General features: G+C 42.7%; 1 long non-coding RNA gene across 2 annotated transcripts; it reads left to right on the top strand.

Annotated features, from left to right (window-relative positions):
- Positions 1-354: 354 nt before the first annotated feature.
- On the top strand, positions 355-50281 carry LOC122212709. Of its 2 annotated transcripts, none has more exons than XR_006199263.1 (3): positions 355-560; positions 17765-17803; positions 50150-50281. It is a non-coding gene; the product is annotated as an uncharacterized LOC122212709 (long non-coding RNA). The 2 variants fall into 2 exon arrangements; XR_006199262.1 differs by lacking the exon at positions 50150-50281 and adding an exon at positions 21452-21582.
- Positions 50282-52796: the final 2515 nt, after the last annotated feature.

Below are 52796 nucleotides of genomic sequence, written 5' to 3'. Positions count from 1 at the left end.
GGTATGGTCCAGAACCGGTCAGCGTCCTGGAAGCCTTGAAGGCCAGTCGGAAAGTGTCAGAGTTTTCCCACGTGAATCAGAGGCCTCGGGCTTTTGTTAAAATGCGGACTCGAGCTGCAACCCCACGGCTGTGGGAACTTTGCGCCTTGGTTCCTAACAGTAGCAGCACTAGCGAGAGCTCGCGGCACGCGCCAGGCCTGTGTGTCCCGGCTGATCTTCCGTTGGGGCAGCCGCGGGTGGCAGGAGCTGTTGCTGTGGCCTCTTGGCGTATGGGGAGCAGGGCTTGGCTTGGGGCTGACCCCCCAGGCGAGCCCACGGCTGTGCTCTGAAAGGTCTGACTTTGTAGAAGGCACTTGTTACCTACCATCCTGACCGCTGTGTCTTGTGTTTCCAGCCCTGCCAAAAAAGAACATACTAAGCTGAGCGTTAGAAAGCTGATCAACAGACATAACATTTTGTTTGGTGACTACATGTGGACCGAGTTTGATGATCCTTTTCTGAGCAGAAACGTGCAGTGTGTGTCTATTGTTGCCACAGAGTTGAAGGTTCAAGACCCACAGGTGACTAATTCATATTGCCAAGAAATCGCTAATTCATAGCCGAATACAAAGTCAGTGTCATGGGGGCACCAGGCTGGCTCATCTAGCAGATCATGCGATCTTGATTTTGGGTTCCTGGGTTCAAGCCCCACATCGGGTGTTGACTTTACTTTAAAAAAATTTTAACAATATTTATTCTTCCAATCCATTAGCACGGATTGTTTTTCCTTTTCTTTATATCTTCTTCAATTTCCTTCATAAGCTTTCTATACTTTTCAGCATACAGATCTTTTACATCTTTGGTTAGGTTTATTCCTAGGTATTTTATGCTTCTAGGTGCAATTGTGAATGGGATCAGTTTCTCCATTTGTCTTTCTGTTGCCTCATTATTAGTGTATAAGAATGCAATTGATTTTTATACATTGGTTTTGTATCCTGCGACTTTGCTGAATTCATGTATCAGTTCTAGCAGACTTTTGGTGGAGTCTGTTGGGTTTTCCACGTATAATATCATGTCATCTGCAGAAAGGGAAAGCTTGACTTCATCCTTGCCAATTTTGATGCCTTTGATTTCCTTTTGGTGTCTGACTGCTGATGCTAGTGTTATGCCCAGAATTCGTGATCCCCAAATACCGCCAGGGAGCCGAGTCCGATGTAAAAGCAAAAGAGCCTTTATTCGAGCTAGCTCGAGCTCAATCCCCTACCTGCACTGACGCAGCGGTGAGATACCGGGGAGAGAGAGAGCGAGTTTCCAAAGCCCAAAGGTTTTATTGGGGCCTAGGGGCAGTTGGTGAGGTAATAGCTATGGCCTCAGCCGATTGGCGGGGGAAGGGTCCGAGTTCTGTTGGGCAGGTGGGGGAGGGGGTTGCTCAAGGGGAGCACCAACTCCCCTAAGGGCAGTTGGTGAGGTCCAAGTTCTGTTAGGCAGGTGGGGGAGGGGTGGCTCAAGGGGAGGAGGTGTGCCTTAAGGGCAGTTGGTGAGGTCCGAGTTCTGTTAGGCAGGTGGGGGAGGGGGTGGCTCAAGGGGAGGAGGTGTGGTCAAGGTGAAGGACACAGAACAAGATGGAGTCGGCTCGCGTAGGCCCGCCCTTTCATTCCCCCCTTGTCATGTAGCTTACGGACCCAATCATGGGACTGGCTGCATTTATGGTGACAAGGGGAACAGAGTTGGAGGTTTACGCAAAGTTCTGGGAAGCAAGTGTCCCTGGGGTGGCTCTGGGAGGTCTGATTAAGTATTGTCCCCAAGCTGGTGTCTATGATCTGCCAGGTGATGTTTGGGGGGGCGTGGGGACTCCCGGCAGCGTGAGCAATGACAAGCAGAGTTAACAGAGTTATCAATATTAGGTGGGTTGAATGCGCTGTACCTTGAGCTTGAGCGGGTTGTGTTGGTCCCGACTGATGGCCCATCACGTGACGAAGTCCTTCCGGATCGAGGAGGGGTCTGCTGGCCGAACGTGGGTGTGATGGACCCAGGTCGCAATGCCGTCTACTTTGAGAGCGGTGGGGGTTAACACCACGATGTAGGGTCCCTTCCAGCGCGGCTCGAGGGTCTCTCGGTGGTGCCTCTTGACGTAGACCCAGTCTCCCGGCCTGTACTGATGAGGTGTTGGGGTCGGGCCAGCCTCGTAGATTGGATGGAGGCGCGGCCAAATGTCCTTGTGCGCCTTCTGGAGCCCTCTCAAGGAAAGAAAAAGTTCTTGATCTTTAAACTCAGCAATAAGTTCAGCTCGAAGGCTGGGAATAACAGGGGGTGGCCTGCCAAACATGATCTCGTAGGGAGTAAAACCCAGAGTGTAAGGAGTGTTTCTAACCCGGTAAAGGGCGTACGGTAGGAGAGTCACCCAGTCCCCGCCAGTCTCCATGGTTAATTTGGTAAGGGTCTCTTTTAGGGTTCTATTCATTCTTTCTACCTGTCCTGAGCTCTGGGGCCTGTAAGCACAATGTAACTTCCAGTTTGCCCCCACCGCCTTGGCTACTGCCTGTGTTATCTGTGAGATAAAAGCTGGTCCATTGTCTGATCCTACCATGGCAGGAAAACCATACCTGGGTAAAATGTCTTCTAGTAGCTTCTTAGCCACTGTCTGAGCCGTTTCATGCTTGGTTGGGTATGCCTCCACCCAGCCAGAGAAGGTGTCTGAAAATACTAAAAGATATTTATAACCACACTTTCCTGGTTTGACTTCAGTGAAGTCGACTTCCCATTGGGCTCCCGGTCTGGTGCCTCTGAGCCTGGTTCCTTTTTTATTCGATGTGGCTCTCGCGTTGGTGAGTTGGCAGGTCTTGCAGGCAGATACAACTTGCTGTATTTTGGTGTCCTGTTGGTGAATCTTGATTCCGGCATGTCGGATTAAGTCTTTTAATTTTCGGGCCCCCATGTGAGTAGACCGATGCATGTGCTCTAATATTGAGACTCCGAGCCGGTCTGGCAGCACGAGCTCCTTGTTAGGTGTATACCACCATCCCTTTATCTCCTGGACCATGGGGAGTTTCTTGATCCGCTGTAACTCCTCCTGGGAGTATTTGGGCTGGTCTGGTAAAACTGGGTCTCCCGGGTCCGGTAGTTGTATGGTCATGGTGGGGACTGAAGTAAGGGCGACTGCCTTGGCTGCCTGGTCAGCCTTTCGATTACCTGTAGCTACTGGGTTATCAGCTTTTTGGTGCCCTTGGCAGTGGATAATTGCTAGCTTGGCAGGAAGCCATAAGGCCGTAAGCAGGTTAAGTATCTCCTGCTTATTTTTTATAGTCCGTCCTTCTGCTGTCAGTAACCCCCTCTCCTGATAAATTGCCCCATGAATATGAGCTGTGGCAAACGCATAACAGCTGTCTGTGTAGATGTTAAGCCGTTTTCCAGCTCCCAGCATCAGCGCCTTGGGGAGAGCTATGAGCTCTGCTCGCTGGGCTGACGTTCCGGAGGGTAGAGCCTCCGCCCATACGGTGTCCGTTTCGGTGACCACCGCTGCACCCGCATACCTGTGTCCGTCTCGCACACAGCTGCTGCCATCAGTGAACCAAGTAGTCTCAGCATCGGGGAGGGGCCGGTCGGTCAGGTCCGTCTGGAATCCATGTACTTGTTCCAGAATTCCCACACAGTCATGTAATGGAGTACCTAGGTCAGGGTCGGGCAGCAGGGTTGCAGGATTGAGGGATGGACTGGGGTGGAACTGCACTCGTGGAGGGTTGAGTAGGAGGCTCTGGTAATGAGTCATATGTGTATTGCTCATCCATCTATCCGGAGGCTGTTTCAGGACCCCTTCAATGGTGTGTGGGGTCGTGATCCAGATCTCCTGTCCTAGGGTCAGCTTGTCTGCATCCTTTACTAGGAGTGCTGTCGCCGCAATAATTCTTAGGCATGGCGGCCAGCCGGCAGCCACTGGATCTAGTTTCTTAGACAGGTAAGCCACTGGGCGGTTCCAGGGGCCTAAGGCTTGAGTTAGAACCCCTTTTGCTATTCCCTTATGTTCGTCTACAAAGAGGTGGAAGGGTTTCGTAATGTCTGGTAAGCCCAGGGCTGGGGCACTTAGGGGGCCTTTTTTAACTGATTAAAGGCAATTTTTTCTTTTTCAGTCCATTTAAATGTTTTCCCCTGTTTGGTAGCTTCATATAGGGGCCTGGCAATCTCAGCAAAACCTGGAACCCAGAGGCGGCAGTAGCTGGCTGATCCTAGGAATTCCCTCACTTCTCTTCGGGAGGTAGGAGTAGGGATCTTTAGGACAGTTTCTTTTCTGGCATCTGATAACCGCCGCTGTCCGCCCTCCAGGATATATCCCAGGTAACTTACCCTCTCCCTGCATATCTGAGCCTTCTTCGTGGATGCCCGGTACCCTAAGGCCCCCAGAGTAGCCAGCAGGTCCTGGGTCCCTCGCTCGCAGTCTTTGGCCGTGTCGGCAGCAATCAGGATGTCATCTACGTACTGTAGAAGGGTGAGGCCAGGGTGCTCCCTTCTGTACTCACCCAGGCCCTCGTGTAGTGCCTCGTCGAAGATGGTGGGTGAATTTTTGAATCCCTGAGGTAGCCGTGTCCAGGTGAGCTGCCCACTGTAGCCCTCCTCCGGATCATGCCACTCGAAGGCGAACAAGGGTTGGCTCTGGGGTGCCAGCGGCAGACTGAAGAAGGCATCCTTTAAATCTAGTACAGTATACCAGACCCTGGAGGGCGCCAAGGAGCTCAAGAGAGTATATGGGTTGGGAACAGTTGGGTGTATGTCCGCGACCCTCTTATTTACTTCCCAGAGGTCTTGTACCGGTCGGTAGTCATTTGTGTGAGGCTTTTTGACCGGCAGTAGGGGTGTGTTCCAGGCAGACTGGCAAGGAACTAGTACCCCTAGGCTTCGTAGTCTCCGGATGTGTGTCTGGATCCCCTTCTGGGCCTCCTGAGACATGGGGTATTATTTGATCCTTACCGGACTCTGTCCTGGCTTGACTTCTACCAGGACTGGGGTCCTGTGAGCGGCTAGTCCCATCCCCCCCGTCTCTGCCCAAACCGAGGGGAATTCTTGTAGCCATCTGTCTATATTATCCTCTCTCGGGAGCGCCTCCTGGTGGAGGAGGTATTCATCCTCCAGTTTCATGGTCAGGACCTGGATGGGGTGGCCCTTGCCATCGGTGACCTGAGGCCCCCCTTGTCTGAAAGTTATCTGAGCTCCAATCTTGGTCAGTAAGTCCTGTCCTAACAGCGGGTAGGGGCATTCTGGTATTACCATAAAGGAGTGGGATACCCGGCCCGTTCCCAAATCTACTGTTCTTCGGGTAGTCCATGAATACTGGCTGATACCAGTTGCCCCTTGTACCCAGGACTTCTTGCTAGCTAGTTTTCCTTGTGGGGTGCGGAGGACCGAATGTTGTGCTCCGGTGTCGACAAGGAAGTCAACAGGGGTCCCCTCCACTTTAAGAGTTACCCTGGGTTCGGGGAGAGGGTCCGAACCCCGACTCCCCTAATCACTTAGTTCATCTAGCTCTAGGACTTTTACTGGATCAGTCTTGCTTCCCTTCCCGCCAGCACTTTTTGGACAATCTCGGGCCGAATGCCCTATCTGCTTGCAGTATGCGCACTGATCCTTCTGCAGCCTCTGCTTCCCCACCTTGGTGGTTCCTTTACCTTTTCTTGCATTGTCTGCCAGCTGCCGGAGACGGCGGTCTCGTTCCTCGGGGGAGTCAGCAGTGGTAGCTAGTAGTATTCTGGCCAGGTCTCGAGTCTGCTTACTGCTGGCAGCCGCCATGGCGCGAGCCTGCTTGTCCTCAGGAGGCTCCCGGTTATTATATACCTTTTTGGCTACCACCGGTAAGTCCTGCAGACTTTTTTCTCCTAGTCTACCTATTTTCTGTAATTTTCTGCTAATGTCTATGGCCGATTGGTTTACAAAGGCCATGATAACAGCTGCCTTGCTTTCTGGAGCCTCTGGATCCCTGGGGGTATAGGTACGGAATGCCTCCATGATCCGTTCTAAAAAGGCAGCCGGAGATTCATCTTTTCCCTGTTGTACATTTCCTACTTTGGCCAAATTGGTTGGCTTTCTAGCAGCCATTCGGAGACCCCCCCCCATTAGAGTCTGGAGGTAGACCCGGAGCCTCTCCTTACCTTCTGCCGTGTTGAAATCCCACTGGGGCCGAGTTAAGGGGAAGGAGGCATCTATCTGAGCCTGGTTGGTGGTGGGATTCCCGTCTGCGCCCGGAACTAGTTTTCGGGCCCCACTGAGGATTCTTTCTCTTTCTTCAGTCGTGAACAGGACCTGCAAAAGCTTCTGGCAATCGTCCCACGTGGGCTGATGGGTAAAAAGAACAGAGTCTAATAAATCAATAAGCCCTGCCGGTTTCTCGGAAAACTTAGGATTCTGAGCTTTCCAATTGTAGAGGTCACTAGTGGCGAAAGGCCAATAGTGATGGGGCTGATTCCCCTCTGCGTCTGGGGGTCCGGTGGCTCACAGGGGCAGAACAGTGGAGTCGGCGGCGGCGGAGGCAGATTGCTCCCTCTGAGCCCTTTGTCTGGTAAAGGGCGGGCTTCCCACTGTAGCGTTTCTGCCTCCCGCTCTCGGAACAGGGTCTGCCTCCCCCGGAGGGGGAGGATGGTGTTCTTCCGGCATCCTAGAAGGGTTATACGGGGAAGGAAAAATTAATTCTTCTTCAGTAACCCCCTGTAAGACAGGGTAGAGGGGTGCTGAAGGCTGGGTAAGACTTTTCTTCTTCTTTGTCCCCTGCAAAGCAAGAATGGGTTTTGGCTCTGGAGGGAGTGGGGCTAGGAAGGGCTTAAGCCAAGAGGCTGGGTCTTCTACAAGGTCCTACCAAGTGATAATGTAAGGGAGCTGATCAAGATGGCCCGTCTTAGGCTGAGAGATGATACTCCTGACTCGGTGGATGGTAGGGAGGTCGAAGGTCCCCTCTGGTGGCTGTCCGACATTGAAAGTTGGCCACACGCTAGAACAAAAAAACTGCCACCGACCCTCTCGGACTTCCACACTGAGGTTGTTAGCTCTTCCCCTCACATCCTTAAAGTGATCAATCATAATACTTAGAGGAGTAGTCTGAGTCCCATTACGTCCGTCCAGTAAGTCCACAGAGCAAAACAGAGAAACACAAAAACAGACAAACAGAGGGCCCCTAGAAAGTCTTCCAACTCCATGGAAGCAAAACTGAAAGCTAGCTTAGACCTTTGAGGGGATTCCACGTCCCTCCAAAACCGATGAGGGGATTCCATGTCCCTCCAAAACCGATGAGGGGATTCCAGGTCCCTCCAAAACAGATGAGGCGATTCCACGTCCCTCCAAAACCAATGAGGGGATTCCACGTCCCTCCAAAACCGATGAGGGGAAATCATGTCCCTCCAAAACAGATGAGGGGATTCCACGTCCCTCCAAAACCAATGAGGGGATTCCACGTCCCTCCAAAGACGACGGCCTCACGCCGACCAGCGGGAGCGACCCGCCTCGTCTCAGACCTTTGAGGGGATTCCACGTCCCTCCAAAACCGATGAGGGGATTCCACGTCCCTCCAAAACCGATGAGGGGATTCCACGTCCCTCCAGAAGGGAGAATCGGAACGTCTTCCAAAACTCCCAGCCCGTGGTCCTCCAGTGCGTCCACTTAGACCGCGTCGGGCACTACCAGAATTAAATGAGCTCACACAGAAAAGACAGAACAGACAGACACTAACCGTGGCCAGTCAGGCTCTCCGGGTCGGGGGTCCCTCGGGGGTCTTGGGGATCCCAGACGAGCCCCCAAATGTTATGCCCAGAATTCGTGATCCCCAAATACCGCCAGGGAGCCGAGTCCGATGTAAAAGCAAAAGAGCCTTTATTTGAGCTAGCTCAAGCTCAATCCCCTACCTGCACCGACGCAGCGGTGAGATACCGGGGAGAGAGAGAGCGAGTTTCCAAAGCCCAAAGGTTTTATTGGGGCCTAGGGGCAGTTGGTGAGGTAATAGCTATGGCCTCAGCCGATTGGCTGGGGAAGGGTCCGAGTTCTGTTGGGCAGGTGGGGAAGGGGGTTGCTCAAGGGGAGCACCAACTCCCCTAAGGGCAGTTGGTGAGGTCCGAGTTCTGTTAGGCAGGTGGGGGAGGGGGTGGCTCAAGGGGAGGTGGTGTGGTCAAGGTGAAGGACACAGAACAAGATGGAGTCGGCTGGTGTAGGCCCGCCCTTTCACTAGAACTTCCAACACTGTGTTAAACAACAGCAGTCAGAGTGGACATCCCTGTCATGTTCCTAATCTCAGGGGGAAAGCTCTCAGTTTTTCCCCACTGAGGATGATATTAGCTGTGGGCTTTTCATAAATGGCTTTTAGGATGTTTAACTATGTTCCTTCTATCCCAACTGTCTTGAGGGTTTTTATTATGAAAGCATGCTGAATTTTGTCATACGCTTTTTCTGCATGGATTGACAGGATCATATGGTTCTTATCTTTTCTTTTATTAAGGTGATGTATCACATTGATTGATTTGCGAATGTTGAACGAGCCCTGTAGCCCAGGAATGAATCCCACTTGATCATGGGGAAAATTCACTTTATATGCTGTTGAATTCGATTTGCTAGTATCTTATTGAGAAGTTTTGCATCCATATTCATCAGGGATATTGGCCTGTAGTTGTCTGTTTTTGCTGGGAGTCTGTCTGGTTTAGGAATCAAAGAAATGCTGGCTTCATAGAATGAGTCTGGAAGTTTTCCTTCCCTTTCTATTTTTTGGAACAGCTTGAGAAGGATAGGTATTATCTCTGCTTTAAATGTCTGGTAGAATTCCCCAGGGAAGCCATCTGGTCCTGGACTCTTAGTTGTTGGGAGATGTTTGATAACTGATTCAATTTCTTCGCTGGTTATGGGTCTGTTCAAGTTTTCCTTTTCTTTCTGTTTGAGTTTTGGATGTGTGTGGGTGCTGAGAAATTTGTCCATTTCTTCCAGGTTGTCCAGTTTGTTGGCATATAGTTTTTCATAGCATTCCCTGCTAATTGTTTGTACTTCTGAGGGATTGGTTGTAATCATTCCATTTTCATTCATGATTTTATCTATTTGGGTCATCTCCCTTTTCTTTTTGAGAAGCCTGGCTAGAGGTTTATCAATCTTGTTTGTTTTTTTCAAAAAACCAACTCTTGGTTTCATTGATCTGCTCTACAGGATTTTTTTGGTTCTATGTTGTTTATTTCTGCTCTGATCTTTATTATTTCTCTTCTTCTGCTGGGTTCCGGGTGTCTTTGCTGTTCTGCTTCTATTTCCTTTAGGTGTGCTGTTAGATTTTGTATTTGGGATTTTTCTTGTTTCTTGAGATAGGCCTGGATTGACATGTATTTTCCTCTCAGGACTGTCTTCGCTGCATCCCAAAGCGTTTGATTGCTGTATTTTCGTTTTCATTTATTTCCATGTATTTTTTAATTTCTTCTCTAATTGCCTGGTTGATCCATTCATTCTTTAGTAGGGTGTTCTTTAACCTCCGTGCCTTTGGAGGTTTTCCAGACTTTTTCCTGTGGTTGATTTCACGTTTCATAGCATTGTGGTCTAAAAGTGTGCATGGTATGATCTCAATTCTTGTATACTTATTAAGGTCTGTTTGGTGACCCAGTATGTGATCTATCTTGGAGAATGTTCCATGTACACTTGAGAAGAAAGTATATTCTGTTGCTTTGGGATGCAGAGTTCTAAATATATCTGTCAAGTCCATCTGATCCAATGTATCATTCAGGGCCCTTGTTTCTTTATTGATCCTGTGTCTAGGTGACCTATCCATTGTTGTAAGTGGGGTATTAAAGTCCCCTGCAATTACTGCATTCTTATCAATAAGGTTGCATATGTTTGTGATTAATTGTTTTATATATTTGGGGGCTCCCAAATTTGGCGCATAGACACTTAACAATTGTTAGCTCTTCCTGATGGATAGACTCTGTAATTATTATATAATGCCCTTCTTCATCTCTTGTTACCCCCTTTAATTTAAAGTGTAGTTTGTCTGATAAATGTATGGCTACTCCAGCTTTCTTTTGACTTCCAGTAGCATGATAGATAGTTCTCCATCCCTTCACTTTCAATCTGAAGGTGTCCTCAGGTCTAAAATGAGTCTCTTGTAGACAGCAAACAGATGGGTCTTGTGTTTTTTCTTTTTTTAATCCATTCTGATACCCTATGTCTGTTGGTTGGAGCATTTAGTCCATTTATATTCGGTGTTGTTATTGAAAGATATGGGTTTAGATTCATTGTGATGTCTGTAGTTTTCATGCTTGTAATGATGTCTCTGGTACTTTGTGGTCCTTGCAACATTTTACTCACTGAATCCCCTTAGGATCTCTTGTAGGGCTGGTTTAGTGGTGATGAATTCCTTCAGTTTTTGTTTGGGAAGACCTTTATCTGTCCTTCTATTCTGAGTGAGAGACTTGCTGGAGAAAGGATTCTTGGCTGCATATTTTTTCTGTTCATTATTACATTGAAGTATTCCTGCCATTCCTTTCTGGCCTGCCAGGTTTCAGTAGATAGATCTGTCATCAGTCTTATCGGTCTCCCTTTATATGTTGGAGCATGTTTATCCCTAGCTGCTTTCAGAATTTTCTCCCTATCCTTGTACTTGCCAGTTTCACTATGATATGTAGTGCAGAAGATCAATTGAAGTTACATCTGAATTGAGTCTCTGTGCCTCTTGGATTTCAATGCCTTTTTCCTTCCCCACATCAGGAAAGTTCTCAGCTATGATTTGTTCAAGTACACTTTCAGCCCCTTTCTCTCTCTCTTCCTCTTCTGAAATTCCTGTTATGCGGATATTGTTCTGTTTGATTGCCTCACTTAGTTCTCTAATTCTCCCCTCATACTCCTGGATTTTTCTCTCTCTCTTTTTCTCAGCTTCCTCTTTTTCAATAATTTTATCTTCTAATTCACCTATTCTCTCCTCTGCCTCTTCAATCCGTGCTATTGCCACCTCCATTTTATTTTACACCTTATTTATAGCATTTTTTAGCTCCTCATGACTATTTCTTAGTCCCTTGATCTCTGTAGTAATAGATTCTTTGCTGTCCTCTATGCTTTTTTCAAGCCCAGGGATTAATTTTATGACTATTATTCTAAATCCTTGTTCTGTTTTATTGCTTAAATCATGTTTGATCAATTCGTTAGCTGTCGCTACCTCCTGGGATTTCTTTTGAGGAGAATTCTTCCGTTTCATCATTTTGGATAGTCCCTGGGGTGGCGCCCAACTGCAGGGCACTTCCCCTGTGTTGTCTGGAGTAACTTGTGTTGGTGGGCAGGGCCGCAGTCAGACCCAATGTCTGTCCCCAGTCCACCGCTTGGGCCAGAGTCAGACTGGTGTGCACCTTACGTTCCCCTCTCCCAGGGGCAGGACTCATTGTGAACTGGTGTGGGCCCTCTCTGGGCTACTTGCACACTGCCAGGTTTGTGCTGCTTTGATGGGATCTGGCGTATTAGGCAGGGTGGATCTGCAACGTGCACAGGGGTGGGCGGGGCAGGCTTAGCTTCTTTGCTGTAAGTGGTCCCCTGCGGGAGGGGCCCTGTAGCACCTGGAGGGAGGTAGCAGACCCGTCGGAGGGATGGATCCACAGAAGCACAGCGTTGGGTGTTTGCATGGTGCAAGCAAGTTCGGTGAGGGGAACTGTTTCCCTTTGGGATTTCGGCCGGGGGATGGGAGAGGGAGATGGCGCTGGCCAGCACCTTTGTTCCCCGCCGAGCTAAGCTCCGTCTTCAGGGCTCATCAACTCTCCCGGGGTCCTCTCGCCCTCCCAGATCTCCGAGGGTAGAATTGTTGACTTTTAACATTCCAGATATTAAGTCCTGCTGGCTGTTAGAACTCACGCAGTCTGTCCCCTCCACTTTTGCAAGCCAGACGCAGGGGCTATGCCTTACTGGGCGGGCTGCCCCTCCACCACACCAGCCCCATCCCACCAGTCCGTGTAGCTCACACCGCCTCTCCGCCCTTCCTACCCTCTTCCGTGGGCCTCTTGTCTATGCTTGGCTCCGGAGAGTCCGTTCTGCTCGTCTTCTGGTGGTTTTGTGGCTTGTTTAGGCAGGTGTGGGTGGAATCCAAGCGATCAGCAGGACAAGGTGAGCCCAGCATCCTCCTACGCTGCCATCTTCTCCTCCCTTTCACTTCTGTATGTTTTAAAAGAAATTCCATTAAATAGTGTGAGCCTCTGAATTGTATTTAATAATGAAAGACAAAACAAAGTATCTCCCTTCAGGTTTTTTATTTCATAACTCCTTTCCTTGTCTAGCAGTAGGGAAGTTTTATTCTGGTTAAAGACTCAACTTTTATGAAAATAATGATTATGAATGAAAATGTTTAAATATGATCTGGAAGATAAAGTTGGGTATTTAAAATATGTGAAAATGCCAGTGGTGTTTGTTACATATTTTTAAAACCTGAATCATATCTTACTGGTTTGAAACACTTCATGGGATTTGGCAGAAGTTGTTTTTAATGTTTATTTCGAGAGAGAGCGCGAGCGAGGGAGGGACAAAGAGAGAGGGAGACCCAGAATCTAAAGCTGACTTCAGGCTCTGAGCTGTCAGCACAGAGCTCGATGCAAGGCTTGAACTCATGAACCATGAGATCATGACCTAAGCCAAAGTCCAACACTTAATTGACTAAGCCACCGAGGTGCCTCTGGCAGAAACGTTTAACATGTGTGTTCTGGAATTTTTAGTTATTTTATGGAAATGATAAAAGTTATTTTGAAATAGAACATAAGAATTACATGTGTTAACTTGGAAAGCAAGGAAACCTACATCTATATGCATTAAGTCAAGAAGACAGAAACTACTGCAGGTTTTTCAGTTATTTTATTTTATAGTTAGGTGTTCTGAGAAAACTTGCTTAGTGCTTGCTTGTTTGTTTTAATGGCTAAAAGAAATGTTTAGAATAGTTGGTTTCATTTTTTTCCAGTATATTACCCTAGGTATGCAGTGACAAAGTCACTGATATTCCCTGGTCTGAAGTAGACCAGGACCTTTTTTAAAGTTTGTACTGAGTTCTCTCTCTCTCTCTCTCTCTCTCTCTCTCTCTCTCTCTCTCTGTATGTGTGTGTGTGTGTGTGTGTGTATACACACATATACATACAGAAAAGTGCACATATTGTAGGAGTGAACCTCAATGATTTTTACCAAGTGAATATCCCTGTCCCTTGCATCCAGATAAAGAAACAGATCACCTGGCACCCCATTAGGCTGTCTCCTGCTTCCCCAAAAGGTAGTACATTGTCTTAACTTCTTACAGCATATGCTAGTCTTGTCTGCTGTATGTAATTTCATATAAAAGGGATAATACAGTATGTGTACTTTCATGACTGACTACTTTAACTTAACATTGTTTGTATAATTCATCCATATCGTTGCATGTAGTTGTAGACAGCCATCATCGTTGCTCTAAGTATCCCTATTATGTGAATATACCCCAATGTATCCTTCTGTTGTTACTGAAGATTTGAGTAATATCCAGGTTTCAGCGACCACAAGTAGTATGTTGTGAACATGTTATTCTGTGTCTTTTGGTAAACATTTGTACACATTTATGATGAGCATATGCCTAGAGAAATGGAGCTCTGGGACCATAGAGGTGGCCTAAGTTCACTTTCAGTAGAAACAGCCAGCTAGGCTCCTAAAGAGTTTGTGCCAAGTTTACAGCTCCAGAAGCTGTGTCTGAGAATTCTGGTTGTTGTCCATCCTCATCAACACTTGGTATTTTCTCTTTCCTTTCTGTATTTTCTGTTTTTATTACTTTCTAAAATTTTATTGTATCTTTTCACTAATCTCTGCACCCAATGTGGGGCTCAGACTCAGAACCCTAAGATGAAGAGTCTCACGCTTTATCAACTGAGTCCGTCAGGAGCCCCTATTTCTGTACTTTCTAAATGGCTTAGGTGATTATTGAAAGGTATCTCATTATGGTTTTAATTTGTATTTCCTTGATGGATTTTCGTCGGTTTAACGGCCCTTTGTGTCCCCTCAAAGAGAGGTTTTTTAAGGCAGAGGAATGTTTTCAAAAGTGATAGATGGGCAGGGAAAGGGATGAGTAGATATGACATGGAATCAGGGAGCTGCCCCTGCCTCTGTCCTAGAGAGCACTCCCAGTTAAGCTGAGGCACTGCTTCTGAAACGGAGCTTCCTCACCTGCTGCTGTGAGTACCTGCATATGCTGGAGTCTACACCCTCTTGGTAGTTGACTTTCTGCTACTTTGAGAGTTGAAAACAGAAGGATTTTTTCCTCACTTTTGCCTTTTAAATTCCTACCAGTGCCTCCCGTTTGAGGGACCTATCAGGAAACCAGGCCAGAGAATCTGCAAGTGTCCTTTTCAGCACACCACCTTTCCCTCAGAGCAAAGAAAAAAGCTTGGGCAGTCAGAAAGTAAACTGCATCCTGACTATGTCGATCCCAGTGCTCTTTACCTTAGCCCTCTAAATATTAAGGAGCAAGGGGAGGTTTGTAAGGATGGTAGCCATAGCAATCTGCATATCAATGTGCACCAACATTTTCAGGCAAATATTTAACCAATAGATTTCATGTGTGTAAGCCTTTTATAAAGTGCTCTGGAGAAATAAAAAGTAAAGTACTTGCCCTCATACCTTTATAACTTCTTAGGGAATAAAGAAAAATACACATGGAACATCGGCGAATAATAAAGAAAATTGGGAGGGTAAATTGTGATAGTAGACAATGAGTCCTGAATGATTTGTCTGAGAGCAGGAGGGAAGAAATGGCAGCTAAAGTAGTTGAGCATGCCATGGGGTTGACTTGATCTCAAAAGGTAAACGCTGTTTGTAGAGGTGAAGGAAAGAAAGAACAGCATTCTGGGCCACAGGAACAATATGAATGGAATAGAGAGCACAGGATTAGGCCGTGGCATCTTTCCAAAACATTAAGATCCTGTCTTATTTTGACCTCAAGTATGCTTTAGAAGAATAACACAGAGTTAACAACCTAAATTTTTATAGCAAGTTTGCTGTGAACTTAGAAACCTGGAAACCACACTGCAGTAGGAATAAGGGAACTAAGATGTTCACTTGAGAGGGTAGAAACCTAAAAGGAATGCCTATGAAGTGTTAGGTAGAAGAGAGTGTAAACTTTTTTAGTCATTTGAAGAGGAAGAGCTTGAATCAATGCACTGCAGTTAGAGGTGCTCAGTTATAAATTCAATGAAAAGGAATTTTTAAAGTTTATTTTGAGATAGGATACACAAGTGGAGGAGGGGCAGAAAGAAAGGGAGAGAGAATTTCAAGCAGGCGCCACGCTGTCCATGAGGAGCCTGATGTGGGGTTCAAACTCAGGAACCACAAGACCATGAGCTGAGCTGAAGTCAGAAGCTTAACCAACTGAGCCACACAGGTGCCCCAGTGAAAAAGAATTTTTTGAACAATTGCTATCCAAAAATGAAACCCACTGCTCGTGTAGATGTAATATCTTGAGCCCTGAATTATTCTCACAGAAATTAAGTGACCAAGTATATCAGGGAATTCCTGTAATCAGAACGAAGAGGATGATCACCAAGTCCCTTTTCAAAAAATAGGGGCAGTTGGGGTGGCATTTATCAAGAAACCTGAAAGCCGGTTAGTTTACACTTTAAAAACTGATACAATTAGTTTTTCCTACCTGTCTACTTTGTGCCAGGTGCAGTCAAGAGTATGGTGAATAAAATAATTCTGTGTTCTCTAAAACAAATGTGAAGAAACTTTAGTCTTAGAAGGTGCTCCATGAAAAAAAAAAATGAGTCTGAAGGAAAACAATTTTGAGAAATTCTGTACCCACTTACCTTTTTAATAGTAATTCACAGAATATAAAAGTTTCATGGCTCTGTGATGTCCTTTAATAAATGACTTTGCTTAATCTCTGAATCATGCAGCGTTCTCCAAATTTATCTCAAAAAATAATCTGTTTAAAGTGCATCAACATTCTGGATCTGGTGTTTCTACAGAACTAATTTTGGGGGTACAATTTAATTATAACCACAACTGCTGCCTATGGGTGCCTATGGTTCTAGCAAAGGAAATAGGTAAAACACAATCTGTTTCAACATTGGAGAGGGGCAGAAACTCATTTCTGGAAAAGGTAGTACATACCTAGAACCTATAGGATAGGTTATATTACTGGGAAAGAGGATGGGAAAAGAGTGTTTGAGACCTAGGAAACTCCAAATGTGAGGGGCTACTTGTGATTATGATACACTCTTGAACAGCATGGCACATTTTTAAGAAATGCTTAATATGGAATATATATTTAATGTATATTTAACACAGATTTGTTTTGTGTCTCACATTTTTTTGTAAGCCCACTACAAAGGTTATTGACACACAGAAATAATGGCCCAAATGTGGGAAAGAAATGTGGGGGCGCTCTGGTCAGAAACCTTTGCTAGAATGGTCTAACATGAACCTCTTCTCTGTTTAAATGTTTTTAGTCACTGAAAACACTCTTATCTCATGATGTATTTTTTCCTCCTTATAGTAAGATGAAATCCACCTTTCTGGAAATTTCACCTGCCCCAGGTCTGCATTCTTGAGTTGCAGAGAAAGAACTCTGGGCTTTATTACTGTGGGAGTACCAGAGTCATTGTCTATTGGTGATGGAATTTAAAATAAGGATCTATTTAATGGAGTTTTCAGTTGCTCTGCACATTAATTTTAATACCAGACACTTCACCGCTTTTAATATGTGAAATATATCTGTATGTCTTAAAGTTTTCTTAAGACTACAATATAAATACTGAGTTTTATAGAACCTGTATTTATCAAGGGAGGATTTTGGGGATTTGGTTTCAGCATCGTTTTGTAAAAATGTTAGATCTTAGGAATATTTTCATAATTCAGCAGGGTGTGCCATGTTAATGGACATGAGCAGCAGGATCCTTGGACCACATACTAGAATTACTCCTCAGAGTGCTTGTAATTTCAATTCCAGAGCCTAATGATAGCTGTAATCCATTTGTTTGTCCTCTCTTTTTGAAAGTGATTCACAGCAGCCCAGTGATTTTGGAAATCTATTTCTTTTGCTCAATTCGAAGTTGGTAGTCAAAATTTAAATTAAAGTGGTATTGGAAAAAGACATGGTAGGGATTGCAAAAAAAAGGAATGGATAGAAAAATATTTTCTATGAGCAAAAGATGCTTTTAAAAACCACTTAAATCACTCAGGGACAAATTAGAATTTTCTTTCTTCTTTTTCGTCTCAGGCTTCAGTGTTTAGAATTCTAAAGTTGAAGGAAAATATATTCTTCTCTTGGTTGAAATTAAATGGTTTTAAATTACTCAATAACTTCTAATTCTAGTTTAAACATGAGATATATGCAATATATCTTCACACGTTGTATGTATGTGGTATAATTGGTATTTCAAAATTAATATGTATAAAACTTTTCTTTAAATGAGTTAAAATTACTTTGGCTCAACTTTTAACAGAATTCAAATTTTAGATATGCTCTAATTCCATTGGAACAAATTCCATGATTTTATAAAATGAGGAAACTGAGTCGAGTAAAGGTTAAATAATTAATATTAGAATTAGACGTGGAAAGGTCTTGAGTATTTTCACTCTATATGGTTGGTGTGCTTTTTTTTTTTTTACTTACTAAGAGACAAATAGTGTTACAACAAATGTAAAATTGTTTTGATTATTCAAATAGTGATGGGAGTCTTACTTTAATAAATATGGTTCAGTTCAAGAAAAAAGAGAAATCAGAATATGAAAATAAAACTTGAATAAACCTAAATCACATATGGTGTGATACTCATATTTCTAATCTTCATTTTTTTTTTTTTTTTGTCATCAGGGAAATCATCTTTTGGGATCTTATGAAGAACTTCTTATGGTAAGAACATATAATCAACCAAATTTTTATAAAAATGATCATAACATGTTTATTGCATGACATTCTCTGTGTTTTCAGATACAATGTCCAATAAACAAAGGGCTGAGAAAAAGTAGATTGCTCGTCTTTACATTCTTTTTTCCCATTAACCTGATTTATTCATTTATTGACTTATTGATTTGAAACATAACCTGGTTTGTTTTATTATAGTACCTATCACCACCAGATTGTTAATTTGTTTATACCTTTGTTGACTGTCTTTATCACTAGAAGGTACTTCCAGGGGTGCTAAAATGCTTACTTACTGACAAACATCTGACCTATACTAGAATTTTGTTGAATGGATGGCTTATACCAATATAATGATCACCTATTATGTACCAGTCACTGAGCTAGATTGCTTCAAAGAAACATTTCCATTTATCCTGATAGTAAACCTAAGAGGTAGGTATTAGCTCCATTTTATAGTCAAGGAAGTCTGAGAGCAAGAAAATTATTTGCTCTAGGTTGTTATTATTAAGAAGGTGCTGGAACTTGAAGTTTCATTTAGCAATGTCAGATATCAAACTCTTATGGAGTAGATAGCCTGAAACTCAAAATTTGAAAATTATGTAAAGGAGAAAATGAACAGGAAACTTACACAAAGTCCAGAAACAATGTTTAAACACAAATTCCATTTCAGAAAACCTCACGGATCACTGATCCTGGGATATCTGCATGTGATCCTGGATAACTGATTCCCTAGTTCCAACTTATTCATGCATATTTGACACATGTCTAGCAAAATGAATAAAATTTTTGAAATGGAATATAAGCTAGTTTTAATTATTTAGGTGCTTATTAACCACTTGATTCCATATTTGTCTTGTAAATAATAGAAACATTGGTAGACCGAGAGGGTATTATACCAAGTAAAATAAGTCAGAGAAAGACAAATACTATATAATTTCACTAATATGGGTAATCTAAAAAACAAAACAAATGAATAACAAACTGAAAAAATGGATAAATGGACAAAACATCAACTAACAAAGATTCTTAAATAAATAGAACAAAGTGATGGTTGCCAGAGGGGAGGTCGATGGCAGTAAAACTGATGTTGAAAGAGAGTGATATCCCTGAGTAGAGTGAAACCAAGAATTAGCTAAATCAAGGCAAGACGGAGATATAGAGTAAGTTAAAAGTAAATTAAATAGTTGCTTTTTATTGATGTGTGTAAGCATCCTTACTCTTGTTGTTGTTGTTGTTGTTGTTGTTATGGTTAATGCTGATATATCTCTGAAATTAGTAATCTTGCTTAGTGTATCTAAGAAACATATGGTTTCCCCATCATGTTCTCTTCCTTTTGAAATTTTTGTGGATTGAAATAAACCTTTGGTTTATTTACTACCTGTATGTATTGAAATGAGTGCCAGGTTTACATTCATAGATCAACTTGTAAAGGATTGGAAGCATAGTGTTTTCCTTAAGGACTAAGGACACCCGTCTAATTTGCTGGGCTATGGCACACCAAAGTGCCAGGGTATGTTTTATAGCATTTGTTACTAATCTAATAATCTGCATTCCTCTGATGAGGTGTACATGCTGGCCTGGTACCTTACCTCCACTCATCTAACCTTAAACCCTGAGGAAAAACCCCAATATTTTGCAAGATAACCATGTGGGAAGGAGATTGTTCTGAGTAACCCAAAAGTATCGTCAAATGTGTATTTATGTACAGAGATTGTGTGTGTATATGTATTTATATGTGCATGTATGTATATGACTACAAATAGTAAACTACTGCTGTATCATACAAAACTTGTAGAGTTGAAGGTCAAGACGGAGAGACTAAAAAAAGACTACATTTGCTGAGTTTTAAGGAATTATTAAGGAATCCTTTAAGATTCACATTCAAAAATTTGAAAAGAAACCAGTCTTCTCTCTTCTTTGTTCCATTCTCTCTTCTCCCCTCCTCTCCCTTCCACTCCCTCTCTCTCCCTAATATGTATGTACATGACCAGAAAGTAAATGTTTGAACTTGTGAATATGGAAATTTTATTGTCATTTACATGAAATTAGAATGTTGGAAGAATCACCTCCTATAAATTGGTATCTCTAAGATTTGTAAGATCTTTGAGAGAGTGATTGAAGTAGAAACTAAAATCTTCAAGAAATGAAGAGGAATAACACGAGGGATAGGAGCTAACTCTCAAGAGTGGTATGCGGTAATATCTGATGACATGATTCAAAGCTAGAGTAATTCAGAGAGAAGGAAGAGGGAATAATCTAGAACTGGAGATGAGCTGTAAAGAGAACGAACACTTGTCCCAGTACAGTCTCAAGCGTGTGAGGAAGGACGGGGTAAAACAAAATGATCCATTGGGAAAACACTTTTCTCAGAGAAGATCCAGGGCTCCTTTGAGCAAGATGAGGAAGGGAACATTCAGAGTCAAGTGTCAAGATCCTGGGGACTTTGAAGATGATGCATTGTGAATTGCACAGAACACAGTGGGCAAGTTTTAGGAACTGTGGAAAGCTGAGAGAGGGGGAATAAACAGGAGCTGTGCAGAGTCTAAAGGGGTGAAAGTGTGGGAATTGAGAACAATGCCAGGAGGTTTTGATGATGATCTGAAAGAAGCCAGAACAGAGGGTGTGGGGGTAGTGGTCTTATAGAAGGGAGAAGTGGTGAGAACCTTTTTGTGTCTGGGGTACCCTGTGTACTACTTGTGAAGGCAGTGGGAAGCAGGAAAAGTCCAGTACTGTACCCATGCACCTCTCTTTTGACCATAGTTGTGGAAGCTTTTGACATCTGCTGAAGGGTTGGTTCTCTCTTAATCTGGGAGCGAAATGTTAGAATTTTGCAGTAAATTTCTAGTTCATATAATACTTATTTTTGAAGTGAGTAATAAAAAAAATTACTTATATTCTGACCAGGCCAATTGTAATTTCTTGAGATTACGTGGGAAGAGATGGTGGGCATTATCTCAGGGTTTCCCACAAAATTTTACATTGAATAGGAATCTTGTTTAGATCAATCTCAAATTATTTTTCCTTATTTTCCCAAATTATTTTGCATTAAGCAATAGGTGGTTATGTTTAAAAGCTATCCCTTTTGTATTTAATTTCTCCCTTGACTTGATTAAGCTCAACAATTTTTCACTGCAAGATTTCTCTCACCAGGAGGTCTTTCACAGCTCTCCTTGTTATCCTTCCTCTTCTTTTGGTTGTCTGGTAATGAAATCATCATCCTATCTTTTACAGCATCACAGGCTGATAACAGCATGAACACAGTCAGGGGATTCTTGCTCTCATTAAGCTTTTAATTTCTTTATTGACTTTAAATTTGAGAGGCTTTTTTTAATAACGAGAAAGAAACATGTTTGTATGTTGGGTTAATAGCATTGTATTAAGTAGACTGTAGATGATATTTTGGGGGGGGGGGGAGGATAAGCTTTTCTCTTATCCTAATCAGAAATGAGATGTTTTCCATTTCTGAACTCCTTGTTTTTAAAGGAGACCTTCCACCATATGAATTACACTATAAACATTGCACTACTTTCTAGAAGATTTTAATACTTCCTAGAAAGATTTTAAGAAGCCAGTGACTCTTAGGTGAAGCTCTCTAAACACCATTTTAGCTGATTTGTCTATGTTTTTAAAATGCAGTGAACAAGTATTTATTGAACACCTCCATTGTGCTATGCACTCTTCTAAGCAATGAGCATCATTGGTGCTTCACGGAAAAAAAAATGTGGTTGCTCTCAAAGAACCTATATTATAGTAGCAGAGATACACAATGAACAGGTAAACTGATTTAAATAATGTTCTTAAATTGTCAATAGTTATATGAAACATGAAAAAAATTAAGCAGGATTACATGATGGAGTGTCTGGTGGGATGGAGGGTGGGAACGCCCAAGAAGGTGGTTAGAGAAGGTTTCTCTGCACAGCTGATAATTCAGCCAAAAGAATTATTTATTACATTTAATCTTTTTCTCACTAGGTTTGGAAAACTGATTACATCTGCATATTGAATTAGGGTAGCATATCAGTATTTGGCATTGAAACTAATGGGAAGAAATAAAGATTTATTTTAAATAGTAAATAACTTACATAAAAGGATACAATCAAATATATTTACTTTTATTTGAGGTTCTTGAAATAATTAGAGCCTTGCCATAAAGGGGAAAAATGAAACAGGTAAACGTGCACAAAACCTGGATGTAACTCCACTGTGGGTAATATTCTATAGCTCTCCAACTAGTTGACACTAGTCACATGTGACTACTGAACATTTGAAGCAAGGCTTGTATCTCACACTGAGATGTGCGGTAACATAATCTATTTCAAAGACCTAGTACAGCAAAATATGTATATATGTGTGTATATACATTATAGGTTGAAATATAATATTTGGACATATTAGGTTTAATTACATATATAATTAAAAATTATATATAATTGTACATATTTAATATATAAATATATAAATAAGTATATACACATATAGAATTAATTGATTTTACTGGCTTCTTTTTACTTTTTAAAATGTGGCTACTAGCAAATTTAAAATTCTTTTTTGTGGTCACATTTTATTTCTATTGGTCAACACTGTTCCATAGAATTGCTAGTACCTCAAGCATATTGCAGAGAATTTACAGCCTAGTCATTTAGGTGAATTAAATGTTCATGAAAGATGGCATATTTTCCAATTTACATGACAAAATCCAAGTAGAATTTATTTAAGACAAAATAATACTGAGGTTATATTATAACCAATGTCTATTAATGTTTGGAAATAATGTGCTAAAACAGAGTAATCTTTGAAATCTAGTGATTTTTATATGCTTTTAGGAAAAAGAGCATTCTAATTTGTTGGGAGACATAGATTGTCGTCTAGAATACCTAGCTACATTGTCTAAGTTAAATGGATAATTTTTCAGTCTTCATGACCATGTACAGTCTGCACTAAAAGTTAGCTGTATTTTTTAGGGACCACCTTTGGGTATAAATAAGTGTTAGCTTTCATAAATGAAGCGATTCTAACTGGAAATTGCATTGATAGTTTTCATCTCATCCAAATATCTTTGCACACAGACTTGGCCTAAGTAATTCAAGCAGTCATACCATCAGAAAAACATGTTCTCTAGATTGAAATAGTTCTGATGAGAAAGAGGTTATCTTCTCTTGTCACTTGTTTGCTTGCTTGCTTGCTTGCTTGCTTGTTTTACACAGTCATTCCCCATGCTTGTAAGGCCTATTTTAAAGGCAAAAATACTCAGAATAAAATATTATACCTGTTCACAATGACCAGTTTAAGGTAAATAGAAAAGACAGACCCAGTTTTAAAGCCTTTAAGCACATAAAGTTTCTATAGAGTTCTTGACTTGACAGAGCACGATACTACCCAGTATGGTAAATATTTTTTTAGAATTTCCAAATGCTAGGGTTCTTCCAGGCCAAGTGGAATCCTCTTTAATAGTGACTAACTGCTTATTTGAGAATAAGCTCTTGTGATGGAGATTTTTCCTGAAGGATTACCTGTTTTTTATTCCATACATAGGGGAATCTCTTGTTGGTGTTGCTGAAATTTCTAGTCTTTGCATAGTGATCACTGTAATTGCCTAACAGTTACTCTAATACTTAGCGACCTAAAGCAACAGTTTTGTGAGCCTCACTGATTCTATGAGCTAAAATTTTAAGGCAGTCTGGAGCACCTGGATGGCTCAGTTGGTTAAGCGTCTGACTTCAGCTCAAGTCATGATACCGTGGTTCATGGGTTTGAGCCCCACCTCGGGCTGTGTGCTGACAGCTCCAAGCCTGGATCCTGCTTCAGATTCTGTGTCTCACTCTTGCTTTGCCCTTGTCCTGCTTATGCTCTGTCTTTCTCAAAAACAAATAAACATCAAAAAACAATGGAAAAAATTTTAGGGAGGCCATAGCAGACATAGATTTTCACTGTTTAGTGATGACGGGGTCCTGAGCTGGAGAGACTTCACACTTGCAGGTGAATGTACAGTTTCACCTGGAGTTGTCTTAATTCACAAATATGGCAGTTCATTTCCAATATTAGCTTGGACCTTAACCTGGATTCTCAAATGGTGCATCTACCTGTGGTGCTTTCATGGGTCTTAGGCTTCCTCATAGCATAGCTTCTTCAGATTGGTTAGATCCTTACATGTCATTTCAGAGTTGTGCAAATGAGTGTTAGGGTGAACAAGACAGAAACTGCACTGGTTTCTGTGACTTAGCTACAGAAATCTTACAGTGTCTCTGCTGCCCCTTGTATTTGTTGCAAGCAAATTACAAACCCACCCAGACTCAAGGGAAGGTGGGAGCATAGACTTTATCTCCTGATGGAAGACGTATCAGAGAACTTGCACGCATGTTTTGAAACCTTCAAATACTGGGGGACCAGTCTGTCTTCAGAATGAGTAATAGGCGCCTAGGTGGCTCTGTCGGTTTAGCGCCCAACTTCATCCCAGATCAGGCTCTCATGGTTAGTGGGTTTGAGCCCCACATCGGGCTCTGTGCTGACAGCTCAGAGCCTGGAGCCTGCTTTATATACTGTGTCTCCATCTCTCTCTGCCCCTCCCTCCCCCACCCCCCCCCCCCTCAAAAATGAATGAAAAAAAGGTTAAATAAATGAGTCTTGAAAGATAATTACAGAATTGCAAGGCAGGTTCTAACGAAACAGCTGTTTTTCTGGTAGTCTAATACAGATAATTAGATGATTTTTATTAATGGGTATTGGGGGTGGTAGGAGAAAAGTTCTTTGATCCATTAAGAAATTAACAGGTAACTAATTTTTTGGAAACTTGAAAAGATTTGGAATTTAAACTTTCAGCAACCAATCTTTTTTTGATTTATCTATAATAACTTTCATTTTCCTCAAACTTTATCTTTTTTAATTCTGAAAATAAATGCATTAGTCTCATTTTTTGAATAAATATTATATGCGTATACATAATAGAAAATTAACCCCTCCTGAATGAGACTGTGATCTTTGGATAATCATTACTTCTTTCATTCCTTAAGCTTTTGAAACTGATTTAGGATTATATGCTTTCTTATTTTTAAAATAATCACTCTCTGAAATGATCTTTGAAATACTGTGTGCTCATCTGTTGCTTTCATGCACATATAAGATGCATCTCTAATTACTCCCGCAGAATATTCCAGTGGGTACAAATACATGGACCCTACTTTTATGGAATTTACATTTTTAGTGGAAAGATACATAGAATAAATAAATATGTAAGTGACAAAAAACATCAGGAAGTCATAAGTTTTATGGGGAAAGAAAAATAGGGTAAAAACAAAAGAGAGAGCAAGTATAACAAGATAATGTGACAGGACTGGAGAGAAGGTGCAATTTTGACTTATTAGAGCATCAGGGAAGATCTCAATGGAATTACAATATCTGAACTGGAACTTAAGTGATGGGATAGTTGCAGATTTGTGAAAAGTCTGGGAGCTAGTGGCGACGGTATTGGTTGATTTTATGTGTTAACTGAGCTATAGAATGCAAACAGCTGGGAAAACGTTATATCTGGGTGGTCAGTGAGGGTATTTGTGGAAGAGATTAGCATTTCATTCAGGAGACTGAATAAAGACGTGTGCCCTCACCAATGTGAGTAGACCTCATCCAATCTGTTGAGGGCCTGAATAGAACCAAAAGACAAAGGAAGGGAAAATTCACTCTTTCTCTTGAGCTTGGATATTCATCTTTTCCTGTGTTCAAATATCAGAGCCCCTGGTACAAGGGCCTTTGGACATGGATTGAATTATACCAATTTGTGGAGGGAAGATTATGGGACTTTTAGATCTCTGCAACTGCATGAGTCAATTCCTATAGTAAATCTCCCTCCCTTCCTTATCTTTCTAATCTGTGTGTCTACATCCTATTAGTTCTCTTTTTCTAGAGAACCCTGGCTAATACAGGGATGATTTCAAGTAGAACAGCCTTACCAATCATTTACTACCTCCGTCTGTGTGTGTGTGTGTGTGTGTGTGTGTGTGTGTGTGTGTCTAAATTCCAATCTCAGAGAAAGCTTGATGCTACTCAAACATGAATAGGGTTCATACCTTAACACTTATTCCCCTTTGCCTTCCTCTACTTCTTTTCAGAAAAAAAAGGACAAAAATCAATAACAACAAAAGGAAAACAACTTCTCTTTTAAGATCCAAGTTAGTTAACTACTTGCCTTTTTCTCACCTTACAAAAAGTCACTTTCCCTTCTGTCTTTTCAGAATGTTTTACCACATCATATCGTGTTGTTGGTATTTGTGTGTTCTTTTGTTGTTGTTGTTTAATTTTATCACTAAATGGTAATACATTTGTTTTTCTGTTTTTTAGTTTTGTGGGTTTTTGTTTTGTTTTGAGGGGGGGTGCTTGTGCCCACCTCAAGTTTTTGGCACATAATAAACTAAAAACAAACTAACAAAAGTGTTTCTTTAATGTAGTTTTGAATCCAAAACCCATTTTCTTTTAACGTTACGAGATTGCTGTTTGACAGTAAACATTTGACCATATGTTGTTTTTGGGTCTTTATCAGCCCACCAGAGTGACATGATGGGGAAAAAAACCCTGATAATTCACCTGGGACAATTTTAGAACTTGAAAGAAAGTTTAATGGATTGACTATATTTTTTAGTCAGTGATGAAAAACAACCCCCGAATGAGAGGATTGATATTTGTTGTAGGAGATTTGCAGCTTTTCTTTTTTTTCAACGTTTTTTTTTGTTTTTTTTTTTTTTTTTTAATTTATTTTTGGGACAGAGAGAGACAGAGCATGAACGGGGGAGGGGCAGAGAGAGAGGGAGACACAGAATCGGAAACAGGCTCCAGGCTCCGAGCCATCAGCCCAGAGCCTGACGCGGGGCTCGAACTCGCGGACCACGAGATCGTGACCTGGCTGAAGTCGGACGCTCGACCGACTGCGCCACCCAGGCGCCCCGATTTGCAGCTTTTCTAACACATTCTACCAACTAATCCCCTCCTGTTAAGTGGAAATGTGTTTTCAGTGTCCTGTTATCTGAAGAACTACTCCTAGTGATTCTTTGGTAATTATAGGTTAGCTTGTCTATTAAGAACTGTGAACTAAAAATAACAAGTTGTGATAAAGCCTTAAGTGTGCATTCTCATACAAGAAAAAAAAACAGGGGAGGAAACATACTTTCTTCCCTTTGTTTTCATAAAACTCTTGCATCCTAGTTTTTCTCCTGTCTCTCTTCATCTGATTTTTAATTTTTAAAATGTATTTTGTTTAACTGCTTTGGGTTCTCTTCTTATTTAACTATGCTTCTCACCTCAAGTTCAAAGTTTATTTGATTATTTTCTCTCTAAATTATTGCTACTGAATACTGTATTGTTATTTTCGTTTACAAATCAGAGGAGTGATGACAGGAACAACTGAGTTGTTTCTAAAGAAACAGCTCAGAGTTTCTAAAGAAATCCCCATAATTGTCAATTGATAATACTTGTATTTTTGTGAATCTACTGTCTGCACAATAATGTTTTGAAAATATCTGTCTGGATTTTAATTTTTTTTAATGTTTATTTTTTTGAGAGGGAGAGGGACAGAGTGTGAGTGGGGGAGGGGCAGTGAAAGAGGGAGACACAGAATCCAAAGCAGGCTCCAGGCTCTGATCTGTCAGTACAAAGCCTGATGTGGGGTTGAACCCAGGAACCGCGAGATTATGACCTGAGCTGAAGTCAGACACTTAACGGACTGAGCCGCCCAGACATCCCTGGATTTTAATGTTTTATGTCATCCACCTCATTGACAAACTAAGGTTAGTTTCCTGACTGCTCTGTAATGATGTAGTGCTGATACTTCATCCTTGTGATCACTTTTTATTTCCTTTAATTTCACCCTTTTATAAAAGTGCTGTTTATCAATCCTAAAATTTCGAATTCTACTTTTTGAAACATTTTCTCAGCCTTCATCAGTATCTACATTCTTCCCATTGTACCATTAGGGGAGTTGACCACATACAGTTATTATCATATCTCATTGTATGTTGTTAGAGATTTTAAAATATTTGTAAATAATAATGGACATTTCTCAAAAGAAGTAACCATTCTAACTTGAAATTCTTATTACCTAATGCATTGTATATAACAGGTTATACAATAAAGCTTTGTGGCAAATTGATTTTCAGGAGAAAATAATTTCATGAAATAATGTGGTAGACCAAAATACAAATGGAGAAGATGACTTTTCACATGTTCTGATAAAATATAAATGTTCTCATATTAAACTCCTTTAGTCTTACACTTTGGCATTATAGAGTCCCTGAGTTCCAATAGTCCCACTAAAGGCTGCTTGAAGTAGATAGGTTGTACACAAAGGTAAAGTTTAAATGAATTAATCTTGGATTAAGAATTGTATTCAAAACATGAATTCAGTGCAAACCCCGAAGACTGAAGAGCTACTCTTTGAGAGGTTGTTAATACACAATGAAGATGGTAGCATCATTCTTGTTGAGTTGATGACCTTCTTAATTACGTGTTGACACATGTATTCAACTGAAGTTAATAATTTATTGAATTACTGATCAGCCTAGAAATTCTTATTTCAGCTAACAGACTTATGTCGAATGCCACAATTGAAAAGACTGAGAAGCAAAAATGTATGGTGTCCATTACCTCTGTCAGTCAATGGGTTTTCTTATGACTCAACATAATCATTGAGTGTATCTTAACTGCAAGGCTCTGGTGAACACGTATCATATGGTATTTAAATAACAACAAAATACTTGTGACTTTGAGGTGGAGGAAATGCTTAATGTAGTTCATAGAAAGTAACTCAATATCGAGGGTTTTTGACTCTTAGTTGGATCTGCATTTTCTGGTGAAAAGGTTCTTTCAGTTAAGAGGTGTGACTTAGATAATGTCATAAAACTGAAGCAACTGAAGCAAGAGTTAGAGAACGTGTTGCCATGTAATCAGAGAACTGAGAAGATGGGGGCTTGAAGTGGAGAGATAGTACCTTAGCACATTCACAGCAATCTAATTAAGAAGAAAAACGTCCTAGGTGATGATAACTGAGACAGAAATGTGTTTGAAAGCATTAGAAAAATGTAAAAACCAATACTACTCTCCCTAAAAGTCAATTTTTGACAAATACATGCAAACAGGCATTTATGCAATTAATAATTAGGACCAAATACATAAAAGTGACATCTCAACACACACTGGCCTGAATTATGATTGTAATACCCAGAGCAGTATACCATATAGCATAAAGTAGGTGATATAGAGAGAAAATTTGGCCTGATAGCCTGAAAATAATCGTTAGAAAGACCAGTTTGAAGATTTCCAATGCTTAAGGTACTGAGAAATCATATCAGAAACCCACTTTGGGGCTCCTGGGTGGCTCAGGTGACTGATCGTCACACTCTTGATCTGGCTCAGTTTATGATCCCAGGTTGGTGGGACTGAGCCCCGCATCAGGCTCCATGATGAATGTGGAGGCTGCCTGAGATTCTTTCTCTCTCCAACTGCCCATCTCCCCAACTTGTGTTCTGTCTCTCTCAAAGAAAAAAGAAAAAAAAACAGAAATCTTTTTATCATGACAATAAATATAATTATGCTTTAATTAAATAACCCCATAAATGAAATAAAATATTATGGAGTTCTGTTATTGCTAAACGATGAGCAATTATCTAATCAATTAGCAGTTCTGATAAAATTCATTCATAAAAAATCCATCTAATAATTGAATAAGAAAGATATTTGTACAGTGTGAACCATCCTTGTCTCTGTTAGTATTAAAGTTAAATTGAGAAGGTCAGGTTGGAATCATCCCTAATGGTATACGAGGGTGGCTCAGTCATTTAAGCATCTAACTCTTGATTTTGGCTCAGGTCATGATCTCACAGTTCGAAGGATCCAGCCCCAAGTCAGACTCCATGCTGCTCTCAGCATGTGCTGCTATCAGCACAGAGCCTGCTTGGGTCTCTCTATTCCCTCCCTCTCTGCCCCTCCCCCACTCAAGCTCTTTGTCTCTCTCTTTCTCTCAATAAATAAATAAACTTAAAAGAAAAGGAAGTATCCCTAACAGTTTTGCTTCAGCAAGGTTTGTTTCTGTCCCTGCTCATTATATTTAAACTTAAACCTATGGAGAATATATGCTGGTGTGAAAATATTTAAAGGAGGAGGCCACTAGACAGGGGTGGCTGTAACGCCTCATTAACCAAACCAAACACTAAGCCAGAGTCAGTGCATTTGAATCCAAGAAAATGAACCCTGAGGACAGCCAGTCACAAACAGCCACCTAGGCTTTCCCAAATCAGACAACTGCTTAAGCTATAACCAGTCAAATAATTGCTTTGCTTCTTTTTCTCCTCTATAACAACTTTGCCCCTAGCTCTGTGGGTGGAATGCTTCCAGCTAGCTCCAGGGTCATTTCCTCCAGGAAACCTTCCATGATGTCCACCAAAGGCATCCCTCTTTGATGCTTCAATATTTTTCTGAGCATGATTGTAACACTGCTTTTACTACATTGCTTGGAAATTATAAATTGTATTTGTGTGTGTTCATTTTTTCTTCCCAACGTGTTTGTAAACATTAAAAGCATGAGAGTTTTGATATGAAATTACTTAAGACCACATAGCACCATTTCAGCCTTCCTTAGTGCTGCTGCCATCTGACTGTGTGACTTAAACTCTCTGAATCTCAATTTCATCTTCTGTACAGGATGATGATGTTAATAGTAATGTTACAATGTTACTTTGAGATGTAAATGAGTTAGCCCATGTGAGAAATGTGATTATACCTTGAATATCTCTCTTTCCATACTGTATCTAAGTCAGTGACAGGCACGTGGAAGGCATCATTTTAATAAATGTTTACAGAGGTAGTGGGTGAATCTTATAGGGAATATTTTGTGAGAAGGAAGGCACCCTGGCTCTATGGTGGGTGGGAAGTGGCTATCTGTGGAGATAAGAAACCTCAGGAAATCCCTGGGGAAGGCAGACCTCCTGGGTACACTCTGAATGATAGCATGGGAAAACCGACTCCCAGGAGACCATGAGGGCGACATTTCTATCCCAGTCCTCATGCTGTGCTAGTCATATCAGAAGGAATTCTCTGAGGACTCCAGCAGGTATGAAGTCTATCCTCCTTCCTTCCCAGCTTCCTGAGGAGGAGCTGACATAAAGAACTGAACCTGGACTTTGTTGCTTTTAAGTTTGTTTATTTATTTATTTTGAGAGAGAAAGAGAGAGGATCCCAAGCAGGCTCCATGCTGTCAGCTCAGAGCCCAACCTGGTGCTTGATTTCTTGAACCGTGAGATCATGCATGACCTGAGCTGAAATCAAGAGTCAGACGCTTCACTGACTGAACCATCCAGGTATCCTGAAGCTGGCCTTTTTAAGTCCTGAATGTTTCTAGGCATTTTATTTCTTCTGCCCAGTTGTAATTTGTCTTTCAATGCTGTGGGAAAAAACTTTCTGAGTGTTCTCTATATATGCTTTCCAATATAGGATAGCTATTGAGCAGTTAAAATGTGGCTAGTCTGACTAAATAACTGATATTTAAATTCACTTAAGATTTAAATTGTACAGGGCAAGTGTATATAGCAAATAAAAGGTTCTCATCACATGGTAATTTGAAATGTCAACAAACACATTTGTATAGAATTGCACTGTTCAATTTTTTTTTTTTTTTTTCTGTCTCAAATCTACTCTCTACACAGCGACCAGAGGAGCTGACCAGGTCCCTGACCTGCTTAAAAATTCCTCAATGGGTTTCTATCATTTTCAGGATCAAGTCCCCTGCTATTTGAGTTCTCCAGAATCTGTACTTACCTATTGATGCAGCCACTCCTGTCCTTGCTGTCCACCCCAGACACACTATCCTTTGCTTTGTCCATGCTGTTCCCATTGCCCCAACCACCTTTTCCCCTTGTCCCACTGTTTTCTTTGCCAAGCTTATTCCTACCTGCCCTTGAAGAGTTAGATCAAACACTCTCCTCCAGGAAGTTTCCCCTAAATATCCCTTAGCCTATCCTCTCTACCCCAGGCTGGGTTGTACACCTCCCTCTGGGCTCCCACAGCCTCCCATGGTTGCTCTAATCAGAACATCAATCATGCTAGGTTATAATTATGGATTAATTCTCCTTCCTTTTTTGGATTGCGAGCTTCTAGAAACCACGGACAGTGGTATATTCATTTTTTTCTTTATCTTCGGTGTGAAAAGTAATAAAAGGAAACCTCATTTAGAAAGGAGTCAGGAGGTGGGCAGAGGGCAGAGGGAGCTGTCAAGTTGAGTACTCCTTGTTTCCTGCAGACCTACTGGAAGTGAGGAAAAATGAGAAACAGTCACAACACACTCAATGAAAACCTGTCACAACATACTCAATGAAAATCTGGTATACTTTAAACTCCTAGTTTCGTCCAATGGACTTTATAACAGCATTTCCAACTTTCCCCCTTTTCTCTATGAGAGAGCATATCTCTCCTTTCCAGGAGGCCTTGTCTGTGGTTTTGCCACAGTTTGCTTGTCTCAGGTTGCAAATCTCTATTCCCAGAGAAACCTGTTTTTATTGGTAAAACAGCTGGAAGTTTTATCTGTTTTTTCAGAAAAATGTTTAATGTTTATTTGTGAGTGTGTGTGTGTGAGAGGGAGAGAGAGAAAGAGAGAGAATGAACGGGGGGGGGGGGGCAGAGAGAGGGAGACGCAGAATCTGAAGCAGGATCCAGACTCTGAGCTGTCAGCACAGAGCTCTAAGGGAAGCAGAGCTCCAGATCATGACCTGAGCTGAAGTCAGAGGCTTAACCCACTGAGCCCCTCAGCACCCCTGTCATTTTTATTTTTTAAGTTTAACACTAGCATCTGCACAGAGCCTACTCAGCAATGGAATCAAGGTATGTTTATGTTAATTGTTCAAAAACATGCCAGGTTCTTTATTTACCATAATTATAGTTATAAAATGCATTTTAACCTGTCTCATTTGTGACTTACTGCACTCTTTGTGGTAGGCAGCACTGTTGTTTGGGTTTCTTGGAAAAGGAATCTGAGGCTCAATGTCTCTTTAAGTGATTTGCCCAAGAGTTTGAGTAGAACCTTGGTTCTCAAAGGCCTTTTTTTCCATTTTGTTATACTTCATGAAGCTCCTTTGTCCTCTTCAGCCTTCAGTGACCCCTCCCACACTGAAATTCCTATAGCCCCCACAGCCTTTACCAATCATTAGGATTGATGTGTAAAAGCTTGTGTATATTCATCTTGATAGTTGTAGTGACAAGGCTTGTGAATTTTTAAACTACTCAGCTATGGAGGGCTATTTCTGATGAGTATTTTCATGTAACTTTTTGTAGAGGTTCTTCTGGTGCCCAAACTGTTACGCCCAGAATTCGTGATCCCCAAAGACCACCAGGGAGCCGAGTCCGATGTAAAAGCAAAAGAGCCTTTATTCTAGCTAGCTCGAGCTCAATCCCCTACCTGCACCTACGCAGCGGTGAGATACCGGGGAGAGAGAGCGAGTTTCAAAAGCACAAAGGTTTTATTGGGGCCTAGGGGCAGTTGGTGAGGTAATGGCTGTGGCCTCATCCGATTGGCTGGGGAAGGGTCGGAGTCCTGTTAGGCAGGTGAGCGGGAGGTTACTCAAGGGGAGGAGGCGTGGTCAAGGTGAAGGACACAGAACAAGATGGAGTTGGCTGGCATAGGCCCGCCCTTTCATTCCCCCCTTGTCATGTAGCTTACGGACCCAATCATGGGACCGGCTGCATTTATGGTGACAAGGGGAACAGAGTTTGCAGGTTTACTCAAAGTTCTGGGAACCAAGTGTCCCTGGGTTGGCTCTGGGAGGACTGATTAAGTATTGTCCCTGAGCTGGTGTCTATGATCTGCCAGGTGATGTTTTGAGGGGCATGGGGACTCCCAGCAGCATGAGCAATGACAAGCAGAGTTAACAGAGTTACCAATATTATGTGGGTTGAATGCACTGTAGCTTGAGCTTGAGCGGGTTGTGTTGGTCCCAACTGATGGCCCATCACATGACGAAGTCCTTCCGGATGGAGGAGGGGTCCGCTGACCAAACGTGGGTGTGATGGACCCAGGTTGCAATGCCTTCTACTTTGAGAGCAGTGGGTGTTGTCAGCACCACGATGTAGGGTCCCTTCCAGTGCGGCTCGAGGGTCTCTTGGTGGTGCCTCTTAACATAGACCCAGTCTCCCGGCCTGTACTGGTGAGGTGTCAGGGTTGGGCCGGCCTCGTAGATGGCACGGAGGCGCAGCCAAATGTCCTCATGCGCCTTCTGGAGCCCTCTCAAGGGCTTTTTCTTTCTCAAGGAAAGAAAAAGTTCTTGATCTTTAAACTCAGAAGTTCAGCTCGAAGGTTGGGAATAACAGGGGGTGGCCTGCCAAACATGATCTCGTAGGGAGCAAAACCCAGAGTGTAAGGAGTGTTTCTAACCCGGTAAAGGGCATATGGTAGGAGAGTCACCCAGTCCCCACCAGTCTCCATGGTTAATTTGGTAAGGGTTTCTTTTAGGGTTCTATTCATTCTTTCTGCTTGTCCTGAGCTCTGGGGCCTGTAAGCACAATGTAATTTCCAGTTTGCCCCCACCGCCTTGGCTACTGCCTGTGTTACCTGCAAGATAAAAGCTGGTCCATTGTCTGATCCTACCATGGCAGGAAAACCATACCTGGGTAAGATGTCTTCTAGTAGCTTCTTAGCCACTGTCTGAGCCGTTTCGTGCTTGCTTGGGTATGTCTCCACCCAGCCAGAGAAGGTGTCTGTAAATACTAAAAGATATTTATAACCATACTTTCCTGGTTTGACTTCAGTGAAGTCGACTTCCCATTGGGCTCCCGGTCTGGTGCCTCTGAGCCTGGTTCCTTTTTTATTCGATGTGGCTCTCGCGTTGGTGAGTTGGCAGGTCTTGCAGGCAGATACAACTTGCTGTATTTTGGTGTCCTGTTGGTGAATCTTGATTCCGGCATGTCGGATTAAGTCTTTTAATTTTCGGGCCCCCATGTGAGTAGACCGATGCATGTGCTCTAATATTGAGACTCCGAGCCGGTCTGGCAGCACGAGCTCCTTGTTAGGTGTATACCACCATCCCTTTATCTCCTGGGCCATGGGGAGTTTCTTGATCCACTGTAACTCCTCCTGGGAGTATTTGGGCTGGTCTGGTAAAACTGGGTCTCCCAAGTCTGGTAGTTGTTAAGCCGTTTTCTAGCTCCTAGCGTCAGCGCCTTGGTGAGGGCTATGAGCTCTGCTCACTGGGCTGACGTTCCGGAGGGTAGAGCCTCCGCCCATACAGTGTCCGTTTCGGTGACCACCGCTGCACCTGCATACCTGTGTCTGTCTCGCACAAAGCTGCTGCCATCAGTGAACCAAGTAGCCTCGGCATCGGGGAGGGTCAGTTGGTCAGGTCCGTCTGGAATCCATGTACTTGTTCCAGGATTCCCACAGTCATGTAGTGGAGCACCTAGGTCAGGGTTGGGCAGCAGGGTTGCAGGCTTGAGGGCTGCACTGGGGTGGAACCACACTCGTGGAGGTGAGTAGGCGGCTCTGGTAATGAGTCATATGTGTGTTGCTCATCCATCTATCCAGAGGCTGTTTTAGGACCCCTTCAATGGCGTGTGGGGTCGTGATCCAGATCTCCTGTCCTAGGGTCAGCTTGTCTGCGTCCTTGACTAGGAGTGCTGTCGCCGCAATAATTCTTAGGCATGGTGGCCAGCTGGCAGCCACTGGGTGTAGTTTCTTGGACAGGTAAGCCACTGGGCGGTTCCAGGGGCCTAAGGCTTGAGTTAGAACCCCTTTTGCTATTCCTTTATGTTTGTCTACAAAGAGGTGGAAGGGCTTCATAATGTCTGGTAGGCCCAGGGCTGAGGCACTTAGGAGGGCCTTTTTTAACTGATTAAAGGCAGTTTCTTCTTTTTCAGCCCATTTAAATGTTTTCTTGTCTTTAGTAGCTTCATATAGGGGCCTGGCGATCTCAGCAAAACCTGGAACCCAGAGGCGGCAGTAGCCGGCTGATCCTAAAAATTCCGTTGCTTCACTTCGGGAGGTGGGAGTAGGGATCTTTAGGACAGTTTCTTTTCTGGCATCTGATAACCGCCGCTGTCCACCCTCCAGGATATATCCCAGGTAACTTACCCTCTCCCTGCATATCTGAGCCTTCTTCGTGGATGCCCGGTACCCTAAAGGCCCCCAGAGTAGCCAGCAGGTCCTGGGTCCCTCGCTCGCAGTCTTTGGCCGTGTCGGCAGCAATCAGGATGTCATCTACGTACTGTAGAAGGGTGAGGCCAGGGTTCTCCCTTCTGTACTCACCCAGGCCCTCGTGTAGTGCCTCGTCGAAGATGGTGGGTGAATTTTTGAATCCCTGAGGTAGCCGTGTCCAGGTGAGCTGCCCACTGTAGCCCTCCTCCGGATCATGCCACTCGAAGGCGAACAAGGGTTGGCTCTGGGGTGCCAGCGGCAGACTGAAGAAGGCATCCTTTAAATCTAGTACAGTATACCAGACCCTGGAGGGCACCAAGGAGCTCAAGAGAGTATATGGGTTGGGAACAGTTGGGTGTATGTCCGCGACCCTCTTATTTACTTCCCGGAGGTCTTGTACCAGTCAGTAGTCATTTGTGTGAGGCTTTTTGACCGGCAGTAGGGGTGTGTTCCAGGCAGACTGGCAAGGAACTAGTACCCCTAGGCTTCGTAGTCTCCGGATGTGTGTCTGGATCCCCTTCTGGGCCTCCTGAGACATGGGATATTGTTTGATCCTTACCGGACTCTGTCCTGGCTTGAGCTCTACCAGGACTGGGGTCCTGTGAGTGGGTAGTCCCATCCCCCCCGCCTGTCTCTGCCCAAACCGAGGGGAATTCTTGTAGCCATCTGTCTATATTATCCTCTCTTGGGAGCACCTCCTGGTGGAGGTGGTATTCATCCAGTTTCATGGTCAGGACCTGGATGGGGTGGCCCTTGCCATCGGTGACCTGAGGCCCCCCCTTGTCTGAAAGTTATCTGAGCTCCAATCTTGGTCAGTAAGTCCCATCCTAACAGCGGGTAGGGGCATTCTGGTATTACCATAAAGGAGTAGGATAACCGTCCCGTCCCCAAATCTACCGTTCTTCGGGTAGTCCATGAATACTGGCTCATACTAGTTGGCCCTTGTACCCAGGACTTCTTGCTGGCTAGTTTTCCTTGTGGGGTGTGGAGGACCGAATGTTGTGCTCTGGTGTCGACAAGGAAGTCGACAGGGGTCCCCTCCACTTTAAGAGTTACCCTGGGTTCGGGGAGAGGGTCCGAACCCCGACTCCCCTAATCACTTAGTTCATCTAGCTCTAGGACTTTTATTCCATCAGTCTTGCTTCCCTTCCCGCCGGCCCTTTTCGGACAATCTCGGGCCCAATGCCCTATCTCCTTGCAGTATGCACACTGATCTTTCTGCAGCCTCTGCTTCCCCCCCTTGGTGGTTCCTTTACCTTTTCTTGCGTCGTCTGCCAGCTGCCGGAGATGGTGGTCTCGTTCCTCGGGGAACTCAGCAGTGGTAGCTTGTAGTATTCTGGCCAGGTCTCGAGTCTGCTTACTGCTGGCAGCCGCCATGGCGCGAGCCTGCTTGTCCTCAGGAGGCTCCTGGTTATTATATACCTTTTTGGCTACCACCAGTAAGTCCTGCAGACTTTTTTCTCCTAGTCTACCTATTTTCTGTAATTTTCTGCTAATGTCTATGGCCGATTGGTTTACAAAGGCCATGATAACAGCTGCCTTGCTTTCTGGAGCCTCTGGATCCCTGGGGGTATAGGTACGGAATGCCTCCATGATCCGTTCTAAAAAGGCAGCCGGAGATTCATCTTTTCCCTGTTGTACATTTCCTACTTTGGCCAAATTGGTTGGCTTTCTAGCAGCCATTCGGAGACCCCCCCCCATTAGAGTCTGGAGGTAGACCCGGAGCCTCTCCTTACCTTCTGCCGTGTTGAAATCCCACTGGGGCCGAGTTAAGGGGAAGGAGGCATCTATCTGAGCCTGGTTGGTGGTGGGATTCCCGTCTGCGCCCGGAACTAGTTTTCGGGCCCCACTGAGGATTCTTTCTCTTTCTTCAGTCGTGAACAGGACCTGCAAAAGCTTCTGGCAATCGTCCCACGTGGGCTGATGGGTAAAAAGAACAGAGTCTAATAAATCAATAAGCCCTGCCGGTTTCTCGGAAAACTTAGGATTCTGAGCTTTCCAATTGTAGAGGTCACTAGTGGCGAAAGGCCAATAGTGATGGGGCTGATTCCCCTCTGCGTCTGGGGGTCCGGTGGCTCGCAGGGGCAGAACAGTGGAGTCGGCAGCGGCGGAGGCGGATTGCTCCCTCTGAGCCCTTTGTCTGGTAAAGGGCGGGCTTCCCACTGGAGCCTTTCCACCTCCCGCTCTCGGAATAGCATCTGCCTCCCCCGGAGGGGGAGGATGGTGTTCTTCCGGCATCCTAGAGGGGTTATACAGGGGAGGAAAAATTAATTCTTCTTCAGTCCCCCCTTGTAGGACAGGGTAGAGGGGTGCTGAAGGCTGGGTAAGACTTTTCTTCTTCTTTGTCCCCTGCAAAGCAAGAATGGGTTTTGGCTCCAGAGGGAGTGGGTCTAGGAAAGGCTTACGCCAAGAGGCTGGGTCTTCTATAAGGTCCTGCCAAGTGATAATGTAAGGGAGCTGATCAAGATGGCCCATCTTAGGCCGAGAGATGATACTCCTGACTCAGTGGATGGTAGGGAGGTCGAAGGTCCCCTCTGGTGGCCATCCAACATTGAAAGTTGGCCACTCGCTAGAACAAAAAACCTGCCACCGACCCTCTCGGACTTCCACACTGAGGTTGTTAGCCCTTCCCCTCACATCCTTAAAGTGATTAATCATAATACTTAGAGGAGTAGTCTGAGTCTGTCCCATAACGTCCGTCCAGTAAGTCCAGTACGTCCACAGAACCAAACAGAGAAACACAAAAACAAACAGGGCCCCTAGAAAGTCTTCCAACTCCATGGAAGCAAAACTGACAGCTAGCTTAGACCTTTGAGGGGGTTCCACGTCTTTCCAAAAGGGAGGATCGGAACGTCTTCTGAAACTCCCGGCCCGTGGTCCTCCAGTGCGTCCACTTAGACCACGTCGGGCACTACCAGAATTTCAGAAATGAGCTCACACAGAAAAGACGGAACGAACAGACACTCACCGTGGCCAGTCAGGCTCTCCACGTCGGGGTCCCTCGGGGGTCTTGGGGATCCCGGACGAGCCCCCAAATGTTATGCCCAGAATTCGTGATCCCCAGAGACCACCAGGGAGCCAAGTCTGATGCAAAAGCAAAGAGCCCTTATTCAAGCTAGCTCGAGCTCAATCCCCTACCTGCACCGACGCAGCGGTGAGATACCGGGAAGAGAGAGCGAGTTTCAAAAGCACAAAGGTTTTATTGGGGTCTAGGGGCAGTTGGTGAGGTAATGGCTGTGGCCTCATCCGATTGGCTGGGGAAGGGTCGGAGTCCTGTTAGGCAGGTGAGCGGGAGGTTACTCAAGGGGAGGAGGCGTGGTCAAGGTGAAGGACAGAGAACAAGATGGGAGTTGGCTGGCTTAGGCCCGCCCTTTCAAAACCTTATTCCTGATTTCAGCGTAGCTCTAAGCCTGTTACTAGCTCAAATGCTTTCTGGTCCATCTGCTTTTCTGCCTCAAGGCTTTCTTTCAAATCCTAGTAGAATGCTTAGCCTTGGGCAAGCATAATCAGGAAATGTTAATGAGTTCCAGCTGGGGGATTGAGATAACCTTCAAATAATGGGGATGGAAATTAAGAGGCAAATGACCCAGTCTCCTTGCTATTTGGTGGTGCAAAGCTGAGGCACCTTCTACATGGTTTTCAGAGGGTCTCCAGTAAAATCAAGCCCAATTATCTAGTAAAGCTATCAGCTCAATATCACACCCTTTTCTTGGCTTTTCCACTTTCCCCTCTTTCATTCTGTCTCCCTCCCATCTGTTTTTGGAGCTTACTTCCCAAACAAATTACCAGCAACCAAGTCCTGGCCTCAGATTTTGCTTTTGGGGAACCCAACTGAAGACATTACTTAGCTATACAGGAGTTTCTTTAGAGATAATGTTTTGCCCTAGGAGTTTTGTGCTCTAGCCTCCTGGACTTCTTTGAGTGTCACTGCTGTTCCCTACACTCTGCCTTGCTCATGCTGCTCCCTCTGCCTGGCACAGTCTTCCTTTCCTTTGCCTGGCTGACAGCTATTCATTCTTCAAGACTCAGCTAGGGTATCCACTCCTCTTTAGGATTTTCGTTGTTTTACTCCTGCCACCTCTAATTGAGAGTTCTCTCTGCGATTCGGCAGCACTTCAAACACTAGTTAACCTCTACCAAAGCCATTTTCTCTCCATCTCTCTCTTTTTGTTTCTGTGACTACATCTTTTTGTTCAGTAAAGAAATGTATGGAGTGTCCACTCTCTGGTGGGCTAACATCCTAGAATAAGTTGAAGTCCAGGCTGGAGGTGGTGTCTCTATGAGGTATATAAAGCCATAATCTCTTCCTTTCTCTGTGAGACCTTTGAAGAGAAGGGGCCTAGAATGGTAGTTGTTAAAAAATTAAGTGCTCAATAAAACTGGTAGGATGTGCAGGAGTGAACTTAGGATTCATTTTTCATTCCACAAACATTTACTTTTATGAAGCACTTACCTTGTGTCAAGCACTATGCTGTGGTATGGAGTATACCTAGATGAAGTGTCAGACCCCAGGCATCAAAGAGCTCACTCCACCCTTAAGTGAGGAAGAGAGAAGTAAATAATGCATAAAACATTGTCAGCATCAGGCCAGGGACACACAGGTGACTGTGGGAGGATAAAGCAGCTCAGAAAAGGGTAATGTTTAGCTTGGTCTTAGAAGATAGTGTCGATTCACCAGGGGGAGATGGGAAAATACATCCTAAGTATACTGAGAAATACAGCAGTAAAGTCTAGGGTTAGGGCTGGTGCAGTTGTAGAGGGGCAAGGAGCCAGAACTCTTTGGGCCTCTTCGAGTTTGGTATCGGTGGGCACAGAACTATTGATTCCTCGGTGCATTTCAGTTGAAGAAATAGGTTACCCAGCACCTCGACCAGAACCAGGCAGGCCAGGAGGAGATGTGTTGGGAAATCAGGAAATCTGTCTCAAGTCCCAAATTGAGCTTCAACCACAGTAAAGCCAGTCCTTACATGTCTGGGGTGGGCAGGAAGAACCCCTCAGTGCAGCAGAGCGCCATCCCAGCACAATGGGTCCCCAGAGGTGGCTGAGCATGCTCAGTTGCCAGGACTCGAATGCCCAGGAGCAAAATGAGAAGTGCTGGGGACTCCTAGCCCTGTGGGCACCTGGACCCAAGAGGACTGGGGCCATGGGGGGCGGGGCCTCAGGCGACTGCTCCCTCCCAGCCCACCTACCACCTCCCCGCCAGGCCCTCCACGTGCCTGCAGCTAGCACGTGGACCACCAGTTGCTCTATCAGCCATTGTTCCCAGTCTTCCTGAGGAAGGTATGTCACCCCGAGGATCCTATTGCCCACTCCCCACTGCCCCGCGATTTTTGCGTGGGCTTAGAAGTGGAGGGACAACAAAACATGGCGGAGTAGAGCCAGAGGGCACCTGAGGCAGGTCTGTGGGCGCGGTCGTTCAGGGGAAAGCGCTGAAGCAGCTGGGCAGTCCTGGGTCTGAGGGGAGAGGGGACTTGGGCATGGCCCTACTCCTGAGGAGGCGTCCCTGTGTGTTTGTGTGGTGGGGCTGGGACCTCGGGGTCAGGGGTCAAGGGAAGTCATACAACTCTGAATGGTGGGAAGGGACCTCGGAGTCCCAGAGAAGGCGCAGGGATGTATGTGCGAGTGTGCCCACTCCTGAGTGAGCATGAGCCCAGAAAGTGCTGGGGCTCCAGGGAAGATACAGGACTCCAATCCTGAGGGGTGCTTGTGATGGTGCTGATCATAGGAGTGGGCTTAGTCATGGAGCGGGGTACACAGACTTGTGGGAACATGGGAGGGCTCCCTAAAGGGACATGGTTTGATAGAGTCTCTAATTGTGAGGAGGCAGGTATCTGTGAGGCGAGTGTTACTGTAATATCAGGCAGTGCCATGGAAAGGGGGTATACACTGAATATTTGTGTTTTGGGGAAGTACAGTGCCTTAGTTTCTGCCCAGGCCACCCAGAAAGTATACAAATCCTTCTGTGGGTTCTGATAAAGACAAGAGGCTTGAGGGGGCACTCAGAGCCCCAGTCCTTCAGAACCTTGCCATCTGATGCTGGAGCCTGAGTTTGAGTATATATGGGATCAGTGATCTTGAAGGTCATTCAGAATCACAAAGGAGTTCATGTCCATCTACATGTGGGTAGAAGATAGTCTTTAAGGTGCAGGAGACTGCTGGGAAGGAGAGACCCAGGTTCCTTTTCCTGAGGGGCCCCCAGTTGTGGGTTTGACTGGACTTGGAGAGTAGTGACCTAAGTGTCTCACAGCGTCAGGGAAAAGAGCAAGGGCTTTCACAGTCTTGTGTATATGGGAGGGAGTTTGTACCTGAAAGGGGCTGTGGACTGGAGAACTGAAGCTTCAACACAAGTGATATCTGTGTGTGTGTGTGTGTGTGTGTGTAGTAAAGAAGTGGCTTTAGGGATATGTGTGGTGGTGAGTGATGGAAGTGGTATACACAATCTTGTATCCGTGTCCTGATTAGGTATTTTGGTTTTAAGAATGACCCACTTAAATTATCCAGCCCTTGGCACTGGGGAAGGAAGGGTATGGATACTAAATATGGTTATACTAAGACCATATAATGACTGGAACTGGAGCTGAATGAAGCCATTGAGAATGAATGGTTCAAGAGACTGTTATCTCTCAAGACCTGCCTGGTTTCTCTTTGTTTCATCCATCAAGTAGTTCCTCTAGTCTTTTACAGTTTACACTTTCTCATAACTTGAACATGCTCCTTCCTTTATTCATTCGTCTGCTCAACAAATATTTATTGAGGGCCAACTCTATGTCAGATACCAACTCAGGCACTGGAAACTCTCTGCTTGTGATTTTCTTACCCTTTTTTTTTTCTTTCTTCCCCTTACCCCCAGTCCCCAGACTTACTGGCTTTACATATATTATACATTCTATGCATTATTTTATTGGTTATTGCCTGTTTGCTTCCACTAGAATGTAGGCTTCATGAAGGGAAGGGTTTTTTGTGTTTCTCAATCCCATATGTTTAGAGCTATACATGGTGTATAGTAGGTTTTTATTAAATATTTGTTGAATAAATAACTAAATGATCTGATAAAGTCCAGTTGTTCAAGAAACTTTCTGTGAGGAAGTGATATTATGAGATGAGATATAATAAGGATTAATTAAGTGAAGAGAAGGACGAGGAGTAGTCCAGGCAGAGGGAAACCATGTGCAAAGATCCTAAGGTAGCAGGAAATATAATCTATTATGTTTAAGGAACTGAAAAAAAGACAAATATGGCTGCATGTAGGGCAACAGAAGAGGGAAAGAAGCTGAAACATATCTTTGCAGGTCTTGACTACTATGATATGTATTTTCACCAAACATCTTAAGAATAGTAGGAAGCCATTGGTGGACTCTTCAGCAGGAACATGACATGATTAGAATCATAAAAAAATATAACTGGTTACAGTATGGAAAGTACACAAGATATTAGAATGGATATAGGTATACCTGTTAAAAGGTAGCAGTGGAGATGGAGAGAAGGAATTGAGAAATATTTAAGAGATAAAATTAATAGGATTTTAGTAAAAGATGGGGATAAAGGAAAAGGAGGTATCCGGGCATGCTTCTAATTTTCTAATTCGTGATCTGGTTACTTGTTGGGGCCATTATGGAGGTAAGGAGCACTGGAAGGGATCTTGGCTATGTTTGAGAGGGAAGATCATGAGTTTGGTTTGGGACATATGGTGTCGGAGGTATCATTTATCGTTGAGCCATCCAGAGAAGTGAGAGATGGACAAGGCAGTTGAATGTGTAAGACAAGTCTGAGCTAACATGAAGATAATTAGTGAAGTCAAAAGTGTGGATGAAATTGCATAGAGGGACAGTGGGGTGTGGAGATTAGAGGCTTGGGATTAAGTGTTGAATAGCTGCAATTTTTCAGTGCTTTCCAAAGAGAATGAGGAGAATGGTCTTGAACATATGGAATGCTGCCAAATGATATAAAAATGAAGACTGAAAGACTAGATTCAGCAACAGTCTTAGCATCGTTGGTTACAATGATGAGAGAAAAATTGATGAAGGTAGGAACCAAACCATATAAATTCTGAATTACGATTGATGGGCTTAGTCCTTGTTTCTTAATTCAGATTCCCAAGAGAGAGAAACTAGTAGACATGCATCATATTTTCACCGGATCATATCATAGATTTCAAGCCAGTGTAGGATTGACTGTTTTTGGATTAGATGTCCAGCTATTGCTGACTGGAGTCACCTGGTTTAAAACATGTCCATCCGGTGAGTTTTCATCTCAGTAGCAATAGCTAACATTTCTGGAGTGTTTACTATGTTCCAGATATTGTGCTAAGAGCTTTATATATTTTAATGTATGTCAGCATCATAACTAATTTCTAAGGTATTATCACTACTGTTTGAAGCAGTTTTGGCACAGAGAAGTTAAGCAACTTGCTCAAGATCTGCAAATAAGTGTAAGATTATACATGTTTGGGGCTTATTTTAAGTTTATTTATTTTGAGATAGCACACATGTGGGGAAAGAGCAGAGAGGGAGAGAGAATCCCAAGGAGGCTCCACACCACCAGTGCATATCTCTGTGGGGCATGAACCCGAGAACCAGGGGACCATGACCTGAGCCAAAGTCAGACACTTAACCAACTGAGCCAACCAGGCACCCCTGTTTGGGGCTTATTTTAACATTATCCAGATTCATTATTTGGCTTTCTCTTTATATTGCAATATTCTATATAATGAAGCAATAATAGCCATGATGAAATCCCTGTCCTACAGGAAACGTCATTCTAAGGTAAGCATATGTTAGCAAGGTAATGTGGAAAGAACTGGAATTCAGATCTTTGTTTAAAATCTGTTCCTGTAAGCTATTAGATGAGAACCATGGACTCCATTTTCTGATCTATAGTTTCCTCATCTATAAAATGGGGGTGATATCTTCAGGATAGTTGTGAATTCTAGAAATAATATATCTGAAGTGCACGAAAAATGATATTTTCTTAGTACCCCCTGAAGATTGAATGTCAAAAAATTAAGATGTATTACCTATACATATAAAAGCCAGCTCTAAGCATACAGTGATGAATTTAAGACATTCTTTTTTACCTCCTTTTTTTCCATTGGTATAATGTATTTACTGTTACAAGAAAGGCAGACACCAAGTTTAGGAGCATGTGGAATTGTTACGTGAACTAAATGTCATGGAATAGGTCTGTATATGAGATGGATTTTGAGGAATTTCTTGGAGTGAAGGGATAGTTAATTTTTTTTTCCAAGCATATAGATATCTCTGTTAGAAGGTCATATTTGCAAAAGGAATTTTCTTTAAAATATTATATATTTTTTAAATGTATGTATGTATGTGTGTATGTATGTATGTATGTATTACTGTTTATTTATTCTTGAGAGAAAGAGAGAGAGGAAAAAAAAAGAACAAACCGGGAAGGGGCAGAAAGAGAGAGAGAGGGACAGAGGATCTGAAGCAGGCTCTGTAGTAACAACAGACAGCCAGATGTGGGGCTTGAACTCACAGACCACGAGACCATGACCTGAGCTGAAGTGGGAAGCTTAACTGACTGAGCCACCCTGGTGCCCATAAAATATTGTACTTTAAAATGAGAACAAGAATGTTTGAATTTTTCTTCTTCTCCAACAATTTGACTATTAATAATAATAAAACAGAAACCTTATAGCTAACTACATGTAGGAGTATTAGTCTCACCCTAGATTGCACTTGCTTCAGTTTCTCAGATTCTTCTTCCTTGCCAACTGTATAAAAGAAAGTTTTGTGTGAATCCCTGGTCACATTTTGTTCCTGTATTGCCAAGTGTGTTATTTTTGTGGAGGCCCATACCAACCAGAAATTCTAGAATGATGCAGTCCGTTAAGAATGGCCTGTACCTTGGGGTGCCTGGGTGACTCGGTTGGTTAAGCGTCTGACTCTCGGTTCTGGCTCAGGTCATGATCTCATGGTTTTATGAGTTCGAGCCCCATGTCTGCCTCTGTCCTGGCAGCACGGAGCCTGGTTTGGATTCTCTCTCTCTCTCCCCCTCCCCTGCTTACTCTGTGTGTGTCTCTCTCTCTTAAAAAAAGGGCCTGTACCTCGATCACTTTGTGAAATAAATGCATATATTTTAAAAAAGTAATTTTATGATACCCGAAATCATCTATAGACAGAATGTTGAAATTTTAAAAGCCTTAGAAATGAGAATAGTGTTCTCATCTTTTGTTAGTACTTGGGCAAAATACTTAAGTCTGTTGTAATTGGGAACAGTAAGATCAACTTCTCAGATGAGAGTTAGAGATAGATTTGGAAAGTGCATAATGTGTTACACCCTACCCTCAAAGAAATGGTAGTTTATTTGGTATCTGCGTGTGTGTGTGTGTGTGTGTGTGTGTGTGCATGGGTGTGTGTCTTTTCCTAAAGCTTACTAGTAAAATTGTCTTTTAAAGAAGAGGAAATGTACATCTAGAACCCCTTATTCGGAGCTTTGGATGCAAATATATTTCAGAATTTAGATTTTTTTTTTTTTGATTTGGAAAAGTAATACAGCATATGTATGGTTGATTACATAATATCCCCATGGGGTATGGGAGAGTACCTTGTAATCAAACACATTAATATCACATTCACAGTAAATGAATAAGTTATAAATAGTTTCATGTCAATTTAGCTTACATTTCATTGACAAAATAGTTTTGGCACCAAATTTATGAAAAAAAAATGCGGTTTTTAGAGATTTATGGATTTTGTAATTGTGGAAAAGGGAATGTGGATTTACATAATTTTATCCCTTTTTAGAAGAAATATTTTCTAAAGCTTAAAATTCTTTTTGTCACCTATATATTTTTCTGTAACATTAGCAAGTATACAGTTTTATTAATGATCAGAAAACACATTTGGTTTCCATGATGCTCCTGGGCTTATTTCTTCTAAGCAACTGATCATGTTGGAGATGTTATAAGGTTTCATTTGGCTTCAGTTTCAGTATCATTGCTCAGTGTTAATTTTTAAAAATCTTTTTGTAAATTTTATTTTTTGTTTTTTAAAATTTACATCCACATTAGTTAGCATTAGTGCAACAATGATTTCAGGAGTAGATTCCTTAGTGCCCCTTACCTATTTAGCCCATCCTCCCTCCCACAACCCCTCCAGTTACCTTCAGTTTGTTCTCCATGAGTGTCTTCTGTTTTGTCCCCCTCCCTGTTTTTGTATTGTTTTTGTTTCCCTTCCCTTATGTTCATCTGTTTTGTGTCTTAAAGTCCTCATATGAGTGAAGTCATAGGATTTTTGTCTTTCTCTGACATATTTCACTTAGCATAATACCCTCCATTTCCATCCACATAGTTGCAAATGGCAAGATTTCATTCTTTTTGATTGCTGAGTAATACTCCATATGTGTGTCTATATATATATATATATAGAGAGAGAGAGAGAGAGAGAGATCTATATCTATATCTATCTATATATCTATCTATATAGAATATAGATAGAGAAGAGTAGAAGACTAAAGAGTAGAGACTAAACTAGCAATTAGTATATGCTTGCTACCTAGTAGGCATTCAATTAACATTTGTAGGCCAAATGAATAGAAACATTTTTTATCCATAAATTTTAGGTTAAATGTTACAACTTAGGCTACTAGAAGCTGAGGATGTTAACAGAAATGAAGGGGAAAATGAAGAAATTTTTACATTTCACAAACGATGTCCTAGTTGAATAGGGCTTAAACACAGTTACTATACTGTGGATGGAAGAAGCTCATTACAATCTCATTTGGGAAACTTCTGGGGAAGGTGGCAGAGTAGGAGGATGTTAAGCTTACCGTGTCCCATTGATACAACTAGATAACATGCACATGGCTGTATATAACCCAGAAAACAACCTGAAGTCTGGCAGAACAGGCTCCCCAGGGCTATGTGTAGAGAAGAGGCCATATCAAAGAAGGTTGGAAAGACAGAAACGTGATTGGGAGGCAAATGGATCTACAGGAGGAAGGAAGGGAAGGATGCTACAGGTGCAGGAAGGAGAAAGAAACAGATTCTCCTAGCATATCCCAGGGGTGGAGTATCTACACGAGGAAGATGAATCCTCATAACATTTGGCTTTGAAAACCAGAGAGGCTGAATCTATGAGATCTTACAATCAATGGAGCTTAACACCTGGAACTTTAAAAATCAGTGTGCTCAGCTTTGGGACAGACAGGAGGGCTAGAGGAAACTGAATCCCTGCCCTTAAAAAAGATAGGGGAATAAACAGCTCCTTACAGACGTAGCATAGAAGCAGCATTTTGAAAAAAAAAAAAAATTCCTAAGGTATATAGGAGAGAGATTCATTTAATAATCCCCGAATGTGTGCTGAAGGGGCAGGGATTCCTGGGAGACTTCTCCAGGAACAAAGGAGCTGGTGGGTGCCTTTTCCATCTTTGCCTCCCAGATGAGACACAGGGACATCTGCAGGAACCAGCATGATACCATTACTCTCTACCTAACTTGTTAATGGAATGCCCTGCCTCTGAATTCTCCTGTGGTCACACCTCCTCGAGCCAGGCCTTGGTTCCAGGCCTCCTCACATAGAATATCCATACAAACTTTGCAAACGCCATATACACCACCACCTCCAACCTTGCCTTGGTCCCTGGTTGCTGGAGGTCCCCTCTCACAGTGGACTGTGTTAGAGTCCTTGCTGGTACAGGGTGCCCCACTGCTTTATTCTCCTGCAGACCTGCTCCCTCCAAATCGCTCTTGGCTGGAGCCCATCCAGAATGGTGCCACAAGCCTGGCAGTGTATAAGAGCCTTGACATTGACTCTTTTCTTGGGGAGAGGACACACACACCAGTCTGACTATGGTCCCGGCAGTGGGCTGGGGACAGACATTTGTTCTGAGTGCAGATCCCACCCATCAGTGAAGCTCCTCAGGGGATAACACAGGGAAAATGACCTATAGTTGGTTCTATTGCATCTCTGGCAAATGCCTGGTCTGATTCAACTCAAGCCTAAGATGGCCCCAGATTGGTTCACTAACAACACAAGGACCAAACACTGGCTACAAAAGGCAAAGAAAGCCATGCAGATGACTGGAGTAAAGGCAAATGCAGCTCAGCCACAACAGCTGGGCACATGCAGTAGACCTAGGAGACCACCTTGAGCACCAGATTCTAGTGAACAGGGGATATTGCATTGCAGGGCACTGTAATGCCCTTCATAAGACCACTACTTTCAAGAACAGGAGACATGACTTAACTTTTCTAAGACATAGAAACAGACACAGAGAGTTAGACAAAATGAAGAGGCAGAGCAGTATGTCCCAAATGAAAGAATAGGACAAAATCATAGCAAGAGACCTAAACCAAATGGAGATATGTAATATGCCTGATAGAGAAATTAAACTAATGGTCATAAAGATACTGGATTTGAGAAGAGTGGAGGAGCTAAGTGAGACCCTTAACAAAGAGATAGAAAACATTAAAAAAAAAACAATTAGAGATGCAGAGCTCAATAACTGAAATTAAAAGTAAGACTAGATGGAGTAAATAGTAGACTAGAGAAGGTAGAAGAACGGGTCAGCAACCTGGAGGTCAAGGTATCAGAAAGCAGTCAAGTTCCACAAGAGAGAAAAATTAATAACAATGAAAATAGACTCTGGAAACTCAGTAACACCATCAAGCATAATAATACTTGCATTATAGGAATCCCAAAATGAGAAGAGAGATATGAGGCAGAACATTTATTTGAAGAAATTATAACTGAAAATGTCCCAAATCTGGTAAGGAAACAGAAATTCAGGTCCAGGAGGCACGGAGAGCTACCAATAGAATCAGCCCAAGGATGTCCACGTTGAGACACATTAGTAATTAAAATGGCAAAAAGTATTGATAAAGAGAGAATTTTATTTTATTTTTTTTAAATTTTTTTTAACGTTTATTTATTTTTGAGACAGAGAGAGACAGAGCATGAACAGGGGAGGGGCAGAGAGAGAGGGAGACACAGAATCTGAAACAGGCTCCAGGCTCTGAGCGGTCAGCACAGAGCCCGACGCGAGCGGGGCTCGAACTCATGGACCGTGAGATCATGACCTGAGCCGAAGTTGGACGCTTAACCGACCAAGCCACCCAGGCATCCCAAATTTTAAAAACACTAAGAGAAAAAAGAAAAGTATCATATACAAGAAAATCTTGTATCACCTGAATTTTTTTTTTTTTTTTTTTTTTTTGGCAGAAACATTGCAGGTCCGGAGGGAGTGGCATGACATGGCAAGTACAAAAAGAAAAACCTGTAGAGAAGTATACTCTATCTAGGAAGGCTACAATTCTGAATAGGGGAGATAAATTTTCCTAGACAAACAAAATTGAAAAGAAATTCATCACCACTAAACCACTTCTACAAAAAAAAGTTAAAGAGGACTCTTTGAGTGGAAAGGAAAGAAAGACCAGGGGTACGGAAAGGAAAGGACTGGAATGTAGGAGTAAGAAAAGTAGGAAGCTCAAACGCATAAAAAGAAGTCTAGCTATAAAAATCAGTTGAGGGATTCACAAAATAAAAGGATGTAAAGTATCTGACATCTACCTAAAATATGAGTGGGGAAAAGAGTAAAGAATGTGTTCCTATGTAAGCGACTATCAACTTAATGTAGATTGCTATATGTGGGAGATGTTACATACATATATAATGGTAACCACAAATCAAAGTCTAGTAATAGATATGCAAAGAATGAAGAGAAAGGAATCCCAGTGTATCACTAAAGAAAACCACAAAACTTTGGGATGAAAGAACATGAGAAGAAAGAAACAGAGGACTACAAACAGAAATGCAGAACAAATAACAAAATGGTAATAAGTTACATACCTATGTATAATTCCTTTGAGTGTAAATGGACTAAATGCTCCAGTCAAAAGACATAGGGTGCTGAAATGGAGAAAAAAGCAAGACCCATCATATGCTGCCCATAAGAGACTCACTTTAGATCTAAAGACACATGTAGATTGAAAGTGGAGGATTGGAGAAGCATTGATCATACAAATGGGAGTGAAAAGAAAGTTGAGGTAGCAATACTTCTGTCAGAGCAAAGACGGTAACACAAGACAAAGGAGGACACTACATAATCATCATGGGAACAATCTAAGGAGAAAATAGAACCATTGTAAATATGTATGCACCCATCATGGCAGCACACAAATACATAAGGCAGGTAATAACAAACATAAAAGAAGTAATCAATAGTAATACAATAATAAAGACTTTCATACACCACTTACATGAATGGATAGATCATCCAAATAGAAAATGAAAGAGGAAACAGTGGCTTTGAATGACACATTGGACCAGATGGATCTAACAGATATATTCAGAACATGCCATCCAAAAACAGCAGAATACACATAGTTTTCATGTGCACGTGGAACATCCTCCAGAATAGGTCACATATTAGGCCACAAAACAAGTCTCAACAAATTCAAAAAGATCGAAATCATACAGTGCATCTTTTCCGATCACAACACTGTGACACTAGAAATCAATCGCAAATAAAAAAGTCTTGAAAGAACACAAATACATGGAGGTTAAATAGCATGCTGCTAAACAATAAATGGGTTAACCAAGAAATCCAAGAAGAAACAAAAAAAAAAAAAATACATGGAGACAAATGAAAATGAAAAGACGGTGCTCCAAAATCTTTGGAATGCAGCAGAAGTGGTTCTAAGGGAATTTTATACCAATACAGGCCTACCTCAAGAAACAAGAAAAATCTCAAATAAACAAGCCAACCTTATACCTAAAGCATCTAGTAGAAGAAGACCAGACAAAACCCAAATCCAGCAGAAGGAAAGAAATAATAATGATTAGAGCAGAAATAAATGATATAGAAACTATAAAACAAAACAAAACAAAACAAAAAAAAAAAAAAAAGGAGACCATCAATGAAACCAGAAACTGCTTCTTTGGAAAGAACAAAATTGATAAGCCTTTAGCTGGACTTATCCCCATCCCTGAAAAATGAGGACTCAATAAACAAAACAGGAGGGACGCCTAGTTGTCTCAGTTGGGTAAGTGCCAGACTTCACTCAGGTGGTGATCTCTGACTTCGTGAGTTTGAGCCCTGCACCGGTCTCTGTGTGGACTGCTCAGAGCCTGGAGCCTGCTTCACAATCTGTGTCTCCCTCTCTCTCACATTCCCCCCCCCCCCAACTCACACTCTGTCTCTCTCTGTATCTCAAAAAAATAAAGAAAACATTAAATTAAAAAAATAAACAAAACAGGAAATGAAAGAGAAATACCTGATACCACAGAAATATGTGTGGTACAGATTATAAGAGAATATTATGAAAAACTATATGCCAACAAGTTGGGGAACCTAGAAGAAATGGAGAAAGTCTTAGAAATGTATATCCTCCCCAGACTGAATCAGGAAGAAATAGAAAATTTGAACAGACTGATTACCAGCTATAAAATGGAATCATTAATCAAAAAACTCCCAACGAACAAAAGTCCAGGACCAGTAGCCTTCACAGGCGATTTTGCCAAACATTCAAAGATGACTTAAGACCTATTCTTCTCAAACTATTCTGAGAAATAGAGGAGGAGGGAGATTCCAGATTCCTTCTATGAGGCCAGCATTATTCTGATACCAACACCAGCAAAGGACAGTACCAAAAGAGAGAACTAGAGGCCAATATCTCCTGTGAACATAGATGAAAAATCCAGAACAAAAGATTAGCACATCGAATCCAACAATACACTAAAAACTCATTCACCATGATCAAGTGGCATTTATTCCTGGGAGGTAAGGGTGGTCATTATTCGTAAATCAATCAGTGTGATACATCACATCAGTAGGAGAAAGGATAAAAACCATATGATCATTTCAATA

This window comes from Panthera leo (genome assembly GCF_018350215.1).
Source record: "Panthera leo isolate Ple1 chromosome A2 unlocalized genomic scaffold, P.leo_Ple1_pat1.1 chrA2_random_Un_scaffold_54, whole genome shotgun sequence".
Taxonomy (NCBI): domain Eukaryota; kingdom Metazoa; phylum Chordata; class Mammalia; order Carnivora; family Felidae; genus Panthera; species Panthera leo.
This window is presented reverse-complemented; position numbering and strand designations above follow the sequence as displayed.